The 72,089-nt window shown below is 38.6% G+C and overlaps 2 protein-coding genes across 2 annotated transcripts; one reads left to right on the top strand and one right to left on the bottom strand.

The window, feature by feature from the left end:
• Window positions 1–15,463: 15,463 nt before the first annotated feature.
• Window positions 15,464–48,974, top strand: itga3b (integrin, alpha 3b; the record flags this gene model as incomplete). Its single annotated transcript, XM_079260592.1, has 25 exons — window positions 15,464–15,639; window positions 32,334–32,461; window positions 34,112–34,194; window positions 35,084–35,333; window positions 38,675–38,779; window positions 39,176–39,380; window positions 39,737–39,930; window positions 42,225–42,313; window positions 42,403–42,539; window positions 42,747–42,833; window positions 42,922–42,989; window positions 43,139–43,164; window positions 43,404–43,550; window positions 43,665–43,762; window positions 44,060–44,225; window positions 44,452–44,529; window positions 44,624–44,703; window positions 44,890–44,967; window positions 45,067–45,169; window positions 45,481–45,654; window positions 46,594–46,728; window positions 47,534–47,647; window positions 47,793–47,891; window positions 47,977–48,102; window positions 48,807–48,974. 25 exons carry the CDS (start codon window positions 15,464–15,466, stop codon window positions 48,972–48,974), a joined length of 3,114 nt encoding a protein of 1,037 aa, XP_079116718.1.
• Window positions 48,975–51,253: 2,279 nt separating this feature from the next.
• On the bottom strand, window positions 51,254–71,405 carry ace (angiotensin I converting enzyme (peptidyl-dipeptidase A) 1; the record flags this gene model as incomplete). Its single annotated transcript, XM_079261306.1, has 25 exons — window positions 51,254–51,480; window positions 53,285–53,466; window positions 53,584–53,706; window positions 53,913–54,011; window positions 54,117–54,261; window positions 54,357–54,580; window positions 54,923–55,095; window positions 55,328–55,425; window positions 55,861–56,052; window positions 57,159–57,302; window positions 57,602–57,689; window positions 58,818–58,976; window positions 59,264–59,400; window positions 59,650–59,855; window positions 59,935–60,057; window positions 61,104–61,202; window positions 61,322–61,466; window positions 61,553–61,776; window positions 61,904–62,073; window positions 62,159–62,256; window positions 62,582–62,773; window positions 62,915–63,058; window positions 63,792–63,879; window positions 63,972–64,142; window positions 71,172–71,405. 25 exons carry the CDS (start codon window positions 71,403–71,405, stop codon window positions 51,296–51,298), a joined length of 3,843 nt encoding a protein of 1,280 aa, XP_079117432.1. The 3' UTR covers window positions 51,254–51,295.
• Between the last annotated feature and the right edge of the window lie 684 nt (window positions 71,406–72,089).

Raw genomic sequence — 72,089 nt, 5'->3', positions numbered from 1 at the left:
TATATATATATATATATATATATATATATATATATATATATATATATATATATATAAATATATATATATATATGTATATAAATGCCTTCGCCAACCGCACCAGCATATGGTCCCACAAGGGGTCTGAGGATCTCATCTCGGTACCTAATGGCAGCCAGGCTACCTCTGGTGAGCACATGGAGGTCTATGCGGCCCTCCAAAGAAATGCCATCCCACACTATTACTGACCCAGTGCCAAACCGGTTATGCTGGAGGATGTTGCAGGCAGCAGAATGTTCCCCACGGCGTGTCCAGACTCTGTCACGTCTGTCACATGTGCTCAGTGTGAACCTGCTTTCATCTGTGAAGAGCAAATGCTAAACATCCTGCACGGTGTTGGGCTGTAAGCACAACCCCCACCTGTGGATGTCGGGCCCTCATATCACCCTCATGGAGTCTGTTTCTGACTGTTTGAGCAGACACATGCACATCTGTGGCCTGCTGGAGCTCATTTTGCAGGACTCTGTCAGTGCTCCTCCTGTTCCTCCATGTACAAAGAAGGAGGTAGCGGTCCTGCTGCTGGGTTGTTGCCATATATATATATATATATATATATATATATATATATATATATATATATATATATATATATATATATATATATATATACATATAATATAAATCTTGCGTTATACTCAAAGATTGTTCTGGTTGTTTTGTTGTGAATTGCTCCTATTAACCAAAAAACTTGATTCCCACTGGGTGGCGTTTTTGTTGTCTTGGCCAGCTCTTGTTACATAATCACTCTGGAGCCATATTTGTCCTCCATTATACTTCGAGGAGTCTGGGATAAACTTCCGAATAGAAACACCCCTTCTGATCACAGATTCCTGTTGCACTGACCTTCAGGTCTGAAGACATTGTAGCTCCTGGCTCAAACTAATCAGTCATTGTGCAGAACTTCATTGGCTGTTGGATGCATTGACTGGAAGCCCGGTGTGTTGGAACAGGGATACATGGAAATCCTGCAGGACAGCAGTCCTTGAGGACCGACTTTGGACACCCTGGGTTACATGTATGGAAAGAGAAATTGCAGCTGTCATGTTGTTTGGCAGCCTACATCTTGTAGTCACACACAGCAACCATTAGATGGAGCACATGCCTTTCTCACACTGCGTGAGTTTGAGAACCCCGGAAAGCACAGAGGCAAAACTGTTTGTAGCTTCTGGTGTTTGGAGAAAGCTCAAAAAGTAACAGAATAGTTTTTGAAGAATGTTGTGATTTAAAACAAACATAAAAGTACAATTTCAGATAAATTGAGGGGCTTTTGAATTAAACTGAATTAGTTTTAAGAGAGAACATCTAACTTATCACTCCATCCATCTATTTTCTTAACCAGGGTTGCAAGGAAGTTGGAGCTTTTCCCAGCTATCACTGAGCGAAAGGCAGGGTACATCCTGGACATTAGGGACAATTTAGAGTAACCAATTAACCTAACATGCACATCTTTGGATGGTAGGAGGAAGCTGGAGCACCCAAAGAGGACCTATGCATACTCCCTACAGAAAGGCCACTGCTCAAACCTCCCCCCAGCTGAGGCACAAAGCAGCAACCTTCTTGCTGTGAAGCCACAGTGTTAACCACTACGCCACCATGCAGCCCCATCACTAACTTCTGTATGTGTATATAAACAAGGATGCTCGGACAATTAGGCTCATGATACTGGAATGTTGTTAAGATAATTGGTCAACAAACCTTGAAGAAGAAGAACCACTGATTTTACTGTGTTTTCAACCAGTTGAGACACTGCCTGCACAACTGCAATCTGTTTTCATTCTAATATACTGTCATGTAAATCACTTTATGATTTACAAAACTGCTTCTTGAAATTTGAGCAGAAATCAGATATGAAACAAAAAATGATGAGAATACAGAAAATATTTAGGTAAAAGAGCGAACTGAGACCTATAGTGAGGGGAAGCCCAGAATCAACCCACCAACCTTACGATTGGTAGATGACCGCTCTTCCAGCTGAGCTACAGCCATGCCGTGAATCAGCTATTTCACTCATGTCTGTAGATCTGGTAGGATTCTGGTGGCACAGGTGCAGCAGCAGCTGTCCAATTAGTGATCATATTGGCAATCCCAGTGGGACCAAAATACATCATCCAGATTAATAAAGCTAACTGCCCTAGTTGAGCTGAAATGTTACAGCCACATCAGATCAATCAGGGTAGTTAGCTATAATAATCTAGAACGTGTTTTCTAGCCAGACGTAGTGAATAATTCTTACAGAATAATAAAGACGAAATGGAGAAGAGGTGGATTTTGGCATCAGTTGAAGGCAGGAGTTATCAAACAGTATGCTGTTGTGCTGATGTATAACTTTTCCTACAGCCATATCTTTGCAGAGGGAGATTTTACATGACCTTGTTGAAAAATGCATAAACATTCTAGGAAAAGATGTCACCTTCAAGGCAATATGTTGCTCTTATATATCATTTTTTTAAATCCAAGAAAACTTCGAACCCAGAAAAATCCGTGCCACTCTGGCACAAGGGGAACATAAACCTTAATTTCAGCAAAGCAAACCTTTGAACTGCATGTATGAATTACACATTATTAAGAAGCATACAGAACATTGATTAATTACTTTTTTTTAAAAATAAAAATGATATTTTTATTTATTTTATTTTTTATCTATTCATTATTCTAATTAAAAATTTTATATCCATATTGATTTTAAAGAAAGGTAAGTAGGTCCCCCAAAGAAATGTTGTCCTTGCTTTATGTAATGGTGATGGAGTAAATTCTTTATATGTTGCTGAGCAACATATTACTAGGTGTATGTGTGATGATTGAGATGGGTGTTGGGTGTGTGTGTGTGTGTGTGTGTGTGTGTGTGTGGGAGGGGGGTGTATGTGTGGGAAGACGGGGTGACGGGTTATTATTTGTAGTCGTTTTAAAATGTGCAAAGCTCTTTGTGCTGCATTATATTGTATGAAAAGTGCTTTACAAATAAAGTTTGATTTGATTTGATTTGATTTGATTTGATTTGATTTGATTTGATTTGATTTGATTTGATTTGATTTGATTTGATTTGATTTGATTTATGCAAGTTTTCTCAACATGAAGGTACGTACGGAGTGAGTTGATTAGTGGTAAAAGAAAAAGTTTTAATGTACATCTCTCCACCAGTTCAACCCCTCACAACCCAACCATTCCAACCAACCCGAGGGCAGCATTCTGGGACATTTTTTTGTATTTTGTCAAAGGAAAACTGGGACAGTTGGCTTGGGTCCAACAGAGAACAAAAGCTCAGACCTGGCACAGTGAAAACCCTGCAATTAAGGGCTTGATTCAGACTGATCGCTTTCGAGGATTTTAAAAAGGGAGAAAAAAGACCTTTTGTACAATGCATTGCAAATTATGCAATTTTCCTTCAGAGAAAGTAATTTTCAACCTTCCTGAGAGTCATCACTGTGATTAAGGACTATTTATGCCAAAAAAAAAGCTGTGCTGACCCGCACAAATAATGCAAGAATCTCAGAGTTTACTCTAAATCTTTAACATGACAACATCTTTCAATTATCTGCTTTTTGTTTGTTTGAACTGATTTTCCCTCAGTATCATGTGGCTCAGTATAAAAGCCCTCAAAATACCATATATTTTCTCAGCACTCTGACAGCACAAAGGAGCATTACAAAGTGCATCCAGGAACACAAGTGCATCCCACTGTAAACACATATTTATATAATCCTGCAGTTCCCTTTGCACTATAGGATATTTTATAGCAACAATAACATTTGTACTCAACCTACACACATAAACAATACAAAGGGGGTCCACATCAGTATCGTGAGCATAATCCCTTATACACACAACACCTACACTCCAGAGGATGTTAGGACTGTGATTATGAGGGTACGGTGACACCATGAAAACAGACTTTGTTCATTACTTCCTACACCCACGCCAAGCCATCAATGCAATTTCTTTTGCCTTTGAAATGTTGAAGGCAGCAGCACGGAGCTCCTGTAGATAATGAAGCTTCACCAGCCAGTTTGTGCTGATTTCACTGTAATGGTCAGCCCCCTTAAGGGGAGTTACAGCACTCTCATGAGTGGGAGGCATGGAAGTCAATTAAGTGCAAACTCTCGCTTACTTTCTGCCTCTCCCTCCCTCAGTTCTGATTACAGATAAACAGATTTAAAACAGCACTGAGTCAAGGACTTTTGAGACATCTGTGCAATGATGACCCGTGTGCAGGCAGAAGAAATCACCTGATGCTTGTTTGCTTCATGAGTAAACGCTTGTCAGCCATTTGTCTAAATGTTTCCAGTCACCTATTAAGTGGATCGTCTGTAAAATACATTGCTCAGACAGTAACTTTACATACAGATTGAAATAAAACTACAGTAATTGACTTCCCCTGATAGAGACCAATTGTTTCATCAGTCCCATCCCTTGGACCTAAAAATACATGGCTCAATCTGGGATTTTCCTGGAACGAACGATTGCCTCAGCCTCCCAGTGGCATTGTAAGTTGGCTCTGCTATATTGAATTGAGGCCCAGCTGTTCTCCGGCTGCTTCACATCAGGACACCGTCCTGGACTTATGTGTGTTTTGTACACGGAAATGGAGCAGAGGAAGCAGCCCAGGTAAAACCTAGGTAATGGGTTCCCAGGAGTGCACAGCTGCCGAAGGAGTCACAGAGTTAATGGAAGACATATGTGGCAGTATGGTAAAGGGCATACCCTTTTCCCTAAACCCACACACATGCCTGCAAACAGAGCTACATGCTCCCCTCCAGGATGTTTTCCACCCACACTTGTTTTCCAAGTAGCTTTAATACAATGTGGAGCCACTAGTTTTGACCATCTGCTGCATTTGACAAGCCCCCCAATATTGCTTTCTGCTCAACAATAAGTTAATACAACACTTTTAATATTGGATTTTTTTGATTAGGCCATCTTTGATTAAAGGTTTTGTTTATTAATTTCTTACTCTTCTGTGCTGTGATAATTAGTATGTTCAAGCAAATACAAAAAAAATGGTATACTAATTAATCAGTGTTGTACTTATCAGTGTATACAACCTCAACAGGTCCTCATTCTTGAGCATTTTTGAGAACAAGGACATAAACAAACAACCTCCTGGATGGAGACAGCAGGCCTTTGACCCGGACAGCATTCCACATCAATCACCATTTGAAGCTGTGCACTGGGCTAATTGAGTGATGAGGTCCAACTTAGCTGTGAGCTAAGTTGGCCCCAGTGAGCTGGACAAAAGGAAGCCTGACACCCTGCAGCTTGTTGGCTGTTTTACAAAGAAGTTGGAGTGCGGTGTAAAATGTAAATAACAAACACACAAGCATTTGCATATCCATAAAATGTTAAATACTTTTCACTGGTTCAAGATACTATTTTTTTAATTGTTTCTTGAAAACAGAACCTGATTACTACTGTTTGAGGTTTCCTTTGTTTAATTTTATTTTTATGTCATGATGCATAAGATATTTGTTGTGTATCAGAGCTCTGGACTAGAGTTCAAGGAAGCATTCACATCAGTATAGTCGGCTAGAGTTGGTCCGATTGGGGACTCGGCTCAGTTGTAGGGGGTGTATCCATTCAGACCGAGATTACATTCACGCTGCACTTTTGTCAAACGCACCAAAACTTTACAATAATACATCCCTATTCCCACCAAAGGTGGCGTTGCACTAGTTTTTAGCAAAAGAGAGAACAAGACCTGTGTGAAGAAGAAAACTTTGTTGCGAGTTAAACATAAAGCACAAAACTAACGTTGTTTTCTGGTTTTTTATTTTGTATCATGCAAGTATGCTGCAGAAATATGATGCAACAATGGACGTGGTATGAACAACAGACGAGGCAGAGCACTCTTAACGCAAACGCAATGTTTTTACCCACAATGCACTTCTACATCAAAAGCAGCACTGACTGTTTTTTTTTTTCTTTTTATTGGAGTCCGCTCCCAGTATTTGGTCCGCTTGAAACGGGCCGAGACCTGCGTTTGTTGGCAGCCCGGGTCAGCTTCTTTGGTCCGAATCATTATTCGTTTGGTGCATTCACATTTCCCCAAACGAAGCAGACTTTCAGAGCAAACAGACCCGATTATTGAAAAGGCTGATGTGAATGTGCCTTGACTCTAATACTTTTTAACCAGCCTTGTTGTTTGTACAAGTGTAGAACATACATTGGTGTCATCTTGCTGAAATAAACCGTTGTTTGAAAAGATGATGGTAAATGGTGGTAAATCTATTAATATACTGTATGGTACTTTCCCAATGATAAGTAAGCCCAGCCATGTGCGGCAACGTTCCCAAATACCGTCACCAATACAGACAAGGCTTCTAAGCTGTATACTATATACTATAATGACAGGCAAGATGGGGCCCTTCTGCTTTTGGAGAACGGCGCTTTTATGGGTTTGAAGAAGAGTCTCAGATTGTTAAAAGTGACTCAACTACTCTGAGAGGCTTTTACAAATACCCAAATATGTTACACACCTGGTAATCTGATTAGATGTTAGATGTTCCATCAGTTTTTTTTTTATTATTTCTTAAGTACCACAAAACAGAATTAAAATTATTTTTGAATCATTGATATATTTTTTTATTCACATTTTTATGGATAGCATCCATGAAAAAGCTAGCAGCCTGTTAAGGAAACAAGGAGCTTTCAACATCTTGTTCTGTGTTTTAATTCAACTCTCATTTCTTTGATACACTTTCTTCATTACATTTCAGTTGTATAACATCTTTTGTGGCTGAAATGTTGGCTTTTTTCTCTGCCACCCAGGGCTCTTTCATCACCTCTCTCTACTCCTTTCCATCTCTTCCACTTAGCTGGCACCAACACTGGAGGCTGCACAGAGGCATCCGTATAAGTGTCCCCATCCTGGCAACCTAGGCCTCACTAACAAGAATGCATCTATTATCTGACTCCACTTTGCCAAGAGTGGATGAGTAAGAGCGGCTTGTAGAAACAGCTGTTCAGGGAGTGATCAAAAGAAAAAGAGAGACTTCTTTGATTACTACTTCTTTGTTCACCTTCCACTCAAACTTTTCTTCTCACTGAGCCAGCTTTCTGAGAGGGCTGCATGCCAAAAGACTTCACAAGGTAATACATGTGTCCATCTGCAGCAGCAAAGTTTAAAACATCACGCCCCCACCAAGATTTAATATGATATTTGAAAAAGTCTCAAATGAAACCAAGAACCTAGAGTTCTCTTACCCTAGAGTCAATCGTGACCCCTCACCCCTTTTGTTACAGTTTCTTTTGGTGCTTATCGCTGAAGAGTAAATATGTGGCCTTGAAAACTACTGCTCTCTCCTTGAGACCTTGAGTCTTTGGGTTGACCCTCTCCCAAGATTCAAGCAGGAAGCTCCACCCTAAATAAGCATGTTTGCTTTGGCTCAGACTGAAACACATAAAGGACCAGATGAAACTGCTACTCTCAGTCTGCTGATTATCTCAACAAAATTTGCCATCTGATGACACCAGACTTCACTGCAACCGCAGCATATATTTCATTTCTGAAACAGTGTCACTCACTGTGTGTTCGTTAAAATGTAAGAGGGTAAATTATTGCAGAATAAACGTGTGAAGAGAGACTCAGGAAACTTTTTTAGTTTAAAATACATCTACAAATGTACAATCTACTAAATTCCATTCAAGTTAGTGTAGTTTTTAAATTCAAACATGAAACTGGCCTAAATTTTCTGAAAGTCTATGTTTGAACCAAGAATAATGAGGGTGTTTCATTTCAAAGATTTCCACTGCTACAACAATTAGAAGCTTTAGGGGGTATTTTTTGTTGTTTGTTTGCCTTTGTTGGAAATCTTCAGGAAAATCACAGAAAAGTCTTGTGTAAGACATTTGGTGGGCTTGTTAACACATATTTCAGGCATGTCTGAGCACGTTGGATGTTGGCAGCTCCCATTTTAACTCCATTTACTCTTTGCAAGGTGACACTAAAACCTCACTGTGGTCTCTCATCTCAGTCTAATAAAGCTTTACAACCTGAATCAAATGTTCCACAGAAAGCAGGCAGGTTTTGTCCAGTTCAAGATATTTCAAAAGCATTTATTCCGTTGCATTTAAGAAATTGACCCACCATTTGTTGTATTGTTTTGTATGACAAAAAGGTTACCATTGAAATTCAAAATACAGATAACTCAAATCAGTCCCGTTATTCTAGGTGCCATACTGTTGGAGCTGTTACCACCCACTGTGTTTGGAGGACAGGTCCTTCCGTAAAGGGCCCTCTCTCTATTTGTCATGCTGCTGAGTTCTTCCCAGTGTCCCTCACTTATAAATAGACATTTAATGATCTGAAAAGTCCATTCAATTGGGAGTAAAATGTGCAGATCTACAGTATGCAGCTGCACTTCTCATAGGAAACAAAAGGGTAAGAACTGCATTCACACACACCGCAAAGATGGGTGGAGTGGATTCACACAATGGGACTGCACAAGTACGTTAAGGTTAAGTATAAAGAGTAATATGCATTTCTTTCAAATAAGCTATTAATTTACAGACATATGTTTAATACAGCAGTTGAATTTCCACTCAGCTAGAATCAACATGTTCATAACTAAGAGCAGGGATCTCAGGTCTAGCTAGCAGTTAAAGACCAGCATTTATGAATTAATAAAACAAAAAGCCAAAATAAAAATCCATCTTTTATATTTCAGCATTTATTTGTAGGTCATGGAAGTCATAAATAAAATGGAGCCATGCAGTAACCAAACATCGAAAGCAACAGGTGATCAAAAAATGACAGGAGGGTTTATAGCGCATCTAAAGGACAGCCAGAGAGGTCGGGGTCAGGAAACCAGGCAGCCTCGATGTTGCACCGGCAGGAAGGAGGCCTTATGAGGAGCAATGTAAATCATTGCGGTTCCCTTTACCGCTGCAGAGAGAACAAGTGATGTGGTGCCGAGGTAGCATTGTTTTTTGGTGCTCAGATTTACTGCACTTACCCTCCAGATTGTGTCATTACTCAGTGGTCTGTCCACATAATGACATTATGCTTGGTCCAAGCCCCATATATCAGATTTACTGCTCCATACATTTGGCTATTATCCAGGGTGAAGAATACTGAGACTGGAAACAATCGGGTTATGTATATGTATGTGTGGTTATGTATGTAATTATTTCAACTTTCTTGGCAAATGTTCAACAAAAATCCCAGATATGTTGTTAAATGCAATCTCAGATTTTTCTATTAGCATCAAGTATGGGCATATTAGCATTTTTCTGTAGTGTGCCCATAAAGGTAACAGTATTTTCACAAAGAAGCGATTGTTTATTTTTGTGAGACAAATAGACGTTCCTTTAGTAAACACTGCAGACAAGTGATGGTGTTCACAAGGTTGTTTGAGGTTAAGTTGATGCGTCCCATTGGAGGATGGGGGAAGGCCTGAAAAAGCTGAAATGTTCTCCTGACCTTTTTGAAGCAGCACCACAGATAATCCTGGCATAGCAGAAGGCAAAAATTTAATGAGAGTCCCTAAAAGTCAAGAACACTTACGTTAAAACCAGCCAATTACTCACACACTCCCATAAAGATCAGTAGCAGACATATAGCCATGCTTAACTGGATTAATAATAAATTAGGCATTTGTATGGTAGCTGTTTCCCTATTCTTCATTCTGAGAGCTTATGTCCAGGGTTATCAGCGCCTCTGACAGGCAGTTCGACCAACCCCAGCCTCCCTTTAAACATTTCCTTTTATAACTCCTTCCACACAAAACTGTTCATTCAAACAAAAGTACCTCGACTAGCAGTCAGGACTGCAACCAGGAGTCACTCCCTTGTAATGATTAAACATTTCTAAGGGCAATTCTTCAACGAATGTTTTAATTTCACCTTTTTTCTCTGTGAATCATTTACTTTATCATGCATTCCTGTAACTCCCATACAGAGGAGAGCATTTGAAAAATGCATTTGTTGTTTTAGTTTGTGATATTTATTCTTCACCAATAACTTGGCATTGCTTTAGAGTGCATTTAGAAATGGACCACAAGGAGAAGAAATTAATAGCCTTCATAAGCATCATAAGTTATGAATCCATTAAGATGATCAAACACTTTCAACATTGGAAAAAATTATCTAATACTTTTGATAGGCTAAATATAACTTTCTGGTATCACTGTCATTAACTTAAGTCAAACTCTTATTAGGAAAAATCTTTTTCCACACAACCTTTAAAAAGATCTAAAAAAAAACGGCAAGTCTCAGGGGACTCATAGCATTTATAAATTATATTTGTCTTTGATACCAAGATGTGGAAAATCCAGGCCCCACAGTTACATGTTTATGATCAAGATTTGTTTGTAGTTTAACTCAAAGTTAAACTACTCCTTAATATACGAACTTGACAGAAAGTGAAAAGCATTTTCACAATTAATCTCCAGTAATGATTCTGTTCTTGCCACAGTCTGCCGTTTTTTTTTTTTGTTGTTGTTTTTGCTCTGTTACTGTCATATAGTTTTTTATAACTTATAGTTTTCTTTTTTTTTAAATTCCCTTTTGTTTCCTCTTTTATTTTGTAGTTATGTTCCCCTTGTGCATTTTTTTTTTGCTTCATTTCCTGCTTCCTGTTAATAAATGTCACACCAGTTTCTTTGTCGTGTAATAAACCCCTCTGTAGATACGTCTCCAGGTTTTCCTCTATTCATTGCCAGTTTGATTTGTGTGTTAGTTATGAGTTAGTCTGGTCTGCTCTATAGTCTCTGGACTTCTAGTGTTCCAAGTGTCATCCTTTTGTCTGTTGTAAGTTCAGTTTTCTGTTACATTGAATGCTTTTTAGCCACCCACCTATCCTGTATTTCTGTGAGTGCATTTGGTGTCCATCTCCCTTATCTCCTGTGTCCACAGTCCCTAACAGTTGCTACATAACATAAGGTCTTATTTCTCAAAAGTCTCCTTACCTGTTCTTCCATGATAGCTTTGACTTTCATGTATATGATTCTAAAGTGAAACAGCTAAGCTAGCATTGGCTGGAGGTATAAAAACTTACCTGTATCAACATCTTTAAAGCAAGAGAGGTATTACTCATTTAACCTAATGGAGTCTTTCTTTATTTAAGGTCAGATAGTGTCTATTCATGTAGTTTTAGTTTTGATGCCTGTTGTAATACCATTCTTTGTTTTTTTACACCCGGTTTTATATTTGTTTAGTTTTAAAACATTGGATATTAGTCACTTTTTTATAAAAGGATTCGAAACACTCATTTTCAAATTTCTTAATGCTAAGCTAACAGATAGCCTACAAAGTAATAATGGACAGAAATGTTATTACACACTGTACAGGAAACAAAACACAATTAGCTTATACAAATAAATGTCAAACTGTCTCTTTAAAAGAACAAAGTTATATTAAATGACTGGAATGTACGAATAATATGACTTAATGTAGGCTGTTTTTTCCACAATGGGTCTGGTTGTCATCTAGCACTCTGATGGGGGGCTAAGATGAAAAACAGGTGCCACAAGACAGTGGGAAGGTGTCCAGAGCACACCTTCCTCCTCGGGCTATACATTCCTTCACTTAAGCATGAACTGGAGACCTGATAAAAGCGAGGCCTTGTGTGGGTCTCAATCTCTGTGTTACATTTCTGTCGGGCTCATACACACACCAAACAATGTGAAAATGCACACATGTTGATATGCTCATACAACACATAAGCTCAGAACAAATACAAGCATGTTTAAAACCACTAAAAGAACATTTGAGATAAATATTTGGCCTATTTGCTCTACTTTTACTATTTTTAGTACCAACACACAGTCTCTGGTCTAGTGGTGGCAGATCCATCATCTCTTACCATCAGGCTGAATCTCAAGTAGAATTGAATTAAAGTGTTTTTTCACTGACAAAACTGATTCACTGTGGTGAGTTGATGAACATTAGACCACTGCAACACATTTCTGCTACGAATCATATCTAAGGCAGCTGAGCTAGTTATTTGCTTGCTGTTATAACATTTCTTAGGAGTGATATGGATGACATGACCAAATGCTCATAAAAAAAAGTGACTGCAATCACTCTCCCTGGACACTACGGCTCAAAAAAAGAGCATGTGCTTTATTTTTATATTGCACTTCAAATCCATTTAATTTTTTTGCAATACAGTTTGGTTCAGTTTACAACAAGTATAAAATATGTTTTGTCTCCTCAGGGTGTACACAAGTTCATTCATTATTTTGCTAAAATGCAAAGGCCAGCCAAACAATACCATTTGTTATCTCCAAATAGTAGTGCAAAGTCATAAATCTGCTTTTTGTTTGTGTTTTGTGCATTAATGTAACAAATGTACCGGTAGGTTTCTGTGGCAAATTCCTACTTGAGTTGCCAGGACAGAATAGATCATGTTTCATTTAAAAAAAAAAAAAAAAAATCATTTTATCCCAGCAAGAGTCCTGGCTGGAGTGTAAACAGACCACACTGTCCACTGCAGACACTACCACCTCTCAGAACATACTGGCTTCATAGCAACTCCCAGCGCTATGGCAACGGGCAGTGCGGCCATCGCTGTGTGGCGCAGACTCGATGTGAGAGCGTGCTGTGTTTCATATCCAACCAATGTCCTTGTCTGCATGTCATGTTCACTCGTCTGTTAATATTCATTGAAATGCAGCAGGCTGCCATGTAGTTGCTCTGAAGCAACTGTCCCTTTTTCAATCACTTATTTTCATGCTCACAGGGCTGTACTGTGTTTCTCTCACACTGGCATGTCCAGTCTATTTCAAGTATTTATTGAAGAACCACAACCAAACACAAAGTGAAGAAACAGGACTATTATGGAGAATACTGATGCACTCAGAATGCACATGTGCTCTGTTCTCTCAACGGCATTTATGCTGCCACAGTCCATTTTTATTATCTCACATTCACATCAGTACTTCTACAAAGCATCAACTCACCCACCCCATCTCATCAGCCCTCAGCACTGTTTCAAAGGATGCCCTCAGAAGACTCTGTGGAGCCATTCGGGATGTATGGCAAACCACAAAGAAGCAGAAATGCATGAAAATGTTTTAAGTATGTCGGCTCAATCTGCTCAATTAAACAGATACCATGAGACAGAGAGACTAACTTTGGAGTTATGAGGGGAGGGGAAAATGGTGTGTTTGGGGGCTTTTTTAAGTTTGTGTATTTGGGGTATCAAAGCATGGCAGTGGGGCAGTGGGTGGTGGTCAGAATGGTGAGAAAAAACAGGAAACTGGAAGAAAAATGGCAAATTACATTCCATGAGTGTTGCGTGGGCTAAGAGTTGTAGAGTAGGGGGACTTTGGAAATGCATTCAGATCTTTGTCCCTATGGTCCTGGGTTGGTATTGGCTTACAGCTGGATCTGGGGAATATGCATTTAAAGGCCAGAACTAATTAATCTTTTACTGTAACTCGGGGTTAGTATTGACAGTGAGCTGAGCTCTGCTGCTCTAAAAGTTACAAGACAGTCTTCAGATTGTTATTTTGTATGGATAAAGATAATTGTAAGATATTTATAGTTTGTTTTGAGTGCATATACACACCTGATGCAAGAGAGTATCTGATTTTGGCCAATACAAATGAACATAATTTGTCATTATCATCTTTACAGGTGTTACAAAGGTTTGTGTAAGACCCGCAGGGATTAAGGATCAGGTGCTCTAAAGACCTTGGAGAAAACACAGGCCAAAATAAAGGGAGGAGGCGTTAGCTGGTCAGATTGCTTGCCTGTTGTTCTTTCATTACTTTGAATTCCTCACAGCTCAAATCTCTCTCGGTAGGTTTGTCTTCTGCCAAGTTGAGCAGGCAAGCTCTTTACTTTAATGATTGTGTGGTTCTGGTTAATGTCCATGCTGGACAGAATGCAAGGCCACAACAGGACATTCACACTATAAACACCAACATGTTGTGCTCCCACCTTTGAGATAAGAAGCATTAGCTTACAAGATAATGTGAAAATGCAAAACACAAAGCTTAAACTGGGATTAGCATTTAAAATGTGCCATTTTTCCAAAAGCAAGTTTCAAAGTTATAGGGACGCTGGGAGTTTCTAGTTGATCATACTGGTATGAGGTACCAGACATGTGGTTTGGAACACATTTATAAGGCAGATTTACAATCAAAGTAGTTTAAATTAATTTGTAGATTGCAATGTGTTCTCTCATCTTTGTTTTGTCATATGCAGTGTACAGTAATGTACTGCCTGAAAGCAGCACAGCAGACCATATGAAAACAGTACCACCAGAGCAAAACAAATCCAGGACAATCATACCTGAAGCAGTTTATCTACACACACACACACACACACACACACACACACACACACACACACACACACACACACACACACACACACACACACACACACACACAAAAGTGCACAGCTCTGGAGTTGACCTGTGGAATGAGCACAGTGAGCTACAATCCCCACAAGGTATTATTTCACCTGGTATGAAAGGCGGATTCCCTCTAGTTGAGAAAAACACCTGGGGGAGGAGAAGCAAAGTAGGAGCCCATCTCATCTCATCAGTTACAGAGGGTCAGTAATCCCTGATTTTAGCCAGAACATGGGCCAATAAAGAATAAATGGTGATAGATCACACATCGCTTTGTGAAAACAAACTCAAGTGGAGAAGACATGGAGCTACAGCTGCTCTGTTAATACCACGTGAAAAGGAAAGGAAAATAACAAAAAAAAAAGTTTCTTTCCATGAGCCCAACAGGGGGATTAAGGGGTTTGAACTACCCACTGAAATTGACTGGCAGTGAAGCAGGACCTATGGCTGTCTCAAGACTGCTCTTGTGAGGCAAGACCACACATCTAATAGATACTAGATAGGTTCAAGAGGACTGACTGTCATGGTTCATCCATAGAAAAAAAAAAAGAAGTCATTACACCTTGATAAGACAGTTATCAATATCCGCCACCTCATCCAGCAGTGCCTCGGTGATGTCTTTTGTTGTAATTAACAGTTGTTGGTTTTTTTGTTTGTTTGTTTGTTTGTTTTTTACAACATATAAGCCAAGTAAGCTTTCAGAAATTATTTTGAGTTCTTCAGTTTTCCAGTGTTTGTTCTTCAGAAAAATATGAGTGCAAAAAAAAAGAGACAGAAGGTAAAAAGGAAAAAAAAAAAGGTAAAGGAAAAAAGGGCTAACCTCTCCACTTCATGTCTATGCAGTCAGTGCACTTGTTTTAAAGGGTGTGGGGACAGAGAGGAGAAAAGCAGAGCAGGGGGGAGGGAGGCATTGAGAAGGCGGTGGGAGGCAGCCATCGACACCTATAGGAAGCAGTGACGAACTGAGCGCGAAGGGGAACAGGCAGGGCTGAATGTCTGAGAAGCAGCCTCCTACCTGTTGGAGCTCGCAGTGGGAAAGTGCCGCGTCGCACCCACTCTGATCGTGGAACCTGAAGGAGAAAGCGGATTGCACTTGGCAAGGAAAAAACAAAACACAGCTGAAACATGTCTTCAATGTTTTTACTCTGTGTTGTGTTTGTCGTGTACCACGTAACACAAACCTGCAGAGGATTTAATATAGATGATCGCTTTCCTGTGATCAAGGAGGGCAAAACCAAAGGAAGCTTCTTTGGATTCTCTGTGGCACTGCACAACCAGACAGAGGGCTCCAGAAAACACATGTAAGTTGTCCTAAATGCATGTTTTCCTTTATGTTAATCGTATCTCTCATTTAGAGGTTAAATCACATCTTTACTCTAATTCTTAACTCACATTAACCTGGGAAAAATCTTACTGTGCACGCTTCACCTTCGCAAAAACTCGCGATAGCGCGCACCTGTCTCCGTTCAGAGATTTTCACCTTCGTGCTTTTGGCTTGATGAATAGTTTTGTTTTAAAAAGCAGAAACACATTGGACAGAAAGGGTTGAATTACTGCAAGTCAGGTTTGTGGTTGGAAACAGTGTTAAGTGGCAAAAATGGATAAAACAAAAAAAAAAAAACAAAAAAAAAACAACAAATATCGGCTACTAAAAGTTAATGTAATTTGCAGATTTGTAAAACATGCAATAAGTTGCATTTGTTCAGCCTAAAGCATCGTGTATGTCAACCAGACATTTCTAATACAGCCTAATGACTTCTGAGAAGCATTGCAACAACGACTGTCAAGTATTATTGTTTAAAAAGAGATTCCATAAAATAGATGAATGTTGAACAATGCCTGTCACGCTTTTTGTGTTGGAATAGCTTCAGGTGAAACATCTGGAGCAGGTGGACTGTACTGAGCTGGAGTGCACACAGCACAGGCAACAAAATAATGGAAAAGTTTAGTTAAGATGCTTTATGGATCATTGCAGAACTTATTAGGTTCATTTGAGGTTGATCAGAAACGGACATCCACGAAAAACTTAGATTTTCAGATGTGAAGATGTGTTTAGCTTTCTGTTAGCAAGTTTAACAGTTATAGATATATTAATAGAGATATATTAATATAGAGATTAGTCTGGATCTTAGGGACATCAACATTTAATAGATTGACTCAATACTTTTTTAAATTACATACAAAATTTTAAACTAAATAATTGTAAATAGTAGACAATTTCACTCTAAATCTACTTACATCCAACATGATGTGTTACTGAATTAAAAATTAGGGTTTTATATTGAAGAAAAATCAGTCAAGGTGAAAACATGTATGGTGCAATGACATTTTTACAATGAAAAATATAAATATTTTCTGCATTTTGTAGGAGTGAGTATTATTTCTATTAAACCTTTATGACATTCATTTGATAGTGGGCACATGTGTTATATTGGGGCTGTTCATTGGCCCGTAACAGTTAGAGGTTATCACCACGACATCAGTGCGCATGTCAAGTTAACAATCTGCTAAAGAGTTCACGCAAAAACAAAATTCTTTTTCTTTAGAAGCGGTGCACAACACACATCTTCACTTCCTAAGCAGCATGTTTAATGAAAGCTCCTGAAACGGTGTCATTGTTTGGAATAGGATTTCACTCTGCCAATTACAGGGTGGCCCCTCCATCCTTCCGCATCCATGATCACACAGTGTGCTCATAACTTGGTGTTATCTGTGTCGTCGTTTTGCTTTGAAGGGTGACGCAGGAAGAAAATTGTAAACCATGGCCCACTTCCTCTGGCTGGTCAGAGGAACCATAGTGAGTCTCACTGCAAAGCTTATCAGCTTAATCTCTCAAAGTGGGAGACTGATGTGTGTTACAGAAATTTCCCCAGTTAGTAGAATGGAAAGCTGTGTTCAGCTGTCATCTGATGTGCCATCTTGGTGGGGGGTGAGGGGTGTTCCTTAGTCTGCAACCCAGGAAGGGGACTACACGTTAATGAGAATGGTGGACTGTAAGGACCAAAGATGCGATGGTCAGCAGCTAGCTGGGAGGTTGAAGCAATTTCTGTGTTTGTTGTGAGGAACATATGTGCTTGTTTGATTTGGAAAGGTTGCATATATTTAAAAAAATTCCATAATTATGCTTTAATTAATGTTAACAATATCTGTGTAATCTTATCTACCTATTGTTACATACATACATTTCTAAATGATCTTCTATGTTGTGTTTCTTAGAAGTTGTGTGGGTGTTTTATTCATTCTGTGCAATGAGACATCAAATGTTTCTTTTTTTATATTTACTGGTTTCTTCTTCATTTCCTCTCTATCGCTCTCCCTCTCTCTCTCTGTCTGTCTCACTTTCTCTTGCTTCCTGTCTCCTCTCTTTATATTCTATTTTCAGGTTTGACTGCATTTGCAAACATCAACCACTATCTCTGCGTTATAACTAGAAGTTAACAAATTGTACAAGCTGGAGATTAAACTGCTGATGTCTGAGACGGGAAGGCAGAAATGGGATGGTTAAAATGTTCAGCACTGTTACGGCTTACACTGAAAGTACAGGTGCTCTTAAAAGCCTGTAGGGTCACCAGATATTTGTATCTGGTGCATTGTTGAGCCACTGAGTCTTGAGGTAGTTATGGAGGCAGTCAGGGAAATAATCGGAAGAGCTTCAAAAAGGTTCACTTGGATAAATAAGAATTGATGAGTGTGTTGTGGAAAAGAACTCTTGTGGATGGCTTAGCTTAATGATTGGACATGGGGAGAGCCAGACTAATGTGATTAAAAGTAACTAAAGCTGACAATTGTCTCAACTAGCTTATTAACTTTTATGCTAAGCCAACCAGCTTCTCTTTGTTTATACAAAGAATTGAGGAAGGATTGGCTGAACTGGAAGCTTTGTCACAAAATAGTATAAGTCATTTAAATATGATTTATTTACAGGGATGGTTTTACCTTGGGGTTTGACTCCAGTAAGGAGTTTCTTTCTTCTTGTTTTTACATTGGCAGCTGAAGCAAAATAAGTTGGTGCAGGTGATGCTGTTGGTCAGTGTTTTTCAACCTTTTTTGAGCCAAGGCTCACGTTTTTCCCTAAAAAAAAATCACAAGGCACACCATAAACCAAAAGCTTTTTAAAAAGAAAAAAAGTCCATATTATTTATATAAAGTCTATCTCGTCAAAGTCTCTTGAATAGAAATCAGATAAACACAAGGAGGAGGAATTTTATTATCTTTCACTGGGGCCTGTTTGGATGAACACAGAGCTGCTTTTAGAGCAACTAGGTGAAATTGGGTAATTTCTCACGGCACACCTGATAATCTCTCATGGCATATTAGTGTGCCACGGCGCAGTTGTTGAAAAACACTGCTGTAGGTCACTTTCATGACTTATGTATGTTTTGGTGCCAGCCATCAGCATAGTCTATTGCTAAATCAGAGAATTGACCTAATAACATGTGAAGTGTAATGAATTCTCCACCATGTCTTGTGTCTAAGTTGTTTGAAGATGAGCTGTTTAGTGCATACTGTAAAGACTTACAATATGTCTATTGTGTTTCCAGTGTTGGAACTGCAGCACCACAGACCTGTTTAAAAAAACACAGCAACTTGGTGCATGAACCAGTCAAAGCACGTTCTGTGTTTAAGGTTGTTCTTTTTACATTAGAGTCAAACAGGGTCCAGTATAAAAATCAAGACAGTGTTTCCACTCCCAGTCCAGTAATAAAGTTTGGCCTTTGCTCATCTAAGATGTAGGTTATTATCCAATCAGTTTGAAACTAGTAGTGTATCTCTCAGCTAATCTTCAGCTAAATATTAAATGTGGTTTGATTTTAGGAATTAGGGTGAGTTTCAAGTCTGATTTGGTTGAGTAAAAAGCTACCTGAGGCCAATTTGTTTTGGGTGTCCACTGCCTCACTCCTTATATGTCTTTGAATTACCCTTTTAAGGATCAGAGATCTTTTTATTTTATTTTTTTTTTTCTGTTGTGGCAGAGAGGAGGGGCTGGGCAGTCAGCTGGCCATCTATTGGCTCTTCCAGTCCCCTGACCCCACGGTATGCTTGGAATGTATTACCCTTCTGTGCACAGTCACAACCTGCCAGGTTTCAGGTTGAGACAAAGCAGGAGTGAGAATAATGATCTGAGAAATATTAAACACACATACCTCTACTTTAAATGCTCTTTTTATTAATCATACAACAGAAAGAGATTCCTTCGGTTTTGAAAGGGAAACTTCTCTCAGCTGAAACATGTAGTTTTATTCCCTAAACTAACATTTAATCCAACTTAAAGTATACTTGTATGTGTTTTTTTTCCTTTTAGCTCATATTTGTCTGTTGTAGCAGCCTGAGGCAATAAAAGTCAGTCTTTTAATTTGACAGGGCCTTCCCCTTTCTGCAGCGAGGTGCAAATTAAACTGGTATGTCGCTGTTCATACACTAATCTGATGCTCAGTTAGAACATGCATGGGAACATGTTCTGGTTTTTTTTCCACGTCTCTTGGAGTTTGATGTAATTGCAGAGGAGACATAATACATTATTTCAATCCTGTTTTTGACATGTTAAAGAACATTTCACAAAGATGGTGTGTTACAGAAACTGAAAACTCACATTTTACCCACCCCCTCAGTTAGCAAATAGGCAACTTATTTTCACAGTGTAGTATGAGTTTTCTCTGAGCTTTGTGATTCAACTCCTAATTTATGTGAACACATTCAGGATGTGCAAATCTGGATAACCATCAGACATAAATAGGTCATCATTCCAGCAATGTGTGTGTGTGTGCTAGAAAGCAAGCTCTCACGAGAACTGTGCAATGTTCTTTTGCTCTCTCTGTAGCAAACACAGGCAACAATGTGTGGGTCACCAGAAAGAATCTTCTTAGTTGTTCAGTCTCTAGGTGTTATCTTATAGATGGGTTACAAACTACATCCTTGGGAACAACAGCAAGATTGTAATAAAAATCTCAACTTTCTCATTATTGTCAATATTTTTGTCTCAGTAATCAAACAACGCAATCATAAAATGGTAATTAATACTTCAGAGTTTTAAAATGGACTTTATAATATTTCTGAATGATTTTCTTAATTTTTTTTCCTTTTTTGTGTTGATTGCATTTTTGCTTTCTTTATTTGACAATATCAACAATATAGTGGTAATATTAGTTTCATTTGGCTCAATATGTAATGTCGCTCACATAAAGTTAAGCTTTACAACCGTCAACATTTGACAGAAACTACACACAAGAAACCTCAAACCATGTGTTGTTAGGTATAGTTCTTCCATCTCCGTTTCTCAATCTATGTAATTCAAGATAACTTTATTGTTTCTATAACAAGAAAACCAAAATTCCTAACTAAAGATTGATTCCAAATTTTGCTACCAAGTTTTCCTTGTTGATAGATTTATAGGCTAAATGGCATGGTTCAAGCTAACATAATAAGTTCCAGCCACTGTCCCAGACAGAGCTGTTGTCATTCTTATTGCACGGCTAAGACAAATTGACTGGGTTTTTTTTCAATAAAAGTCCCAGCAAAGCAAGATTGTGATTCTTACCATCATGTTCACTCTGTAAATTTAAAAGATAAGTCTTATGACATGGGAGTTATTGTGTTGTGAGACATGGAGTGACTATTGAAGAGACTTTACTGGCTTTTGAACAAGGAGAACTCAGTCTGCTTTTTCTGACCTGTATCCACAAGCTTTTTCCGCTCCTAGCAACTGTCTGTGATCCCCCTGGAATTTTGAAAAATTTCCATTCTTTTTTTTTTCTTGTAGACGATTTGTAAAGTTTACCAGCTTCTTATCTCTGGTTATGAGCTCGACTCTGCCAACTGGAAAAAGTGCTGCTCTCTGCCCACTAGTTGCGTATGCACCTCTGTCATAACGTTGTATAGAAATCACTGTCTATCTTAGTTTAGAATTCTTGCAATAAAGACAAGTTGTGCAATGATCATGTGACTTGCATGTTGGCAATGTTCATGGTTGACAGAAAGATAAACAAAGCAGGCATGCTGCTACCAGCAAGCTTTTTGCCACCCTTCATGGCAGCATTACTATCAATGTGATGTTACTGATAAGGACTCTTTTACCTTGACCTTTTTGTAAAAGGTCACATGGTTAAGGAAAGGTGGCTGGTAGCTGTACTAAAAGCACTTGTTCAATAAAATACATCACAAACTGATACTTAATATAATACATTCTTATGTCAGTGTTGCTCTGTATATCACACTAGCATGTAAAGATGTAGAATATTATCATCACCTTTTGTGATTAAGATTGTGACATATGTCACACACTGCTCACATTTACTCCTCTGTTCTTTTATTTATCTGTAAGAATCGTAATAAGTACAACGTTATCAGTAAATGTTTTAAAGTTTTGTGTTCAAGAATTTGTGGGACAGTCTTGTATCTTCTATAAAGGAGGTCTGGTGTGTTCTCTGCTTTTTGAGCATTTGAGTTCCTTCCCTTAATATTTAAACTCCTTTTTCCCAAATGAAAGCATGTGAGTAACTTCTGGTTAACAGTAGTCAGTCAATCGACACGTTTAATTATTATACAATGACTAGCATGTAGCTTCTAAGGTCAGCATGGTGGAACATGTCAGTTTACTTTGCCAGCTAATGCTAATGGGCTAAGAGACTGCAGGGGTGGCAGTGCTTTTACATGAGAAAAATCAGTTGTCATTTAGGCTTTACTGTAAAATGGACCATACCATACCATACCATACCATACAATACCATACCATACCATACCATACCATATCAACTTTACAAAGCACTACGAAACAGCGACAATTATAGAAAAAAAAAAAAAAAAAAAATGCTGCACATAACCAAATACTAAAAACTGTAGCATTCTGTATTATAAAAATGTAATATTAGTTTTTTGAACTAAGGCAACCAAATGACCGTAAAATGGATTACTTCCTATCACAAGGACATATGGTGTCTCACAGTGTAAGAATTAATTAGGGTGAAGTTAAAATGTTAATAATGTTACTATTTGCAAATTAAATGGTTAAAAGTAAATATTTCAGTCTTTCATAGTCTGTGATTTCAGCCTCTTATTGATCACCTTATAGGATTGATAATCAGTGAATGTGACAATGAAAACAACCTATGGTTCGTGTTCCTTCATAGCAAATTGAAAACCATTTTTTAAGAGAGATGACGAGTATTAGTTTGTTTATAGCTTGTTCCCCCTAGCTGCACTTCTGCTACCAACACTTCCTAGCCAAAATCCCCTCCCCCACAGCTACCTTGATGACAATCAGAGGGATGGTTCCTGGCAAAGATTGCATAGTCGATTCCAGCTTTTCATGGCCCAGCTGCATTGTTGATTAATTCTAATGCCATGTCAATGTCTGGAAATGGTGGGCATGAGCTTCAGGTGTTGTGACACATATGTTAAATATGCTTGTGGTTAGCTAATGCAAATAAAAATACTAAAAAAAACCCAAAACAAGTACAGCTGATGTTGCTTGCTATTACAGACCAACAGCAACCCATATTAGATATAGATCTACAATATACACCTCCAATGACTCATTTCATAATATAATAGATAAAAAATTTGACAAAGATTAACATTTTTCATTGTAAAAATGCTTTTTGCCTCCAGATTTTTATGAGGGCAAAAGTTAGATGTTCGATTCACTTAGAAATGACGACTGTGTGTTCATTAGACCCACAAAATCTCCTACATTAGTGGAAAATGTAAATGCTGATTTGCATTTGCCTATAGACAAACGGAGGGTAATAACCAAGAAATTTAATATATATTTCAAAGAAAAGATTGGTTTTTACAACATTTAAACTTTTTACAAATGTTGTATCATTAGAGTAAAGATGTGACCAATATTGACACAGAAAGAAAAAAAAAACATTTGGCAAAAGACAAGCAAATAAAAAATAAGAACATTTACATTATATCTGGCTAAAACATTTTAAGATGAACTAGATGTTGATTTATCCATTGTGCTTCGATCTTCTTAATCTTTAATGTATTTATTAACCCCATCTAATAAATTAATACCCACTGAATTGCCTTTGCTTCTCATCCCACTTTGAAATAGATTACAGCAGGATGTCACGCGTCCTGCTAATCTCCACAGAGGAGATTTTTTTTGTGGAAGGGGCTTTCACTGAAAACACCAGCAGTGAAAACTAGTCCTGCGTTGACAAAACTGTAAGAGATCCCCTTTTCTTCCATGACTGCTCAAATGCCCCAAACAGCACGGAAAAAAGAGCTGCTGTGTCTAGCCTCCGGGCTAATGAGAGCTACCTGCAGCTGGAAAAACTATATGCTTCAATACCTTTCCCTCTTTAAGTCATTTTTCATCTTTAAAGAGGGAAATGATACTGATGTATTAGTTTACATCAGTATGTGTGTTGAGAAGTAGGTGCATGTTGTGATTTTCTAAGTACAATTCAAAATGTTGATTATTAAAGAATGAGCAAATGAAATGCATAATTTTACACAGCAAAAGTCTTATGTTAAAAGTTTTCCAAACTGAGCAGGTAAAAAGCAGATTTTTCATGCACACACATGCCCAGCTTTTTACCAGCAAATGAGTAATGGCTCAGAGAAAACTTGGCACTGAGCAGGCACGCTAACAGTGCTGCAGTCAACTCTATTGTCAGCTGTCCACCTGCATCCCCCTCAAACCCCTTACCCCTTTTCACTAGCAGGGTCAAAATGTTAATGGAAATACTGTCACTGATACTCAAACTCTCGTGTGAATTCTGTCCCCATGATGTGCACTGATGTGGCGAGTTGGGTGACTGAGGAAAGTGTCATGACTGAGTCCAGCTGTATAAAGCTGCAAATGTGTGTTTGTGTTTGCTTGAATAGGTTTGTGTGTATTTTCATGTGGGAATTTGGTATATGCTATGTTTGTGTGAATATGTGAAAATTGTGTACCAAGGGACTGGGCAGCATTAGTATTCTGAAATACCTCCCAGCAGAAACATTGTGGCTGAAGCTATCTAGCCACTGAACGACTAAACCAAAATGTGTTTTTCAAACACAGTTTTACTTCCTGCTAATAAAAAATGTGAGTTACTTTATTATCAGGAGATGACCTGTCATGTTTAATTTGTAAAACCAGGTCAAAATGAGTTTGTTCTCAAGTTACTGTTTTACTAGTGGCAGATGGTGGTCTTCAAACAGGATGTTTGTGCAGCTGAAATACTCTAACACTGATGCTGTTTAATATTTTGTGTTATTTACCGGGTTCTGTGCGGTGTTCTGTTTCACAAACTTTTGTATGTGTTGCGTTTAATTTCAAGCAGAGGTTTTATCTTGTTCATTCCTTGCATGCTCACCTGCTTACAGTATTTAAGTCTTGCATAAAGTCATATAAGGGTAAAACCATCCTCAGATGACCAGACACTGGCGAGGCTAGTGAGCAGCTTTGCTTGCTGTTTATCTTAGAGCTGACAATTCAGTTGTAGTCAATGAGCTCAGAGAAGCGTGACAGTGAAAACAAGTCACTACACAATCTCAGCAAAAGTAGAAATATAGGATGGGGCAATGTAGAAGTATTTTCATGCAACACTTTGCAGTAAAAGCTAATCATATAATGAAACTATCCTTAGTCATTAAGGCATAAATTCCTGCATGATATGCTATTATCACCATTCTCATTGGCTGTATGTGATTATTTTATAATAAACTGATCATCTATTTGTGGATTCTCATTCACTGTTAGTTTGGATATGCTGCCAAATCAGCTGGTTTCTACAAAAATATCCATTCAGTTTTACACCTTGATCTTTTGTAAAATGAAAAATGAAAGAACTAATACAGTAAAAGAATGTGTTTATATTTCCTTAGACCTGTTAATCAATAATAAAAACACAAGCCTTACCAGTAACGCAAAAAAATAATGTAGGCTAGGTTAGACACATAATAGGTTTGTTATTTCTGAGCCATTTGACACATTTTCATAGATTTACGCCATTCACAGTAGTTTTCATTTCGATTCCAGTGTTTGTCCTTTTGTGGAAATTAACCTATACGGTGACAGATTAGTTAATGTACAAACTAGCAGTTAGCGTCATTCAATAACTGATCATTCATTAATCGTGTCTAGTTACACAGATCCACAGTAAGTTGAGCTTCAGAGTTTTAGGTGAACAAAAGTAATTCGGATATATTGTGTAAATTCATATACTAAATCATACAACATCAGTCAAGATTACTTAGAAATGTTATTATTTTCTAAAATAAAATATACTTTTCTAAAAAAGAGAAGCATAGTTGGAAGATGTACGTCATAAAGTATTAATTTAGTTGTTATTAAGGGTATGTTATGACATTATAGTAATGGCAAGAATTCTTACTGATATATTTAACATAGACTGCTGCCAAACCCTTACTGGGAAGATGAAATCTTAAGAAATAAAAGGGTGTAATGGTCCATGTGGCCCAAATATTCCACTTTCTGACCAAAAGTGACTCATATGTTTTATCGTGTTAGCACCTACCTGTGCTCGCTGAGTAATTTCAGAACAATGTTAGTTCCTGAAAGTTCAATGAACAGGATGAGTCTTGAGTAGCAAAACGGTGAGTGTGCTGCTGATCAACTCTTTGAAAAAAAAGAAAAATTTAGAAGCAAACACATTCACAACATTACTTAAAACCCTCTCACCATCAGCATAGTTACAATAGACCTCAGTGTAGCACATCATGTCTGTCATGTCAGCCATCTTGTTGCCTTTCACTGAAGTCATTACACCATTACAGCAGCATAAAAAGATCTCAGGCCTGGTCTCCTCCTGTCCACATGCTTAATTCAATCTGCAAATTGAGTCTGCCCATTCAATATTATCTTCATTTATTTGCTTAGTGGGTCTAAGTGGTAGTGTTTCCCTGGAATCAATATAAGTTACCTGCAATCCTTTATGCTGAATATCTGAGTTGGGTGGGTGAGCATGTGTTCTTGTTAGCTTTTTTGTTACCTTTTGTTTGAGATTTTTTATACGCACACACACACACACACACACACACACAATATATATATATATATATATATATATATATATATATATATATATATATATATATATATATATGTGTATATATATATATATATATATATATATATATATATATATATATATATATATATATATATATATATATATATATATATATATATATATATATATAAAATAGTGAAAATAGTGTAGTGAAACAAGTTGCTATACCTATCCTCACCCCTAATTTTCATATAACATAATTATTTATATATATATATATATATATATAATTATGTTATATGAAAATTAGGGGTGAGGATAGGTATAGCAACTTGTTTCACTATTTACACAGCAGCTTTGTGTTTTAGTGGGTGGTATACAAGGAGTACAAGAGGTCCTTAAAGTCAGTGTTCAGTTATAGGGCAACAGGTATATCTACTATTTTGATGAATGGGTGTCATCCTTAGTTTCACTGACTACCCTGCTGAAATTCTTCGGAAGTTGCCCCAGCACTTTGCAAATTACCTTAGAAGCTTAAACTTTATTGCAGATTATTAAAAAATTAGAATATTCTTTTTATCTTCATGTCATTGATTCTTTTAGAGCTGTTATTTTCCATCACATATGACCATCTGTATGTCCTCATCAATCTACACTTTTTTTATTTGAGTTTGACAAAAGTACACTGAAGCATGACATATTTAATTAAAATTAAGGGGGATTTATGGATAATGTACATAATCCAACACAAACATGACGTTCTCAGATCACTATTACATTTGGTAAAGTAACTTAAACACAATTCTTATTTTCAAAAAGTTTTCCACAGTATCTGTCTACAATATGACCTACAGAATTGCAAAAGGGACTAAAGCTGTGGAAAGTGAGTGGTTGAAATAAATACAGTCATTGAATTGATCCTGACTTTTTCATCGTTAGCAGGAAAAAAAATCCCTGAGGTTCTAAAGATTCGGCTTCTTTTTCTTTGCAGCAGCCACACCACACCCTGTGACAAACAGCTCACTCCAAGCCTTATCTTGAAGATGATCAACCATATAATGCATGCACTGTGCATAAATATAGCTCGTCAAACGTCAAGTAGAAAATCTGAGTTTCCTTTTTTGCGCTTGGTGTTACTTTCAGTTCCCGTTTTTGCTGTGTTCTCTGTAGCATTTACTTACTTTCCTATTAACATTTATACTTTTATTGACATTAAAGGTAAATGCTAGGTGAAACACTTTGTGCTTTCATGTCTCAGGATCAAACTGGATCCATGTGGAAATGAATGTAGCCTGAGTAAGACGGCACTCCCTTGTCTCCTCTTAATCCAAAGTTCATAAGTTGGGGCGGAAATATCATCCAAGAGGGGTTAGTCATCTTTAATTATGTTGGATTTCCTGGTTTCTCTGTTGTTGGGTTTATTACCATGAACAGTGAAAATATGGGATAAGATGATGTGAGTTCATCTTATGCATGAGAGCCATTTGTGTTGTTTAACATTTGCTTACCAAATTAACAAAAACCTTGTTAGATTGATAGTGTGAGTTCTGTTTGTTTAGTTTAATGCGATTGATATGAACATACAGTAGTTCATCAAACTCCCTCTTCCTGTGTTTTTCTTATTTCATATCAAGAGTGCAGTCAGGTTAGCTTACCGAGGTATGTTTGCAATTGGAAATGTTTGGTTTAGTCAAACATTTGGATCACTTGTGAGGCAGAAAGGGGCAAATTTCAGCATGTCCTCAGAGCAGGAATGCAGCTGCCTGCTGCCTCCCTTCCCTCACCTGGGTCTTTGACGTGACGTTTATGAGAAGGTGATGAGCAGAAAAGGAGATAGGAGGACAGCACATGTTGCAGTTGGAGTAGGATAGAAAAAGAGATGCTGTTGTAAACATGTCAGCTTTTAGTTTCTGAAGTTTCTGTTGCTTTGTTGTTGGTTGTGGAGGTTTAGGAACTAATTTCATTTCAAACTGAGTTTCTTGAACTGAAAAATGTGGGTTTGTGAAACCAAAACCTACTTTTTTAGGTAATGAAAATCCATTTGTAGAGAGCAATATGAGGGGTGGAAGTATAGTTAGTTTAGTCAAATAATTAGTCATTAGTCAAATAATTTAAAACATTTGGAAAATCTTTTAATTTTTCTTGTTAAAAGTTAGAAGACAGGATATTCTTATGTCTGTACAGTAAATGTGGCATTATGCTAGCCAGTTATTTGGCCTAGCTAAGTCTAGCTTGGTTTAAAACAGATTAAAAAGTGAAAAGGTAAGCTAACAAGCTTCTGTACACAAACCATTATCATTATCACATTCTTTGTTAAGCCGCCATGTTGGGTGGCAAAATCGAGCTGCCATCATGGAGTGACTCCTAATTTGTTGTTAGCTGTTTCTCATCAAGGATGATGCTAGTGGACTTCACACTTCCCAAACCAGTTCAGCACCAATGTGGTCAGGTCAGACAGTGATATCTAAACGCATAAGTGTAGTTGTTGTTACTCAAGACCTACATAATTTTACAAAATCCTGATTTTACAAACCTGCAAAACTGCCAGCTTTCAATTACTACCCAATTTAGCTTACCACAACATTTACATTAACATTTACATTTACACTTACTTCAGATTCACAGGAGCAAAATTAAAAGCTTATAAGTTTTTAGAGGTTCACAAACATTTCATGGTAGGATAGATATCAGACCTCATATTTGCTGTATATGCAAGAGAGTTTTATCTAACTCTCAACAAGAAAGGCATAGTTATTTTGTCCTAAGTGCAAATGAACACGAAAAGGACAGTAGATAGTTGAACCTTCTTCAATTTTTAAAGGTCTTTGTTCTCCAAAAACCTTTGAGTTAAACCTGATCTGTAATCAGTGTTGAATCCCCAAAATGAATACAAGTGACCCATACAAATCTGCAGAAACAGTCGACAAACGCATACAGACAATAAGATTGAGAGCTGACTTCTTTCAAGTAAAACCTACTGCTTGACCTAATACTTATTTGCTGCCATTCTGCTTCAATCTCTCCTCACTGCCACCATTAGTCTTAGGGATAATTGTTACTCAACTTGGAACTCTACTTATTGAGATGTTAAGTATGTTTATGAGGGTGAATTTACAGATCTGGTTTTCCTAGTTTGCTGTAACCAACGTTCTCCCATCCAAGATTAGCCAAAGCCCTGAAGCGTGTGAGATTAGTGCTACACTCTGCCCCATTTCTTCAGCCTTTCTGTTGAGTAGGAGCAAAGTTCACAGCAACTGGTCTCTGTGTTTTTGAAGTCTCTCTATGTTTAAATGCTCTGGATAATCTCACATAAGGCCTTGAAGGGCAGCATTTTAATACACTGTGGAATGCTTCGAGCTGTACCAAACTGTGCATGACTTTTAAGGCAGAGAAACAAAAGCAAAAAAAAAACAAAAAAAAAAAACAACCATTACAGCAGAAAAGAACATATTTGTTTTTCATGCGTTAACATTTTCTGTTGTATGAATGGGAACACACACAAATACACTTAAGAATGGGCCTCAACATGCTCATTGTGGGACACGTTTATGTCAGTCCTGTTCGCTGCTACAAACCTCTGTGGAAATTTTGTTCCTGTCTTTCTTATTGAATTACTACCCGAACCAAAACCTCTTCCTCTTTCTCAGCTGGAAACCACTGACCCTCAGAGGCTGTCATAGGTCGTCCTAGTTTTCATCACTCTTGAAAGAGAATTGATGCATGACTATACCCATGAGATATCTGCAAGAAGGAAAAACTTTTGTTTGGTTTCAAATGACAAGGCTAAACCTATGTGTGTTGTAATCTTTATGAAAAGAAAAACAGATCATGAAGTTAGTACAAAAAGTAAAAATTCTTTAGTAGATTATTTTCCCCTTTTAATAATACCAGTTGGTGTTGTAATGTACATCAGTGCAAAGCCTAGCTAGTTCCTTTTGGAATAAAGTATAACTTGTAAGGATCATGCTTCTGTGGAATGAGTTGCACTTATAGTAAATGCTTCACTTAGTAGTAACTCCAGACACATTTATAGACGGCAGTGCCCTCCTAGAGATCATTTCTGGATAGATATGATAAAGTGTAGTGCAACCGAACAGTTCAGAGATCAGCTTGGGTGTGCTATGTGTGCTGGAGTGTCCAAAACAAACACACTGGTTGACCTTTAACAATTACCAGGTGAGAAACGGCATATTATTCCTCATCAAAATGTGACCAGGCTAGTGGCCTGCATGAGGAGGATGTGCCTGCAAATGAACCTTTCACACATCACTGAGGTACCTGGCAGTAAAGAATGGAAGAAGTATAAAAATGGCCATAATATGTGCTTTTTCTTTTCCTTATTACTGTGGGAGAGTGGTCTCATCCAATCCACCAAGTAACTCAATACAAAAATTAATACCAACATGAGAATATTGAAAGTTTTTTCCACATTTGGGAGGCACTGCACACATGTTTGTTGCTCATTCCACAAACCTGTACATACATGTATTACCTTACATGTAATATCTTGGTATATAGTTGATTATATACCAATTATGTATATATAATACAGCACTAATTATTATTACATGGGAGAAATAATTGACTATATGTTAATTTCTTCAATTTTTGTGCTAAGTTCATGTTTGTATATTACCACCTTACTTATACATCTAGCTGATTGATGTAGACATGACTAACATTAGTGCAGAATCTTCTGATTTGAAGAAAGACTCATCTCCTGAATGGAGAGTCTCAAATAAGATAATAAGGTAATTTAATATGAAACTGGTTAGGGAAGTCAACACACATGACTAATTTGTATGCAAACACAATTTATTTTTTTAGTTCAAGTGTGTATCAAAGAGAAAATGTTTAGATGTGTTCATGGTTAGATTGCAAGTAGCATTGTGGTATATATGGTTGCATATGAATAAAGAAGGTTGAATAGCCTGGTTTATGGTCTCACTGTGCTGTGAAGACATGAAACCCACCATTGCTTCTGTGACTTTTATAGACATCATGTGGTTGTGGACACATCACATTCATCTGTCACATTTAGCTTTTTCAGAAGAAAATGAGTTGTTCTCAGGTTGAATTGTCACTCACAAACCAGCTTCAGTTTGAAGACATATTGACCTTGTAAGCAAAGTTGAGGATATTTTGAAACAAGCTTTCATTATCTTTATTTATTCTAGCTTATCAGTGTGTGAAAGAGATGTAGCTTAATACTTTCCACTGATCACCACCATGGTAGCTATTCTCCGTCAGCATTGAACCAGCAGTGATCTGATCGTTTCTGAAAGCTCAAATGAGAAGAGTCACATGTTGAAGTAAAGCTGTGCAGTTCTGCTTTTGTCTCTGGACACAGTACAGCAGGTTATATGTCACACACACACACACACACACATTGTAAACAAGACTGTCCGCACCCTCCACCTACAAAGTGGAGTTAATAAATCTTGTGCTTACAGTAAATAGTGTGTTACCTCAAAGAGCCTTGGAGAGGAGTAATCACTCTCTGGTTTACTGGTGTGTTCAAAGGGTGTGTGTGTGTGTGTGTGTGTGTGTGTGTGTGTGTGTGTGTGTGTGTGTGTGTGCGCGCGCATGCGTGAACATGTGTGTATGTGTGGGCATGAGTGGACAAAAAGATCAGGTCCATCACCAAGCAGCCAGTTTGTCCATGTGTTTGTGTGTTTGTGTGTGTGTGTGGTGCAAAGACTGAACTGACTGTTCCACTGTCTCTTTTTAAAGGTCACTTAACCTGGCTGGGCCCACATCGTATTTTGAAGTGAATACACACTCAGCTGTCAATCCTTTGTTTTATTTGCAAACTTTTTTCAAATGAAATTATGATTGGTTAAAGTAGTGCATATTAAAGTGCACAACAACATGAAGGTGCAAGATGTGTTTTCTGTGATTACACTGAAAAGATTATCTCTTTTTTATGTTGTGGCTACTCGGTCTGTCCTGTGTGTTCTGACAACATAAAACAGTTCTCACTTCTAAAATGGTTCCTTTCTCTGTGTCCTGCTTTGTGTGTGCAGGCTTCTTGTTGGGGCCCCCAAAGAGAAAGCCAATTCTCTCAAAAATGTCAATGTAACAGGAGCTGTTTACTCTTGTCCCATTACTATGGACGTCGCAGACTGCATTAGGATGGATCTGGTCACCTCAAGTAAGCATGATGCAAAGCTTTTTGGTGTGATTACTTCTTTTGGTATATATGAAATAAAGTTAAATAAATAAAAATCCTTATAAAGCCCAAGAGGAACTTATTAAGAAAGGAGGAATGCAGAGTGAAAATATCAGCCAACCAAATGTGATATGTTTGTAAAAGTAAAAAAAACAAAACAAAAAGAAAAAGATATATAAATGTGAAAACATCAAAAGTTGTCAGGAAAGTTTATTATTTGTATTTGTCATTCCAGTATGATTAACAAAAAGAATTGTAATGCATTATATTACTAGAGTACACCCTAGTGGTCAAGTCTGATGTGAGAAGCATTTGTTACATTAAGCTGCTTTACCAAAGATTTTAAGTGATGGAGAATACGATGGAATAATTGTTATCCATTGTATTGATATGATATTGCATCACAATTAAATTGTGATTTACATTCATAATATAGATATATCTCCAACTTAAGCTTCGTGGTGAGAGCAGAGTGCTTGAAATAAGGGACAACAGAAGCAGCAAAGCAGGTCTCTGTGGGTTCTAAAACATGTCTTCTGATGATCAGGATTAATCTGTGGATATTTGGTATATTTGAGAAACATTTTCATGGTAAACCATCTGATCGTTAATTAAATCTTTTGGTCCTGAACAAGGTGCATGGTGGGCTTTACAGTCAGCAGTCAGGTTCAGCTCTTTTGGCTTAACAACATGCTAAAAATATTTATCGGACTCAAATTCAGTATTTTACTTCTTTAAACTTGAGTCAACGAAATTGTAGTCATAATAAAAATGGAAGCTTCAGAAGACACACTAGAGGCTAGACTACTATACCTTTTTTCCCCCTGATAGTCAACAGAGACAAGATAAGTCAGATCGTATCAGTTTATTTTTCCTAAACCTTTAAAGCTGATCTCAGAGAAGACATAACAGCATTTTATCCACAGGCTGAGTTGTTCTCTGCATCAAGAGTGAATCAGCCTTTAACAACAAATCAGGAAATGAGTCAGAAATCATTTCTGCACAATTTACTTCTGAATAAGTAAAAACTGGGAAATGATAATGATCTAGTGTCCATGTTCACTTTCAGTTTGTTCATCAAGGATAAACTGATTATGTCAAACTATTATTGTCCATTCACCTGTGTTTCTTAGAGCATTCAGGTTTGTATCCTGAACCTATGTATTGAGCTCCTGCATATAAAACTTTCCCTCAAAAGGTACAAGTAAACATGCAAATGAACTGATCCTGGATCACTTTTATTGTTGAGGTTAGCATTACTGGTTTTCAAGTCACAGCACATTTTTGTGGTTAGCATGTGCATGAGAAATGCTGAATAATACCGCTGTTTGGGTTGGTTTTCCACTGGCTGCACTTTCCATCATTGAGTTATTTATTTAAATAAAATGATTGACCTCTTTGTACTGGTTTGAACTGATAGTAGTCCAATTGTGAAAATGTGACCTTGAAATTTTGTAATCTCTAAATCCATGTCAAACAGCTAAACCAGGACTTATATGGTTCCTCCAGAAACACAGGAAAATAGAAACAGTCAGAACAAATGAGAGCATATTAATCATTTAAAATCAGCAGCAGCATATTGACTGTGTTAAACTCTGGCTTTGTCCTCTCACCCTTTTCACACATTCACAGCAACTAAGTCTGAGATGGTGGAGGACATGTGGTTGGGTGTGACAGTGGCCAGTCAGCGGGGCCAGATAGCTGGACGAGTACTGGTGAGATGAAAAATATCCGTCAATTAACCCTTTCATGCATGAATTAATAAAAAAAAATGCAATTTTTTTTTAATACAGTATTTTACCTCTACAGACATATGCAATACTTTTTTTGTTTATTCGTGATATTTAGAATGTATCGTCATTTATGATTTTTTTAAATGTATTCTATAAAATATTTATAAAATATTATACAACCATGATTATATTATGTAAATCTTCTATAAAATATAGCTGTATCATTTTCCTGTTTATTGCAAAGGCAAACTTGTGTAATTGCATTCTGTTCAATTATATCTTTTTTTTTTTTTTTTATTCTCCAGTGAGTGGAAATGTATTGGATGACTCACTTACATCCACTGAAGTAGTTTATTTATAAAAAATATCTTTGTCATTAATGAATATGCAAGAAAAAAAGCTTCTAAATAGGTGTCCACTATAGGGCCACTATGCATGAAAGATTTAATCGTTGCAGGCCAGGTGATGTAACAACTTAACTACACAATAACAGCCAGGATAAAGGAGATACTGCTGAAGTGATACCCTGTTTATGTATGTTTTTAAAACTTTGTATTTTATGTATTAAATTGCATCCAGTATTTTGTACATTTTCGTTGTTAGTACTGGATTGCAAAGTGAACAAGAACCAATGTCTTGCTAAAGAAAAATTACACTGTTTTATGGCACAACAGCCTCCATAGCTTCCCATGTAATAATATTTAAATAATTGTTTTTATACTTCAACTTTTGTTTATGCAAACAGCACAGCATAATGAAGATGCTATTTTAACTAGTACTTATTCATGCATTCAGTACAAGTTCATGATATTACATTGGTTATTAAAGTCAAAACCCAGTCCCTCCACCTTCACATTTCTCTGGTTTTCAGGCATGTGGGCATCGCTATGTTACAATTTACCAAGGTGGGATAGAGGACCAGCAGCGGATGATTGGAAAGTGCTACGTAAGGAGTAATGATCTCACCTATGACCCCATGGATGAATGGCAGTTTTACAACTATGGGGTCTGTAACCCCACATATGACTTGGAAAAGGAAGGCATGTGCGGCATGGGCATCTCAGGTGGCTTCACAGAAACGGACGTTTATACTGGTGCTACTGGGAGCTACACGTGGCAAGGTGGGGACTGATGAGGTGACAACATACATTTGTCATGTTAAAGTGAAATAAGGGGCGGGTTTGATTGTCCGTTAAAACTTCATTAAAGTTTTTGTTTAGCCAGATTTATTTAGGTCAGATTTACAAAGTGTCGGCTATATAACATACTAGGGCTGGGCGATATGACCTTTTAGTAATATCCCGATATTTTTATGGCATGTCACGATATACGATATATATCTCGATATTTACCTTAGCCTTGAATTAATGCTTTGGTGCATACAATCACATCAGTAAGATGATTTTGTGTCTTCATTAAAACATAATTGTTCATACTGCATCAAGATATGCTGATTTTAAACATTTATGCCAAAAGGATGAAATTGTAACGAAGCAAATTTATCAAAACCGTATTTATTGAACAGTTAAAGCAGTGGCACAAACATGTCATTTTGAAACAAAATAAAGTGCCTTTGTATGATGTAATAAATACAACGTATGAAAATAAGTGCTCTAGGGGGGGACTTTTCAAATGATGAACTATTATAAGGCTTTGCTTTATGGATACGTTTTCAAGTTGTCGTGTATTTTTTTTAATCGCGGAGTTTAGCGTAGAAATCAGTCTTTTATAATACAGGCAGAATGTCCTCGTATCGTCTCCAATAAACGGCTTCAGCCAGCTTTTAATTCAGGATTTGATTCCCACTCCTTTCTGTACTTTCTAGAGACATGACGAGCTAGATAAATATGCTTGTGTCACACACAGTGGAAGAGGTGAGTAAGTGACAGAGGCTGTGAATGTAATCAAATAGAATTAATTATTTTTGCGTGACGTGAAAAACTTTGTAATTTACGTCCCACTCTGTAATCCAGAGCGGGATCAGTTGTGGATTTGGCTGTTCATTGTGACTGTAGGGGGAGTCATGCAGGTGTCCTCTGCTCCTCTGACTGGCTGCAGCTGCAGCCGGAGTGACTGAGTGCTTTAGGACGGGGAGAGACTCTCGTTCTGACAATAACTTTACAATATGCGCTTTAAAGTCAGTCGCCAAAACACCAGGAAAGTCTCTAATAACTCCAGTAAAAGCTGCTAGATTTGTCGCTGGTCGCTTTTCACAAAAAAAGTCGCCAGATTTAGCAAGAAAGTCGCCAAGTTGGCAACAGTGGCTACACGCTGCCTCTCATGACGTAGCACGTAGCTCACGTTATGTACGTAACGAGGTGCGCTTGCTTTATGTCACCGTGCAAAGCGGTGCAGAGTCGAGGAGTGAGGAAACCCCGCCCACAGCTAAAAACAACTGCGTGACAACAGGATACTCGAATATGACGAATATAGGCATTTTCTATATTCGTACAGGGGACTAGCCACGATATCTCGAGTATATTCTATATATCGCCCAGCCCTATAACATACCCTACACTGAAGCCTAAACCACAGCTTTTCTTTAGCCTAACTTCTCCTGACCTACACATTGATAAGTATGCTTGGTATGTGTTTATATCACATATTGATTTGTTCCAATACAATGCCTCTGTAGAAGTAAAACGTAACAAGCTATGACTAAATAAGGGTTGCTCATTATGCTAAAACTATTACCTCTGTTCCACCTGCAACTATTTTCCCATTTTAAAAGCTCCTAAAAACCCAGACATAAAGAGTTCAAAGAAAAATATCGAGCTTGCTAAACACCTTACTTTGTTATACAGATGTTATACTTAATCTTCTTAAATCTATTCTATACTATAAGACTTTATAATTTCCACAAGATAGCACAAAAAATAATATTCAAACTCTGTAAAGATTTTGTGTTCTCTTAGGGAATACAATCTATTAGCAACAAGAAACCAAGCAGAGCTGCTTAAATTCCAATTTTTTTGTTACTCTAATAAATATCGCAATAAGAAAAAATACAGGAATTTTCAATAGATTACTTGAGTGGCACTTAGTGCTGCACTCCTTCCATCTTGTTGACAATTAGGCTGCACAAATCTAACCTCTTTGTTGTACATGTGATGAGTATACATTTGTCTGAATTTGAGAGTTTTTCTTGTTATCTTTTATTGCTTGCTTTTATTGTGCTAGATCCTGAGTAAATGTTTGGTATTTAATTAATGACTTCCCACATTGGAGAGGTTATAAACAAAAATGACGGGCTCCTCATCTGCATCTGCAGGTCATAGATGGAAGGCAAATGAACATGTTGAATTCATTTGTCTCCTAAATTGCAGGACCTGCAAAGTGACTATTGCACATTGTGCAGCCCTAAAACCAAGCTTTTGAGGAAGTTAAGCTAGTGCTGATTATTGGCTTTGGCTAGCTTAAAGTGGAACTATTATGTGCATTTCAGGCTAATTTATTTTTATTTCTGAGACCAGAAGGGCTGGGATTGATTGAGTTATTGTCACAAATCGCTTTATTTACTTCAGACCGACCCTCTCCGTAGGCTGTCAGATCAGCCTGTGGGAAAAACGAGTGGATTGAGACTCTTCCGCATTAAGCCCCGCCTCCCACCACTGCACTACATCGGGAGCGCGCACCGCAACTGGTTTTGCCGCCATTGTAACATCTCATAAACAGAAGGATTAGGCTCATATGAGCTCAATAAAAAAAACAAAATACAATGTCAACACATAGCATACAGCCCTACATGTTGGAACCTGAATCAGACCCTGAAAACGAAGTGGAAAATAGCAACCCACAGCAACGAATGCAGCAGGATGTCTCTCTTTGGTAAACTCACCAGCCATCGTTCAAAATAACTTTATCCAACGTTTTCCACCCACCTGATGTATTTGTACATGCCCTTGTTAACCAATAGAAGGTAACCAATCACCGAACCTTATCCCCCAGGACGTCACAAGGATTTCGAAGTAGAAAAAACCCTCTAAAACAAAGCGTTTTTTGTTGCCATGGAAACTAAACAGAGAGAGTGCTGGAACTCAAACTCAAACTCAAACATGCATTTAGGTGATAAAAAACAGTGTTGTTCACATGTCTGATGAGGATTCAACACTGTAACACTGTAGAAAGCTCAAAAAACTTAAAATACCATAATAGGACCCCTTTAAATACGATGTAAATCATCTCATAATAAGTTAAAGAGAACATCTGCCAGACTTGGTGACATAGCAGGGTGTTTTGAATGAAGGAATTTTGTGGGACTTACAGACTGATGCAGAAACAAGATGCAAAAGCATTAATGCTTACAAGAGTGGTCTTCTGAATATGGATGTCCCTGCAGCCTCTGCAGTAATGTAATATCACTAAATCATTGTGTGTGTGTGTGTGTGTCTGTTTTGTTTTTGTTTTTTTAATATCCATTGCATATAAAGCTGATTTTAATATTGCACCTTTTTTGTTAAAGGAAATGTTTATGTAACGTGGAGAAGTCCAGATCCATCAAAAAACTGGGACTCATCTGGCTCGAGTTTTGAAGAGCTGCCAAATCATTATCGAAACAGTTACATTGGTAAATATGTGGTGATCTTTAAATCATGCTATGCAATTTATACAGTCCCAAAATTAGACAAAAAACATATTATCACAAGTGGTTTTACTGGTGAAGTGTAACAAAAGGTTCATTAACTCACTTAAAGTTCCAGTACATAAAACCTAGGGGTGTTGTAATGTTAAAGTCTGTGTGGTTTCATTGATAAAAACCAAAACCAACCTTGCTCCTTTGCCATTTTACACTGTTATGTGGCTACCCTAGAAGGCAGTGTAAGATGATAATTGATTGCAATTTGTTATTTATGTAGTTAAATGTAATAATGAACTTCACTTTTGATTTCCTTTACTCAGCATTCTTTATAATGTCTCAATTAAAAGTAAGATACCAAATACTCTCCAATACTTCCATCCACAGGTTATTCAGTTCTTGAGGAGAAGAAGCTGCTGAGCGTTAATGAATACACAGTGGTGACAGGGGCTCCTAGGCACCAGTCCAAGGGTTCTGTGATGCTTGGGAAAAAGAGGAGTAATAAAATTGATCTTGTACAAACCATCTATGGAGAACAAGTGGGCTCATACTTTGGGAGCAGCCTAGCAGCCACAGACCTCAACAATGATAAGTGAGTTACTACATAGATAGTTTGAGTAATGGAAATGGAACATCAAGAATTTATTCTGTTTTATGTGCTTATACACCATGTGGAGCATACTTTAAATACTAGCCTCTCTTTCCAAGACCTCATACAACACATGCAGGGCATCAGGTTAGCATTGCACAGCTATAAAAATGAAAATTGGTAATGCTTGTTTTTAAATATGGGATACTTCTAATTAATAATCCACAAAACTACAGTAATGTTTGCACATGTAAGAGGATTGAATGAAGTAGTTTTACTTGCCTCATGCTTGAATGCTGTGTGACATTAATCTGCCTTGTTTAATATTTGTTTTTGGGTGTGTCTTTTGACTACTGCAGTTGGAATGACCTGATTGTGGGTGCTCCTTTTTACTTCGACCGCTCAGATGCTAAAGGAGGGGCAGTTTACATTTTTATGAATGAAAATGGATCTTTTAAGAATACACCCACTTTAGTCTTGAAAGGTTCTTCTGAATCCGGATTTGGATTTGCAGTTGCCGCCATCGGTGATGTTAACCAAGATGGATTCCAAGGTATGACTTCGAACCAAGCATTTTTTTCACACCTAGATGCGATGAACTGTGTCCAAGATTTTGCTGATGATGTGAATTTGATGATTAGTCCTAAATGTACGATTCCATAGTTTGCACTTCACATCAATCAATTTTCTTATACTTGACAGAAACTACAAAGCATACCAAATGCTGAAAGTGAATGATTTTACAATTTAATTAGGTTTTTATGGAAATGATCAACTCCTGGATGTGATGACAATGACACCTCTTTTAAAGTTCAAAATTGTTCTAGTACAGCAAAGCAGCTGGTAATTATCCAATAAAATGAGTTGCTATAAAAACAAGCCCATAATTAAATGATCTTGTATCAGTGGAACTAGCAGTTTCCACATCTGGAAAATCACTACCATCGCAGGGTTTAGAGCAGCATGGAGTGCCCTGGAAACAGACATGCCTTTTTAGGCAAAACTTTGCATATTTCAGCAACACAATGCTAAACTGCTTTTTTAAATCATGGATTTGTAGTGGAAGACAATCTGAAAACCTTCTGTGCATCATGAAAAGCACAACATAACAAATACCCCAGGATTGTTAAGGAGCTATAATCTTACATTGGACAAGAATGACACAACAATTCATCTCCCACATGTTTAGTAACTAGCCTCCTAAGTTCTCAGATATTTGCAGGCTAAAGTTAAAGAAAAGGGAGTGTTACAGTGGTAAACATGACCCTGTACTAACTTTGTGAGATGCATAGTTGCCATCAACTTCAAGATGAGAAGATTTTTTTCATGAAATTGTTCATTTTCTCACTTTCAACCACTGATATGTAAATAAAGTGTTTGTTTTTTGTGCAAATTATTCAAATAAGGCCCGATCTACTAAGATCCCAATTTGCAAGTAGTAATTTACATGTGCAATCTAAAATTTTGCTGGATCATGGTTTGCGTTCTTTTACTAAGAATGTGTGTGTGAATAGGCGGCAGGTGCAGGTTTTGCAGACTACCTCTTTAAACCAGGGTTTTGTGTGCGACATGGTTTGCAGAATGGCAAGTCGGGAGCAAAAGCATTGCCTACAGCAAAGAAATCCGAATGCCACACAATGAAAAAGTTAATACTTTAGGTTAAACAATGTGAGGAGTAGATAAAGTAAAGAGACAGTGAACCAAAGAACAATAGGCTTATAATAAAATTTCTGCAAATAAGGGTCGATGTACTGTCACCTCTAAAAACAAAAAAGAAAGAAAGAAAACATAAATGGATCTAACATAGTCTCATGTTTCTAAAATTGGTCTAATTTATTTTTACTAAGATTTCATGAATTGGCCCACCTACAAGCCAGCCATTTAAAAAAAACCTGCCAGCTCGAAACTCGGAGAACAGAACTTTTTTTTTTTGGTTTTTTTTTTTAAATTAAGAACAATGCAATGACCTGAGATATTTTGCACAAAGGGCACAATCGTTTGCTCTAAGAAATCCAGCTACTGAAAAAGAACAAAAAAACTAGTTTGGCCTCAGTTAATGACTGTGGAGAGTGTGTGTAAACCCCATAAATGCTATCATCCAGTAACACAGTGGACTGCACATATAGAGGATCCCAGCTGTGACACTCAATATTTGTTGAGGTATTGTGTGATTGCTCTCCAAACCCACTATGAGTTCCTCCAACAGTTCCCAAATGAATTGATATGTCTTGATGATTGTTTCCTCGTTCATCCCAAAGATCTTCACACGAGGCTGAAAGACGCATGCTCCACTGCTCCTTGCTTTGTTGTGTGTCTCTCTCTTGTGGCCATAACTGCAGCCATGTGCACAATTACACAGACTGTGCGTCCTTTTGAAACATGTTAAAAATAGGTGCTGTTTCTATGAGAAAAATTGCTTTCAGGTTTGATAAATCACATTGCAGGTGTTAAATGAATATATGTACATTTTCTCCTTCCAACACACATAAAATAGCATGTGATATTTATCTCAGCAGACATACTAACTTAATAGATACAATCTTCAGTGTTACTGACTATTATTATTATCACTGTTAGTGTTACTCTGTATCATTTACTTTTGTACTTTTTTGGCGTGTGCAGTGAGTTTGCACATATTTTAGGACACACAAACCTTTATTCAGATCCAGGCCTCAGTTTTTATTTACACTTTCCACAGCAACATTAGACTGTTGCAGTAATCTACAGGAGGGAAGCATGAAGCATTTACTATTACAGCTATATTTATTACAAAAACTATCTTATTTTCATTTTCAGTAGCTTGACTGTTCAAGTTTCCTCAGATACTTTTTTGTTGTCCATCTGCAGATTTTGCAGTGGGGGCACCATTTCACGAAACAGGAAAGGTCTACATATGGATGGGAAGTAAAGAAGGAATAACACAAAATTACAGTCAGGTAGCATTTTTATGGAATTCTTGTGGTAATTAGTTTGAACTTTAAATGAAGCAAGTTGGAAACCCAGGTATAATGAACATCCTCTACAGGTGATTGAAGGCAACTCGGTGAGTACGGGCACATTCAAGACCTTTGGCTACTCCATCAGTGGAGGAATGGACATGGATGACAACAGCTACCCTGACATCTTAGTTGGCTCTCTGGATGATCACATAGCCCTCCTCAGGTAGAACAAAGTCTTTAAAAATATGTCTTTCTAGTTTTCAAATGCAGGGAAAGTTTCCATTTTTTGCACTCAATGACTTTATATTGTGGTTTTTAAATTTTAGTTTCCTTCACCTGAACAGGACATAGTAAAAATTCAAAAGAAAAGTAATGTTGATATATTTGTTAGTTTACAACGTTGAATCTGAATTAATTTGATTGTTTTCAGAGCGCGGCCAGTAATCCATTTAACTAAAAATTTTACGGCTGAACCCAAGATTGTGGATCCTAATCAGTGTGCTGAAAATAAACCATGGTAATATATCGAACAAAATGTCTAATTAGGATAAGTCTGTCTGTGTTTTCCTTTAATTGATAAATGTTTTTGTTTTTGTATTTTACAGCATTACAGTTACCCTGTGTATGTCTTTCACTCTAAGTAATGGAAACAAGTACTTCAAAAAGAATATCAGTAAGTAATGTTAATGTGGATATACTTTTAATTTAATCTAACCATGTCATTGTGAAATCTTGCTATTCGTAAAGAATATCTTCATCTGCATTTACTGAACACATTAAATCTGTGCCGTGATGTTTTCTATTTGTTGCTGCTTCGTGAAGCGGTGGATTACGAGGTGGGAGCCGACGTAAAGCGAAGCAGAAGCTCTCGTATTCAATTTCAGAATTTTGGTGATACATATACTAACTCCATGAGCCTGCCAGCCTCCAAATTGATCTGTCATACTATTAAACTCTCTGTAAAGGTAAGATTGATTGTGTGTGTATTTAAATAGTTTTTTTTTTGTGTAGATATACTTAAAAAGCTCATTACCTTTTAGTAATGCAGGCACTTAGACTAACATAACAGTTATGGCTGAATTGACAGAAAGGTTTAAGGGACAAACTGGATCCAGTGGTCTTTTCTCTCAACTTGACATTACAACAACAACAAACAACAGTCAGACGCTCCCTGCAGAACTTGGACTCCTTTCCCATTCTGAGCCAAGAGCAGAATCTCACCGAAAAAACTGAGGTACAAAGTAATGCATATATCACAGTCACCCAGCTGAAGCGGCGATGCGCATGTATCCAGAACAGGCCTGAGAGGTATGATACAATATGATGGTATTTGTTCTATTTCCTGTAGATTACCTTTCAGAAGGATTGCGGCTTGGACAACAAGTGCACGAGCAACCTTCAGCTGAAAGCCCAGTTTGTTGACGAGCAAGCCAGGCCTTACCCCGGGTAAACAATAAGACTCTCCTGTTTTAAAATCTCAGATGTAAAGCACTTTTAATACACACAGCTGACATTCAAAAGAACACTTTGACATTTTTGGAAAAAAAACACTTCCACTTTCTTGATCAAAGTTATATAAGATTGTCATAACAGTCACAACAAGATGGTTTGAGTGTGTTTTCAGTGAGACTAACAATCATAATCTTTTCAAGATTGGCCTTCAATGGTATGTTTGTATGTTTATCTAGACATAAATCAGCATTAACATCAGCATGAGTAAGCAAACTTTATTACCCTGTTCAGACAGGACAAGTTTCAGTTGCTAAAATTCAGCAGCAACATGAAGCTGAGGCTACAGGTGGATGTGACCAACGATCCTTCCGCTGGGAAACTGGCTGAGGACGCCCATCAGGCAACACTCAACGTTACTGTCCCCAGTGTTCTGGCGTATGCTGCCTTCAGGCCTGCGGTATGTCCACTGGAGGGCAGCAGATGACTGAAAAATATTTGTTTATAAAGTTACCTTGCTAAAATAGATTTATTTTTTTTATTTTGTACTTAATAGCTAAGAATCACACATTGTAAGTTTATTTGTGCTTTAAATGTGAAACAGTTGAAAAAAGTGCCACGAAAGACTCAGATGCTGCATAAATACCTCATCCTTTCTTGTCACTTAACTATAAATGTGTGTTTAGGATGGCCGTTTCGAATGCCAGCGTGTGGGCGATGTCGTTATCTGTGACTTGGGGAATCCTCTGAAAAGTAAAGAAAAGGTGGGTTTGAACAGTTTAGCAGATGTTACAATGTTAATGCTAAAACATTAAGGATCAGATGTTAAAGCTCTTCACATGTGTTTATCTCTCTTAGGTGTCTCTGCAGCTGTGGTTTGAGACAACTGGAATTGACCTGTACACAAAAAAGATCAAGTCTCAGCTGCTTCTATCAACGTAAGGGATTAATACAGACTAATGCATATTGCACATTGTTATATTGTATTAAAACGAGGACAAACGTGGACTGTGTGTAATACTTACCTGTACTGCAGGATCTAGTTTGAATTCAGTTTCTGTGGCCTTAACTCAGCTCTGCAACCTTATGGTTTATAATTGTAGACAATTTGTTGATTTCTTCAGTCTTAGTGAGCAGAGTGACCTGAGACCTGTGACGGTGGGCCTGGTTATTGAAAACACCATCTCCCCCACCTTCACCATGTGAGTGCCTTTACCAAACAGATTCTAACACATTGCACACTGAAGTGTCACAGATCATAACCCTCCACAGCACTCACACCTTGTGAAATCTTGTCTCAGTGCAAATCCATTAGTACGTACAAAATTTGGTGGGACAGTAAAGGGCGAGTCAGCTATGGGCAACACCAGTGACGTGGGCAGTCTGGTGGAGTTCACCTTCAAAGTGAGTCACCTACGTCACTCTGACACTATATTTCCCCTCCAGGTCTGTATTCTTCATCTACAGTGTGTGTGCTACTCACTCGCATTTTCCTTTCCACACCCTGCTTTCAAAGCCGAAAGCTTCAGAAGTTTAATAACGTGTGAAGAAGAGATTGTTACTGTGAGCTATGGTTTGTGGTGTGAGAATGACCAGGGGTGGATACTGTTTAGGGATCACAGTCAGTCTCTGATTCTTAATTTAAACCTTATTGCATTTTCCTGGATTTCTGCTGTAACTCTGTTTTTTGTGCTGTTGACAACTTTTGCCACCAGGTTGACATGAAGGAACCGCTGGGAGACATGGGGAGTCTGGCTGTGGAGTTTGAGTGGCCTTTTGAGGTAGACAACGGCAAGTGGCTGCTGTACCTGACAAAGATCGTTGTGAGGGGGCAATCAGAAATGGAATGTGACCCCCCTGGGAAAGTTGTCAACATGCTTAGCCTGACTGTAAGGTTCTTTCTGGCTTTGGTTTAAAGCTGATCTACTGAGTTTTCCACAGGAATGTTTTGACTTGGTTTAGTTTATGCTCAGATATAATTGATACCTGGGAAGATTGTTTAGATGTGGAGGATTACTGTTGTTTTAAAAGGGCTTTTATGAACAAGTTACATTAGCTATTATTTGTTTTTAACAAAAACTGTTAATCTCATTTTGAGAAATTTAGAAGATATTTTAGTTTTTAAAAAGTTATTAGTTTGAAGAATTGCAAGGTAATTAAAAAAAAACAACTAGCAAACACATATTTAGAACTTTTATTTACTATGCTAACATCAAGATTGCTAAAATGCACAGACAACATGCATGTTGCTGATATGTTTTGGGTTTTTTTTTTTTACTACATTTATTATAATTGTTTAGTCATTTCTCAGCTAATGTCAGCTCAGTAGCATCTCACTCAGACAGGGTACACGCTTGGTTTAGGGTATATGAAAACATAGCAACATACTGTGTAATAATATTAGCTATTCTTAAAATATAAAGGTAGCGCTTGAAATTGGACTGAATTGGACTGATATCACTCTATATCAAGATTTACTTGAAGTTGAGAAACACAAAGCTTGTGACGTGGTGTGATTCCTGAAGCAGTTGGAGCTATACTGTATAAAGGTCATTGGTAAATGGTTTAAAAATGGGCACAGTGGCAAACCACTGTTCAGAAATAAATTTTGTGGAAAAACAACTGTGTCACCACATAAAAACCTCAAAGAGCCCTAAATAGAAACTCCCAATGTGTGCCGCCCACATAAAGACAGTAGAAATGACACTGCTATTCTGAGAAGAATTTAGTAATGTCTTTATCAAAACCAGTAATTAGCTCTTGTCATCTGATGTAATGTCTGTCTTCCTCCTCTTTTCATTTTCTTTTGTCCTTCTCTTGCTTTCTAGTTGTCAGAGACCAGATCCAAGCGTAAGAAACGTCAGCTCACAGAAGTTGACTCTGAAGATACAGCCCGATCACAAATCACTGAGCCACAAGCAGCAATTACAGTGCAAACACGTCTGAAAGAGTCGCCCCTGTTGGTAAGAAACTGGGTATCTGGATGAGGATTTCCCATTCATACTTCAGTATTCAGCAGACAAAGATTTGCAAATTAAGCTGATACAAATAAAATAAGTGATAAATGCTTACAAAGAATGAGTTTTGCCAGCAATTTAGATGAAACTTTCTCATGAAATGTCAGTGTCAACCAGCTGTTGGTATTAGAGGAAAAATCAATGATAGCTAAGGATTAATCCTCAACACAGCTCAGTAGTTTTTTAGAGTCTATATAACCTTTTAAAGTTTCTTCAACTTGGTGTGTTCATAGCTTTTTGTACTTAAATGATCTGTAGTGTTACACAATCTAAAATACACATGAAAATACATATAGACAAACAGTCCTGATCATAAGAACTACCTAAAAAATCTCATTTCAAATCCATTGTTTTCTTCCTAAACTGAATGACACCACTTCAGCATGATTCAAACAACAAGTAGGTATCAATTTTGCATGTTATTATTTAATAATCAGCTAGCCAATCAGAGGGAGCTTGGCTTTCCAAGATAGACAGTTTCTTTACATCCATTCAGTATGGATCAGCATGAGCTGTTAGGGAAACAAAATAGTAAGTGTATTTTCTACACTTTTGAGTTGTCAGATTTTCTCCGCATATATATATATATATATATATATATATATATATATATATATATATATATATATATATATATATATATATATATATATATATATATATATAATGTGTGTGTGTGTGTATACATATATTTGCTCTATTGTGTAATAATGTTTGTGTGTGTGTGTGTGTGTGTGTGTGTGTCTGAAAGGACTGCCTCAAGGGGACAGCAAGGTGTGTGACATTTACCTGTCCTCTACTCAACATGACAACCTCATCCCAGATCTATGTCCGGTCCCGGTTGTGGAACAGCACAATGCTAGAGGTCATTTACGTGTTCTGTACAATCCAGTCACACACACAAGTTTCTAAATGATTCCTTCAATACCTTTAACAGTAGCATCAGTTAATGTATATGCAGCTCAGAGCACGGTTTGAAACTGTTTTTACATTTGTGTGTTCCACTGCAGGACTATTCCAATGCTATGAGAGTGACAGTCAAGGGCCGAGCCACACTGAAACTCATTACAGATAAGCCAACCATCAAAATGGAGAATCAAACCAATGTGGTATTTTATGTTGATTGTTATGAGGATTATTGTTGGTTGCAGTAATGATCATTATTTAACTCGACTTTCTCCACTTTTCTTGTAGTTCACAGTAGAAATAGACCCAGAGGAGGAGTTAGAGAAAGTGTATGAGCTTCCCCTGTGGATCATCATCTCTGCTATTATAGCAGGAATTTTACTACTTGGAATCATCATTCTTATACTATGGAAGGTGAGACTACACTACACTGATTACACTCTTGTAAAATGACATACTGTGTGTCTGCAGACACAGACTTTGAACATCCCTGAATCGCTCCACATGTTCTCACACCAAATGTCTTCTCTGGATCATGTGAAAACAACAGACACACTCATTTGATTATATATGACCTCCATCCTAAATCTAACCCTTCCCCCTTCGTGCACCTTCCCACTCCTCCTCCGCCCCCCCAGTGTGACTTCTTTCAGAGGGCCAACAGGAGGGAGATGTATGAGGCCAAGGCCCAGAAGGCTGAGATGAAGATCCAGCCCTCTGAGACAGAGAGGCTGACTGATGACTACTAAAACTCCAATGTGTCTCCAGACCACACATATCTTTGGGGCTTTTGGGTAAAAGAAAAGAAAAAGTGAAAAATGAATACTGATGATGACAAACCTTTAGAATGACTACCACTTTACCTTCACTTACCTTCTTCTAACTTTTCTTCTGGTTTCCTTTCCAGGCAAATACTTTAAAGTGTGCTCCTCACCACTTTGTCTTAAATCTGCATTTTTTCTTTTCCATCTTTCTCCATGGATTTCGTGGGTTTCTCTGTTTTCTAACTTGATTTTCCACAGCCCCGAAATCCCAAATCTGCTCTGTCATTAATGTCACACCTCCTGCTGTCTCTTTATATTTGTAAAACAAACTTCTCCTGTCTCTTTTCTTGCTAGCTTGGATTCTTCAAGCGAGCTATCTACTACAGAATAATGCCAAAGCACCAGGGGGTGAAAATTCGCAGGGCTGAGCGCTATCAGTTTAATCTGGGCTTTCAGCCCGAGGAGCCACAGAAGAAGTACTGGATCACCAACTGGACAGAGATGCAGCAGTACCACTACTGAGGCCTTTACCTTGAATCTTGAACCACAAACTTCCATGGGGGACAAACAAAGAGCACTGGGCCCGATTGAGCCACCAGGACTTTGCAATTCATGGACCTATCATGGATAGTTTCTTAAATGTTTTATTTGGGTAGATTTCTTTATGGTTTTCTGTGCAATATACTTAAAATTTTGTTTAAGAGATTGTATTTCCACTTAATGCAGTGTTGTATGTTGGAGCCTGGATTGCATTCAGGATTAAACTAAAGGTAATTTTATCATTTTGCAAACCAGTGGACTCGGCCTAGTGTCGCATGCATTTTTTCATCTTACTCCTTAACCCTTTTAGCACAGTTTTTAGTCACTTGATGTGTTTTCCCCATGATGTCTACTGTAATTGGTAGGGATTTTTTTCTTCTTCTTTGATTTCATATCTATCCAGGCCCGTCCCCAAACATAACTGTTTGTACACTTGCTTAGGATTTTAAACTTTAATTGGGTTTCAAGATCATTTTCAAACTGCACTTATGCATGTGTTGAGAAAGCAATGCATTAATCCTCAAATCCTTTTTCTGGCAATGGTACAAACATTCTTCTCTGGGTTTCATGGTCATGTTTTGTTTTGTTTTTTGTTTTTTTTAACTCGGTTTTGAACAGCACATTTGATATCCCCATGTTAAATTCCACAACAAGGTTATTTCCAAGCATCAACAGGTTCTTGTTTGTTTGTAGAGTGAGTCACAAGAGTAGATTGGATTATTTATTACACCATCTTGAGCTAATACATTTGAGAAACTCATACAGAAAGTCATGACACTGGATTAAATGAGATGACAGACTGGATACTATACAGTCCAGAATAGAAACATTGTGGACTTTTAGAACAATCTTTCACTGTATTTTTATAAGACAGTAAGCTGACACATGGATTGTGTCCCAGACATTTTGGCCCCCATCGTGGTCAACCTGCAGCACTGAAGAAAGACGGGACTGAGAGATCATTAAGTGGCCTCTAATGGGATTAAGTGTTTTGTTACCACTCCAGTCAGTTACCTGATAAGCCCACGGGTACTCTGCTGAGTGACGCTCCACTAACTTCAAGTAAAGAGGGAATAGACTACTATCGATGCACACACTGTTGTGGTGTTATTTTTGTACTGTGTTGTTTTTGTGTTATTAAATTGGTTGACAACCATACAGTCCATTTAAATGTATTTATTGTAGAAATGCAGAGGATTTAACAACAAAAATCATACTGTGTTTACACAATGAACGACTTTACAAACATTCATTTTAAAACATTTTCTTTGACATTCAAATATTACAAATAAAATCAGTCATGCTCTTCTGCTTAGGCAAAAATAATGTGAGCAACTGAATACAGTAAATGTACAGGACAGAACAAACTGGTGAACCGAGCACAGAGGATTAATCCATGTTACCTCAGCTATGAACTCCAGCGCCAGACTTTTATTTTTGTCAACAGGGCTCTGACCAGACTGGTGTAATTTATCAGGGTTTCTCAGATACAGTTCCTACAAAATGTGTAAAAATATTGAATACCACAACAAACTTTTGTGTCTGTTTGTGGAGACTTAAGACTGAAGGTGGCATCTGATTAGCTTGTGTGAATAGTGCTCTAGATGAAAAACACCATATTTTGCATGTCCTAAAAAACACATTTGAGATGTGATTTGTTTAACAGATGGCGTGAAGATGGTCAAATCATTTAGCATCTGCTAAATGACTGTAGAAATTCAATATAATGTATGTAATACTTTTTTTATTACATTAAATAATGAAAAATATTAAGAACTATTTTCACTCTTAAATAACCTGTGCCAAAGCAGATTTACTTTAACAGTAGATTCTATTGAATGTTTACATTTACATGCTCTTAATGCAGAAAAGATGTTTTGGAAATAGGAATGGAAAACTAGTAATAGAAACTAAAAGTGTATAATTTTGAGTTCATCTACATGATCATGCAAACTAGGTTGTTTACATTAAAAACAACAGCTCAAAAACAGCTTCGAAACATATGGCCATGTTTGTATAAAAATGTGTGATTATGCAAATTAAATCCACTTTAACATTAAATTAGGAAATGCATTTCTGAGGACCATTTATGATTTCTATGTCTAACAAATTCAACTTTCAGCTGTATAAAAAAAAAAAAAAAAAAATTCAGTTGTGTAAAATTAAAGGGAAATTGGTTGAACAACAGGAAACAGCCCCGATCTGTCCTGAAATCATAAATTACATAAAAACATATGTTCACATTGAGGTTGGTTAAGTGCTATCTACAGTACATCAGGCTTTACTTCAGCTATCACTCACATCTAGTCTTTTTGCTTGAGCTCCATTGTTGATAAGGATTTTTCAGGCTTTTTTGACTTTCTGTACTTGTAGGCAAGAAAGATGATGGCCAGTAAAAATACCAGGCTAAGAACCAGCAGGATCCACTGGCCCGCTATGGCAGCTGCACTGTCCACTGTCATTCCCAGGAATTCCACTTCATTTTCATCTGCAGGACCACAAAGAACAAGTCCTGAATAAGACACAATTTTATGTGTACAGTAGGAAAATATATTTTAATCCAGACTGACAAGATACCCCACAGGGGGGAGCCATTTTTTTTTTCCTGCAGCCTTTTAGCATTATCCATTTGACAGTGAAAACACCATAAAGCTTCATTTAAAGAAACTTAGAAAGATAGAAAATGATTCGAAAGTAAAGGAAAAAAATGAGCCTGCAGATTTAAATGACTTTCTTGATCACTCTGAAAAATATCAATGACCTTGGCAGAGGATGCAGCGAGAACAAACCAGACGCTTTGCATAAAGATCTTTTTGCAAGAGCCATTACTTTTACTATTTTGATGTATCTCTTCAGAAAAAATGTTGTCTTTTCTTCTTGCGGAATGTAATAATAACTTGATAAATCTGAGTTGGAATAAAAAAAAATGTCTTTTTGTTTTACGAACAGAAAAATCTCCCAATTACTGACAATTAACCAGGTACTGCAATGAGTACAGTTTATGTAAATTATTTTAGATTTTAGTCTAGAATTTTATTACCAAAAAACTCTTCTCTGGGAACTATGCAAGTTTCTTGCACCCATATTGTGGATTTATTTTAAATCGGTCCTACAACAGTAGTGCTCCTTTTTACCCAGTACTCCTTTCAAAGTCAATCTGTACAGATCTAATCTGCATACAACCTTTCAGCTAGATCTCATCAGTTAAATGAGAAGAGTGGACGATTGATTTCACAGTGAGCGGCAGCAGAGGAGGACAAACAAGATGCCTCAGTGTGAATCATTGTGCCTTCTCTTGCAGGGAAGCAGTCCTGCAGCATTTGGCTCTGACAATGGAAAACTGGTTTTGGGAAAATTTCCCAAGCCATTATTGGTAAACACCTGGAGACTCGGGCTCTTAAAACTGGCCCGCTAAAACCAACGAGGCTCAATCAAGTCTGAAACCTTGGAGTTGATCTTACTTTCAGCAGCCATTTAAAAGCTGTTACGAAGACAGCTTTCTACCAACTCAGAACCATCAACAGAATTAAATATTATTCTCCCAGACAGACCAGGAGAAACTCATCCATGCATTCATCTCCAGTAGACTGGATTACTGTAATGGTCTGTTAACAGGACTTCCTAAAAAGAGCATTAAACATCTGCAACTCATCCACAATGCTGCTGTTAGAGCTTTAACTAGAACTAAGAGGTCTGAACACATCACACCAGTTTTAAAATCTTTACACTGGCTTCCAGTCAGTGACAAGATAGTTTTTAAAACCCTGCTGATTGTTTACAAATCCCAGAATGTTTTAGGACCGGAATACATCTGTGATATGTTCAGAGAATATAAACCAAGCAGAGCCCTTCGACCCAAAGACTCAGGTCAACTGGTCCAGACAAGAGTCCAGACTAAACATGGAGAAGCAGAATTTAGCTGTTATGCTGCCAACAAGTGGACCAAACTGTCAGTGGAGATTAAACTCTCACCAAATGTAGACACTTTTAAATCCAGGTTAAAAACATTTCTTTTCTCATGCGCCTGTGCATGAAATCTGCACAGCAACTTTTAATTAATTCTGTTTTTAATTGTTTTAATATAATTTATGATTTTGTAATTTTGCCATTTGTGTTACCCTTCATGTTTTGTTTTGTTTTTTTTTTCCACCATCCGTAATGCTTTTAATGTTTCATGTAAAGCGCTTTGAATTGTCTTGTATATGAAAGATGCAATATAAATAATCTTGCCTTGCCAAGAGATATGAATGTTTCCGTGGCTGTATATATATGCATTAAGGTGTAAGACATACTTGGTTTCCAATCATACTCAGGCCATCCACGGACATCATTGTTCTTGTTGTTCTCTGCTTCCAGCCATTGGATGAGAGGCTCAAAATACTCCATTAGTGGCTGAGCACTCATTTTACGCTGGCCTGTAATCATGGCCATGGCTTCAGGCCAAGGCTTACTGAAACCAAGCTTCATCACATCACTGCAAACAACAGGTCAAAGCTCAAGTCAGTGGAGATAAGGATGAGTAGTGAGAGCATTTTTTGGTGTGAATCAGACAAATTAACACAGAGATGAACGACATTTTGTGCACACTAACCCCAGCAGCTTCCCAGCTTTCTGAGATTTGTAGATATCACACGTGTGGAGAGGTCCAACATGATTTGCAGCTGTACACAGAGCTTTATGGAACTGAAACTGGATGATGAAGCTCACAAAGTATCTAAAAATAATAAAAATATGTCTTATTACAACTGAACTTCACTGCCAAGACCTCTAAAGAAAAACATCCCGTAATAACGGTCACAGCTTTCAGCCACGTGATTACAGATGAAAGAACAATCCTATATACGGTTCAAAAGCAATTATGAACCTATCTAGGCTCAATAAACTGTGCTTGATTTGTTTTGCAGAGTACTGAAAATTTACCTGACATATGGCACATTCGCAGGGATATGGAACTTTGCACCTGGATCAAAGTCATCTTCTGTGCGGGTTACAGGTGGACAGAGTCCCTGGTACTTCATTCTGCAATACAAATGATCTAACAGTTAAGTAAATCATTTATCACATAATCCCTTGCTCATTATGATCACCACTATTGCACTTTGTCACATTTCTGGTCTACTTTACCTGAGGTTCCACCATTCTTTGTTATACTCTGATGATGGAATACGTCCATCAAATACCTTCCACCTCCACTGGTCCATCAGGTAGCCGAAAGGTAGAAAAGCGATTTTATCGAGTGCCATGCTCATCAGAAAGTTGATGTCACTCTCTGTATGAGTGACAAATGTACCAAAATCCCAGGTGAACCTTTTGTTGCACCACCAAATTTTTTAACAGAGCTAAATAATGGTAATTATCCCTCACCATGGTTGCTCTCAACTTTGTCCAGGAGGCCAATGCTTTGCAAATGTTTGGGTGTGGACACTGACAAGGCGAGTACATCACCGATGGCCTCGTGGAAGCCAGGGTTAGCTCCATCTCTGAAGGACACAGGCTGGTCTTTGTACTGCAGGAAGTATTGTACATGGCCCATCTCGTGGTGCACTGTGATCAGGTCATCCATTGTCACAACAGTGCACTGTTTTATCCTGAAGACACAAATCAACAACTACTTTTGCTTCTTTACATGATGTGTCAAGGAGAATGCAATAACACAAACAGCAAAACCAAAAATGTATTTGATATGGTGTCAAATATCTAAAACTGAAGCTGCCTTGTAAAGATTAGAGTCTGAGGGCTCTAGACCAGGGCTGTTTCATAAGAAATACCCCACAAACACCTTAGTATTTCAAACCAAGCAAGGACTGGCTATCTTATACAGCTGGATTAATCAGCATAATTTTAGAAACAGATATGATTATCTTATGACATTGTTGAGCTAAGATATTATATAGAATCTGCAGCAGATTATAAAACCAACAAGGCTCAACCTGAAGTCTTTTCGGTTGTAGAAGTCCCACGCAGAAGCGTGGCACACAACCTGGCGTCCATCAGACGGCTTCTCCAGCATGGATTTATCCCAGAATTCTTTAGGCATTGGCAGAAGACCCAGAGAGGTGAAGAATCTGTCTGATTCCTGAAACATCATGGTGGCATTCCACCCCTAAACAATAAAAACAAAACAAAAGGGAAATAAATAAATATGGATCTGGGAGTTTTGCCAGGAATTACACATTTAATATTTTGAAGAGTCAACTGCTTGAAAAAGAAAAGCAAAACTTGACACAAAGTGTAAATAAATGATGGTTGAAAAAAATAAATGTTATCTTGTGCGCATCTCCTTGCGTTCTCATGTGTGCAAGAGTCATTTTGAACCACTCTGAATATTCATTTACCTTAGCTACCATTGCTGGTGTGGCATCAACTTGTGTGGCATGTGGGTAAGGTATGACCAAATCCATGATGCCGGACCATGTCTGTGCCCACATGTTGCCTGAAAGGACAGAGGACAATAATATACTTCTGACTCTAAGAAGTTCGGGAACATGTCATCCTCTGCTGTGTCAGTGTTTAACCAAGTGTGATTTGTGATTGTGATTCAGGCCAATCCCTGACAGTATGGAACTGTCACATGCAATTTCACGCTTGATGCCTCTGAAAGAAAATTAAATCTTGCCTTAATCCAAATGCATCTGCAGCCAACAATATAATACCACTGGGGTATGTTCTCATATAAAAGGAGTGTGTTGGCTATAGTGTTAAAATAGTTGGGATTCCATAGTGAAATTCTGGCTGACTATGATTTTTCTTTTCCTTGAGACCTAAATCTAAACTCAGACAAGTCCAAAGGAATTTAAAGATAAAGCCAGGACGGTCAAAAAAGTGAAATACTGTGTATGTACAACTTAATCAAAATGTTCATACTTACCTAGCAAATGAGCAGGAATTGGTCCTTTTAGGTTGATATACTTGGGACCATATTTTCTGTACAGAGCCCTTCGAACATAAGCATGTACGTTCACATAGAGCGGCTCCAGCTCCTTCCAGAGTGTCTCCAGGTCTTCTTCAAAGGTTGGGGTCTCATAGAGGGACCTCCAGAAAGCTCCATTATCAGAGTGACCTACAGACAGTAACAAGGACAAATAGCTTTTTAAAAAGATGCACTTTTGGCTCATGTGCTTCAAGTGCATACTCTGTGCTATGGGAACATGACTTTAAAAAAAAAAATTAAGTAGAATTGTGTTACTTTGTTGTGTTTTAAGTGAATATAGACTGAAGAGCCAGAACAACAAAGTCTAGTGTGAAAACTGGCATAAGCTTCGTATAAAGCAAACATATTTGCCTGAGATATTTGTGTTACAATATAAGCGGAGGATATGGAACTTCATCCCTGGTAATATGTTGCTTTTTTTTTCTTTTTTTTTTTTTTAAAGGTTTAATCTTTTTACTATTTAAAAAAAAAAACAAAAAAAAAAAAAACATGTTGCTAATACATTCTCAGTATTCAGCAGTGTCCTGTTCTTTGCACTAAGCTAAGCTAACCATTTGCAATCCATAGAATAAAAGTGGTCCAGATGCCTTAATCATTAATCAATCCCAGTACTGTTTTGCTGGATGATTAATCAATCCAGAAAAACAGTTCATGAACATTAAAATAATGAGAAATTCATCACATCAGTTAAATGTTTTTTCTGAAGAAAATGTTGTGAAAGAATTAGCATGTTATTTTTAACAACTGATTTTGACCCCCTGTCTGTAGTGTGGTGTTTTAAGTCAAACGTTTTGACTGATTAACCTGTGCTTTAAAAAAAATGGTGAGTTTCAATTTTCCACAGCTGAAATACTGATGAAAGTAGGTACGGTACATGGCAATAAAATTGCCAGTAATTTACTGCCAAGTGCGTAGTAGTCTAAGCTTACTTTGCTGAGTTTGACAAGGTGAGCTCCCAGGGAAGGTTTACAGTCACAAGCGCATAACATGCTTCATGATTTATTAAGGTGTAACTTGTGTCCAAGCACACCTGATGGAAGAGAGGGATGCAGTGCAGTGACTAACTTCATCACCACTCTTACCATAATACTGAAAGGCAGAGGAGTAGGTATAGTTGATAAAGGAGCTGTGGCACTGTTTTTTTCTGTGGCATTTTGACAACTTTTTACATTTTCCAATCAAGAAACAGGTAGATATTCTGAATATGGTTATATCATAAAATTTTGATGTCATACCACTGAGAACAGCAGCTCTGTTAGCCAATTCAACATATCTTTTAAAATCTTGACGAAGTACTTTGCCGGCAGCATCTCTCCATCCTTTCCAGGCAAACAACAGTTCATCATAATCCCTGGACTCGGCCATGATTTTCTGGAGATCTGCAACACACCACACATTTCTATGTTAGAATCTACAGGTAATGATATGCCCATAATTACTATACTTGTTAGTTGCACATATCACTTGCCAAGAATTACAATTTTCTATTATCTTCTACTTAAGTGGCTCATACATCTTCTGATCATATGCTGAATTTGCTTGTCCATTTAATTGTCTATTTATTTACACTTTACAATGCTGTTGATAAATATTGTTCATATACTGCATTTACTTTTCCATTTAATTACATATCTATTTACATTTTATATTGCAGTTGACAATTATTTATTAGCTTTACCTGGATCCAGTGGATGGCATTTTTTATTATCCCGGCAAACTTCAGCTACGCTGTACTTTGTCTCCATGTTGGATAAAAGAGTGTTATACTGCGAAGACAATAACAAAACTTTAAATTTAATGAACAGTAATCATCCTGTGATATTTGAGTAATTCAATGTGCTTTCTTCTACAGTTGCACCTCATAACTTGTTTTGAGGACCACCAGCATTAGATTTGGTTTGTTATAGTTTACGTTGTCCCTTGTATATGATCTGCAAAGCTCCTAGTTAATAAACTGAGTACTTTTTTCCCCAAACACTGCTGTTTGGAAAAAATTCTACTGTAAAATTACCCAGGAGGACAAATTGTTTTTAAATGTACAGAAATCTGCTAATTAATCCCATGCAAGACATTTCCAACAAGCTTAGAATAAGATTGTGTTGTTCTGCTACTGGACTACAAAGCTTTCCAAGAGAAAACCTTTTTGTTCCTGTGGTAACCTGGAAACTATGGTAAAGCTTGAAAGTGCACATTTAGTCCACAGTGACTGAAAATACCTGACTGTCTTCACTGGTGCTCCGGTGATTGACACATTGACTCTTGGTGGTTCCAAAACATCCAATTCTATTTCTTCCCAGCTTTGTGTTTTGGTCATCTTCTGGACCTTGGCAAGGTGGCTCCACACTCCCATTAACTTAAGCTTACATAGCAGTGTTTGAACTTATAATCTTGGAATTTACACTTGACTCCAAGAGACATTCCTGACTTGTGTAAACTTAAAGTTTTCTATCAAAGCTGCAATGAGCTCATTAAAGAGTTTCCAACTGTGCCATGTTCTGATAAGTTCAGTGATTGAGATTAAACATTGAAGTTGTGTGTGAGGCAACCAGCTGTATACAATCATAAACACCAGCCTGGTGTTAAAAGGTCTTTTTGGTCTGGTCACTGTGAAAGTTTAATTAATAAATTAACCCTGACTGAGAATTCTGTGTCCATTTAACAAAACATAAAAAGAACACATTGCACAGCACATCTCTAAGAAACTGAAAGCTTAAAGCTGTTAACATTCATTTAATAGAACAGTCTATGTAAACCTTTGTCTAGAAACAACCAACACAGTAGAAGCATATTTTCTGCTTCTTCTGGCATGTGCATTTTATTTAAATGGAAACACTTGCATGTTTTTGTGCATTAACATAAAGAAAATCTTTTATAAAGAAAGTCTTTTATGATACCTCTTCCAGTTCTGCTTCGGGGAGTGCCGCCCTCTCAATGTCACTGAGTTCTTCAATGATGCGTTTTACTGAGCTATCCTGGAAATCAGTGGTGTCATACTGGCGGGCTCGTAGTCCATACTTCAAAGTGTGCGCCGACATCTCCAGGCTTTTCTCAAGCTAGAGGAAAATATTGGGTGGTTTTGTTAAATCACAGGCAGTATTACAATAATAAAAGAAAAAGTGTATTAGTATATGTGCGGTATGAGTGTATGTATAAATGACTAGTTACAAGTTGCACTGAAACATGAAGAGTACACTATCATTTTATACAGTTAGGCATGCGTGGTTTGGTTACAGACTCTGATTTATTAACACCATCAGCAAAAATTAGCAAAATGACACTGTACAGCCAAGTTGTGAACAATTAAAATGGTCTTCAGGGAATCTCAGAGACGTGGTCTGACCATGGCCTGTTTATTAGCTTCATTGATGTCTGTGTTGTACTTCCAGGATGCCTCGGTGTATGCATTCCACACCACTTCGGCTGTGCTGTTGTATTCCTCTAGAAATTTCTGGGCATCAAGTTCATCTGTATTCTTGTCTGAAAAGAAAAAGATTCAAAATCAGTTGAAACAAAGCTTGTGAACTGGAAAGAGAATATAGTTCTGTCTGAAAAATGCCAGTACTTTAGATTTTGATAAGTAAATCACCATGTTTAAATGTAAGCTTTTGCTTCATGCATTTTTGTAGGCATTTACTTCAAATGGAAGCTCCAACATCATTATACAATACATTCTTTGTTTCTATCCTGACATTCATTTTCAGAGAAAGATTTACAGTCCTGTATTACCAATATCCTCAGGGTAGCCCTCAGGGATGGGTGGGACCCAGTTAAAGTCAGGCCATCCTAAAGTTTCATTCTCATTTTGCTTTTCCAGCCACTTAATTACAGGTTCAAAGTATTTCATTAGTGCACTGGCATCCATCTTATTTGTGCCTATAGCCTCATGAAGGACCTCGGGCCAAGGTTTGGAAGAGCCAGACTGAAGGACTTTTCTGTAGAGAAAGGAAAAATCATTATTAACAGTACATTAATAATGCTGTGTAGAAAATTACCACAAATCAGTTCACATACTCTAGAATAGCTCCTGCTTCTACAGAGCGGTAGATGTCACATGTATGCAAAGGGCCGACGTGTTTGGCTGCCTGGCACAGTTTCTCGTGAAACTGGAACTGAAGAATGAAGCTGACGAAATACCTGCAGGACAAAACAGATGTATTAAACCACCACATTTGAAGGAATGATAGAAACCAGTTTTATCAGCCAGTACCATAGACTATATATAAAAAGATGGACGTAGCCTCTGTGACGTCACCCATAGGTTTCTGAAGAGCTGAATTGAAGCTCGGTGGGCGGTTCCTTCCATCGCCATCTTGGCAGAGGCATGCGCATCGTCTCACTCGGAAAATACAAATATGGGCAAAAAGGTGGAGCTGAGAGGGAGGCTGTGAGCGTCATGGTGGATGATTGACATCCAGCGAACTCCAAGCTGCCTGTAGCTAAGAGCTAACCCGGATTGGTACATGTCAATCAAAATGACATGCCCCTAAATATGCCAAACTCTGAGATTAAATTACTTTTAAACGGGCGAGTTAGAAAAAAAAAAAATCATTCCCCCCACAGTTGTCATGAAGGTAAACCTCACCTATTAACCAAAAATGGATTTTTGCACCAGGCTGTAAACATGTTTATTTCTGCCTTGAAGTTGGCCTTTTTAACATGGGAGTCTATGGGGATTTGCTCTGTTTTGGTGCCAGCCCCTAGCGGATGAAGGGAGAACTGCAGTTTTAAACAATTCGCATAAGCTTCACTTTTTACCGACGAAGGCTCCGGCCATCTCTCATATATGGTCTATGGCCAGTACACAGGCTGTGTTTGTCACAGTGTCTTCTGTTCCACCTCAGAGAAAAAAAAAAAACTGCCTGGGAGTCACTCTTTAAAAACGTCCTTGGCCTCTACAACAGGCTTCCTACAATTGTTGAGGAACTGCATTGTTTTAAAGATAATACAGAAACACAATCCCATCATTCCTAGTCATCCTCGTACATGCAAGCTCTTGACTTGATTCATATAACCATTACATGCATATATAATACACACAAATAACCTCTTCCTTTTAAACTCTAAATGATCCAGCCATCATGTTTTTGGTTTTAATGGTATCCCAACACACAAACAGAAAGTCTGGGAAGACTTTGCAAGCCATCTTGAAAATATGATGGCAGGTTGCAACATCAGGCTACCTTATGTATGGTGTGTTTCCAGGGATGTGATATTTTGCCCCAGGATCAAAGTGCTCCTCTGTACGCTTGGTGGGTGGGCAAATTCCTTGATATTTTGTTCTATAAAGAGAGATTAAGTTAAAGATCTTCCAGGAAAAAAATGATTCAGAAGTCCTAAAATGTGTTTTTAAATGTTGTAAAATATAGTAAGTATTTAGGACCAACTGAGCATTTCCCACCTCAGGGCCCACCACTCAGCATTATACCGCTCTGGAGTAGTGCGACCACTGAACACACTCCATCTCCAGAGGTCAATGAGGTAGCCAAAGGGAAGAAAGGCTATTTTCTCCAGAGCCATCTTTAGCAGGAAGTTAAGGTCAGTTTCTAGAGAAATAAAACCCAGAATTCATCTCAGTTATTTCACATCAGTTCATCCACATATTCACAGGAAAGCACTGAGTCATCATTACCAGCATCAGAAGTCAGAGATTCCAGCAGATTAATGGTGTGCAGATGCTTTGGTGTTGAAACAGAAAGAGACATCACATCTCCAACAGCTTCATGAAAACCAGGGTTGGCTCCACGACGGAAGCCCACAGGCTGGTCCTTGTATTGCAGGTAATACTGGATGTGGCCCATCTCGTGGTGCACAGTGAAGAGCTGTTCCATTGTCACTGTGGTGCACTGCTTTATCCTAACGAAGATTAAATGCATATCATTAGGTTTCCAGAATTAAACTTCCATGAATGATAACTATATGCAATATATACATATTGTTCCAACTTGACATGTAGGTAGGCTGTGCTCAGCCAAAGTTTAACCTGAAGTCTTTGCGGTTGTAAAAGTCCCAGGCAGACGCATGGCAGACAACCTCTCGATCCTCAGGCTTAACAAGCATGGATTCTTCCCAGAACTCTGTGGGCATTTCCTTTAACCCCAGAGAAGTGAAGAACTCCTCAGCCACACGAAACATATGCGTAGCATTGTAGCCCTGCAGGGGGAGAACAATACCGTTTATCAAAAGTAGTAACTGAACAGAAAAAAAAATGTCACTGCAATCAGCCTTTCATACACACTTGTTTGACCATTTCGCCTGTCACATCCAGGTTGGGTTTGTCAGGATACGGGATCATCATATCATATATGTTGTTCCACGTCTGGGCCCACATATTTCCTAAAGGGGAGGTATTAAAAAATAAATGAATAAACGTTTTATAAAAAAAAAAAAACAAACCTAAGCAGCCATTCTTGTTTGAAATGTGATATTCTAATAGGTACAACAGCAAACACCTTCATGCAGCACCTTTATTCATTGTAATGACTGATCATGTGACCATTAAGTTTATAGTAAACCTTTAAGTAAATGGATCAAGGAAAACTCAAATCTACATTGAAATGTCTGATGAATTTATGTCTTTCTAATAAGATAAAAAGGAAAATGTTATTTTCACATATTCAAGTTTGACCCTCATTTGTAGAAGTTGCATCCTGCATCTTACCCAACAGGTGGGCTGGGATCGGTCCTTTCAGGTTGATGTACTTGGGACCGTACCGGTTGTAAAGCTGGCGACGCACAAAGGCATGTAGGTTCAGGTAGAGAGGCTGAATGGTTTGAAAGAGTTTGTCTATATCCTCCTCAAAGGTTTCAGTCTCATACCAAGAGCGCCAGTCAGCTCCAGTGTCTGCAAATCCTGAAAAACAAAAAGTCAACATTTCCTCTTCAATCATTCTTCTTTTGTTTATCTTTTGTTGTTTTTCACAGGATGGTCTCAAATGTATTATTTTATGGTGTTCTGAATTTAGTACTCTCAGTGTGAAAGCGAATTACTCACCATCAGCTTGAGAAGCTTTGTTACTGAGCTCCACAAATCTAGGATAGTGCTTTCGGAGTGGAACACCTGATGCGTTGTGCCAGCCTTCCCAGGCAAACAGCAGCTTCTTATAGCTCCTAGAGTTGGCCATGATATCTGTGAGCTCTACAAACAAAAAAAAATAAAATAAAATCCACATTCAGTCATAATACAGTAATAAATAGTCCATTAAGTCAAATTTATATTATCATATTTATATGCACTTAACTGGAATAATGATCCTTCATCTGACACATTGGTTTATAAAAGCTCTGATATTTTTACATCTCTCCAAAATGCCAGCAATTGGAAATGAAGGTGAATAAAAGGTGAAAGCTGTGATCACGATTAATGATTCCAAACACTGTGCATTTAAGATGGGAGGTACCACATGGTTTGTGTAACCCCATTTCCTCCATCGGATTGTTTTTATGATGGACAAAAAGTAAATATTATGGTTGCTGTACAAACATTAATGAGCCCATTCCACTTCATGAGCTGTACTTCCTACCAAAAGGGAATTGTTTTGGTTCCTTCACATTGTGTGTGCTGGTAAATGTTTCTCACAATTGCATTAAGGTGGTTGTAGCTGACAAAAAAACAAAAGGTTATTGTTCACCACAAATGCTCATTACATTCAAAGCCACAAACCTTCCATTATTCTACAGCGTTTCATTCAACATGCTCAGTCACATCCATAAAACTTCCTGTGGAAGCCACTCTGAAGTAATACTGCCCATCCTGTTACTTCCAGGCACAGATAAAATCTAAGCCATTTACTGATGTTATTCTACTCCTGCACAAAACTTTCCCTATTCTTTAACACTGCTATGCTACTGTGCCATGGCTGTTTACTCACCAGGCTCGAGGCTCCAGCTTACATTTGGCTGTGGGTACACCTTCGCCGTTGAATAAATACTGTCCATGGTGCTCAGAATGGTGTTATACTAAAAACATTGGAAAAATTACAGGGTTTTTTTTGGGTTTTTTTCCCCCCAAAGATTATATGGCAACTTCAAATTCACAAAACATGACAAACTTCTTCTCTCTCATCTGGTGGAAGGTTGGCAGCACCGAGTGTCATGATCTTTCCCATCAGCTTCTTGTCTTTGGGGTCAGCAAGAGAGTTGAGGAGCTCTTTAGAGAAGGTACTCTTGGCCTTCATGCCCCATGCCTCAGAGAAGGCTTGTTCTTCAAGAGTAGCATTTACCTAACAGTGAAAAAGATAAAGGCGATGTTGGAAACACAGTAGCACTGAAGCAAAAAGCCATTGAGTTGCTGGAAAATATTCCGTGTGAAAAATAAAGACAACATTCACCATCATATTATTCCCATGTCAGAATTGTCCTCCGTCTGTCCTTTATACTGTGTCTAACACCCTTCTCATCTGCCTAAGCAGAAGAATGCTTAGGCTTTCACGTATTTATATGGCTTATGGCCATTTGGCCAATTCTCACCACAGAGTAACACAGTGCAGTTAGCTATAGATACATAGATTATTAATTCCATGAGAGAAATCCTTTAATCATAACAGTCAAATTACAGCAACACAAAAAACTGTATAAAATATATGCAAGAAGACAAACACAATACCTATATACACTACAAGAATGTGTACAAATAAAAGACATGCAGTACTGAGATGTGATCTTCTGCCACAAATTTATTACTTTTTTAAACCTCTTTGTGACAGCAGAGCTGCAGCAGTCTGTTTGAAAAAGAGCTCTGCTGTAGTGCTTCAATGTCTGCTTTAGGGGGTGTGAAGAATTGTCCAGGATTTAGACCAGTGTTTTTGACAATCAGGTCAGCTTCTGGTTGATGCCTGGCTTTAACACCACTATGTCATACCTGTTCGAGATTGAAAATGCCCATTTTTCAGCACATTCAGTAATACTGAGATACTGAAACATGGTCAGAATGTTCAATAACAGCAATGCATTTGCAATTTGGTTCAATTCACACAAACATCAATAAACTACCCCTCCCTGAGCCGTCACCTTATCGTGATGGAGGGGTTTGTGCGTCCCGAAGATACTAGCAGCTATGTTGTCAGGGGCTTTATGCCACTGGTAGGGTCACCCATGGCAAACCGGTGTCTAGGGGAGGGACCACACTAAGTACAGCTCAAAGACCTCTATGATGACTACAACCATGGGCATAAATGTTCCCTTGCCCGGAGGCAGGTCACCGCCCACCCGCCCCCCCTGGGAGCGAGCGTCTGGTGGCCAGGCCTTTGTCCGTGGGGCCTGGCTGGGCTCAGCCGATAGGGGTAACATGGGCCCCACCGTGGGCTCACCATTTGCGGAAGGAGCCGTAGGGGTCAGGTGCAATGTAAGCTGGATGGCAGCAAGAGGCAGGGACCCTGGCGGTCCGATCATCGGTTGCAGAAGCTGGCTCTAGGGATGTGGAATGTCACCTTTCTAGTGGGGAAGGAGCCTGAGCTTGTGCGCGAGGTTAAGCTGTTCCGGCTAGATATAGTTGGACTCATCTTGGTGCATGGCTTAGGCTCTGGAACCAGTTCCCTCGAGAGAGGCTGGACCTTCTTCCACTCTGGAGTTGCTCATGGTGAGAGAGGCACCGAGGAGGTATGGGTATTCTCATTAGCCCCCAGCTTGGTGCCCGCACATTGGGGTTCACCCCGGTGGATGAAAGGGTAGTTTCCCTTCGCCTTCAGGTGGGGGGACAGGTTCTGACTGTTGTCTCTGCTTATGCACCGAACAGCAATTCAGAGTACCCACCCTTTCTGGAGTCCTTGGAGGGAGCGTTGGAGGGTGCTCCTTCTGGGGACTATATTTTTCTGCTGGGGGACTTCAATGTTCACATGGGCAATGACGGTAAGATCTGGAGAGGAGTGACTGGTGAATGGTCCCCCCCGCCTTCTGAACTCAAACGGTGTTTTGTTATTGGACTTCTGTGCTCGTCATTGATCGTCCATAACAAACGCCATGTATGAATATAAGCGTGTCCATATGTACACCTGACATCAGGACTCCCTGGGCCATAGTTCGATGATCGATTTTGCAGTCGTATCACTGGACCTGTGGCCACATGCCTTGGACACTCGAGTGAAGAGGGGGGCGGAGCTGTCAACTGATCACCATCTGGTGGTAAGTTGGCTCAGATGGTGAGGGAGGAGGGTAGTCAAATCTGGCAGGCCCAAACGTGTTGTGAGGGTCTGCTGGGAACGTCTGGCAGATTCCCCCTTCAGAGCGAGCTTCAACTCCTACCTTCAACCATGTACCGAGTGAGGCAGAGGACAATGAGTCCGAATGGGCTGTGTTCCGTGCCTCTATTGTTGTGATGGCCTGCCGGAGCTGTGGCTGTAAGGTCGTTGGTGCCTGTCATGGCGGTAATCCCAGAACTCGTTGGTGGACACCAGTAGTGAGGGATGCCGTCAAGCTGAACGAGGAGTCCTATTGGGCCTTCTTGGCCTGTGGGACCCTGGAAGCAGCTGATAGGTACCAACAGGCTAAGCGGCATGCGGCTGCGGCCATCGCCAAAGCAAAAACTCGGGTGTGGGAGGAGTTCGGCGAGACCATGGAGAAAGACTTCCGGAAGGCTTCGAGGCAATTCTGGTCCACCATCCGGCGGCTCAGGAGGGGAAGCAGCGCTCCATCAATACTGTGTACAGAGGAGATGAAGAGCTGCTGACCTCAACTCGGGACGTTGTGGATTGGTGGAAGGAGTACTTCGAAGACCTCCTCAATCATACCAACACGTCTTCCAATGAGGAAGCAGAGCTGGTGGACTCAGGGGTGGACTCGTATCTCTAGGGCTGAAGTCGCTGAGGTGGTCAAAAAGCTCCTTGGCGGTAAGGCCCCAGAGGTGGACAAGATCAGCCCGGAGTTCCTTAAGGCTCTGGATGATGTGGAGCTTTCCTGAATGACACATCTCTGCAGCATCGTCTGGACATTGGAGACCGTGCCTCTGGACTGGCAGACAGGGGTGGTTGTCCCCCTTTTTAAGAAGGGGGACTGGAGAGGGTGTTCCAATTACAGAGGAATCACACTTCTTAGTCTCCCTGGTAAGGTCTATTTAGGGGTCCTGGAGAGGAGGGTTCGTCGGATAGAGGAGGAACAGTGTGGTTTTTGTCCTGGTCGCGGAACAGTGGAATAGCTCTATACCAGGGGTCACCAACTCCAGTCCTCGAGGGCTACCATCCTGCAGGTTTTAGTGTTTCCCTTGTACAACACATTTGATACAAGTGAAAAGGTTCTCCAAGAACTTGTTGTCATCTTCTGCACCTGCCTGTTAATGAGCCATTGGTTTGGGTCAGGTGTGTTGTACCTGACAAACACTAAAACCTGCAAGATGGTAGCCCTTCAGGACCGGAGTTGGTGACCCCTGCTCTATACACTCTTTGGGGTCCTGGAGGGGGCATGGGAGTAGAGCTGCACAATTAATTGTTAAAAAAAAAAAAAAAAAAAAAAAAATCGCAATCTTGATTCACTGATTTACGATCTCATTTTAAATGACGACGATTTAAAATAAAAAATAGACCGCAAATGTAACGCATTTCGAACTGGGACTGCACAAGTCCGCGTGCACTGTTAAAATGAATAGTGCATGTGCAAATCTACCACTGATCACATCCTGGCTTACAGAGTGGGATGTAAATGAACATTTCCATTATCTCTGTTTGATCCATTTAGATTGCAAATTTCCAGTTTAAACTGTGTCCAGTAAATGGTTAAAAAAGTTATGTTTTTGCCAACATATGTTCATGTTTTACTTGACTATAAACAAACCAAAAGAAAGAAACAACAAAAAACAAACAACAACAAGACAAAGCAACTCTGCCAAAGTGTCTCTTTTGGGTCACTTTGCTGGTCCAAAGTAAAGAAAGTATTGGCTATTGGCTGTTCTAAAAGTCGCTAGAAGTTGCTGAATGACGTCATTGCCTAATTTGCATAATTGGCCATATGCGTGTAATGTAATGGATGTTGTAGTAGAGAGGAATAATATTGTGTGAAACAAAATGTGAGTCAAAACCACTCTAAATATGTGCAGTATTATGAATAATTTTTTTTTTTTTTTTTTAGTTTTTATTTTGCCATTAAAATAGTAATAACGTTAAAAAAAAAAAAAAAAAAAAAAAAAGATTTTGAATACCTTTAGACCTGCATTGCATAAATCACTTTTGCCCTCCATTGTTGAATGGCAGAATATCAAATTTAACCAAAGGACTGTTGTGTGCAATTTTAGCTTTATGTCCAACCCTCCTGTTTATATTTTAAGAAACATACCCGCCTCTCAACCTTATGCACAGAAAGAATATTGTTCAAAAATGTTACTATTAAAATTTTTCAAAGTTTGTGTGTGTAAGAGAAGACAAGAGGCACTTATTGTTTTTATGCTCAGTGTCAGCTGTTGCAAAGTTGATGTGCCGTAATAAGTACAATAAATATTTAAAATGGAAAAAAATCATGAGAGAATCGTGATCTCACTTCTAAGCAAAAGAAATCATGATTCTCATCTTATCCAGAATTGTGCAGCCCTACATGGGAGTTTGCCAACCAGTTTACATGTGCTTTGTGGACCTGGAGAAGGTGTTCAACAGTGTCCGCCGGGCGCTCCTGTGGGGGTTACTCCGGGAGTATGGGGTACCAGACCCCCTTGTACGAGCCGTCTGGTCCGCATTGCCGGCAATAAGTCCGGTTAGTTTCCAGTGAGGGCAGGACTCCGCCAAGGCTGCCCTTTATCACCTATTCTGTTCATAAATTATATGTGGATGACGTGGTCCTGTTGGCTTCATCTGGTCATGATCTCCAGCTCTCGCTTGAGTGATTTGCAGCAGATTATGAAGCGGCTGGAATGAGAATTAGCACCTCCAAATCTGAGACCATGGTCCTCAGCCGGAATAGGGTGGATTGCCCCCTCCGGATCAGGAGTCAGGTCCTGCCTCCAGTGGAGGAGTTTAAATATCTCGGGGTCTTGTTCATAAGTGAGGGAAGGATGGAGCGTGAGATCGACAGATGGATCTGTGCAGCGTCTGCAGTAATGCAGACTCTGCGCTGGTCGTGGTGAAGAAGGAGCTGAGCTAGAAGGTGAAGCTCTCAAGTTACCAGTCGATCTACGTTCCTACCGTCACCTATGGTTCCTATCCTCATCTTTGGTCATGAACTGTGGGTCAAGGCCGAAAGAACAAGATCTCGTATACAGGCGGCTGAATTGAGTTTCCTCTGCAGGGTGGCTGGGCTAGATCAAACTCCTCCACCTTTGCCAAAAGTATTATTTCCAGTTGAAATCTACAGGTTACAGGCCACATTAAAAAAGGATTGATTTGTTTGTTTGTTTGGTTTTTTTTTTTTTGTTTTTTTTTTTTAAACGATTAAGGTGTTTGTTTTTTTTAACATCACAAAATTTATTTTAATGTGTTTTTTAAGCAACTCTATGTATTGAATATAACGACCTTCAATACAAGTAGCAATGGCCTTTAAGCTTAATCCCCTCACTTGTCATCTAAAAAAAAAAAAAATACACATAATAGACTCCCTTTTAAACAGTTTCTTTCTCCATCCTTCCATTTCAGTATTTTTATTCAGTCTTTATAGCCTGAAGTTGTGTCCTTTCCCTGATATTGTATGTAGCTTCACAACTCCTTCAACACATCTGTTTTCTGAGATCAATAAAAAGTATCCAATTGAGGAATGAAGGACAGGGACAATATTTTTAGAAAATCCCTTTATCACCACATTGCACATGCTCACCTATGGTCCTACTGAATTTCTAGAGCTCTTCTTTATTGGCGCACTTAAAGGTCACAGACATGGGTGCTCTCAATATATACTAGTGCTGAAAGAATCAGCAGAGTAAAGGCTGCAGTAGAACACTAGCTGGTACATTTGTTGCACATTATTGCACAGTGTACTCCAATAATGCATCACTGTTTGCAGCTCTTTGAGTCACGCATATAAGATCCAGCATATCGCTGTGCCATAAGCAGACAGTGAAGGAAAATTCCTAAATCTGCTTACATACAATGGCGTTACCAAAGATCAATGTGGTGTTGGTCACAGGTCAGTATCTTTTAAACCCACATCCTGACAAAGCTGTCAGAACAGTGGCTTCTTTCCACTGTTTTTTGTGGAATCCTCTTATCTGCTTCTCCCACAGCCATCACTAAAATAACAAGGTGCAGGAGAAAGAGGAAAAAGACACCAAGTTAAAGTATTAACACTGACCTTTGCACTCTTCCTTTCAGTCGCTTTTCCCAGCCTGCCAACACCCATCCATCTAGAAGGATAATCACATTCTCCCAGAAACGCAGAAGAGCAACAAGCTTTTCCTTAGTCCCCTTAGAAGTTTTTATTTGATTGGTTGTTTTCCCTAACTAGCAAATTTCTTCAAAGCTCATTTACTATCCACACTGAGAAACCCTGCTAAAAAGAGTGCACAAAATATTCTGCAGCTTGACCCCCTTGAGGACAAGCCACAAGTACACCTGCACATGGAGTGACAAGAGGATTCAGAATGTTCGAAGCCTGGCTGGTGTACTGACATTTTGTTGTAACAGCTGTGCAAGCACAAACTAAAAAGAAAAAAGAGGGAGGAAAAAAAAACTTGTATTTTCTTCCAAGTGTTTCAGTTTTGCTATGATGCACATACCCAGTACACTCAACACATCTGCAACTACTTTTCCTGCTTTGTTACTGGCATGCTCTCGCAATTGTCTTCAGTTAATGCAAATCTCACTTGTGGGGTGATTCAACAGTAAATGCCTGTGTTATGACTGCACTGTCTCATAGTTAGCCTCTGCAAAGCCAGTTTTGAAATTATTTAAAAGAGGCGTTTTACTACTAGCAAATAAAAGTGAACAATTAGGGGCCATTTGGAAACAGAACTGCTTCCATGAGGAAAATTTTCCCTTCAAGCAGATTATTCAAGCATTCAGCTAAACAAATAAAGCCAACATAAGAGTATGCAAGACACCCCATAGCAAAGCATTTATTTAAAAGATAAATAAATATATAGAAGCCATCCACACCACAGGCTCTCATAACTGACTTAATATCTAATAACACACAAGCAGAGTTGGCTGCATTACGAGGAAATTGAGCATACAATTCTGAAGAGAGATGAATAATGGTAATCTCCAAGTCAAGCAGAGCAAAGCTCCACAGAAACCTTTGACCATGTATGCATGTGGTGACAAAATGCCAGCACTGGCAGGACTCCTCAAAGCTGGATTCAACAAGTTTGGCACGCGAGTAATATGAGACCAAGAACCTTTTCCTACCTGCAGCTTGGAGTTGTGCTCTGTCAAGTTGGTGTTGTAGTTCCAACTGGCAGACACACTAAAGAAAAGCACCTCCTCGGCAGTGCTGTTGTAGTCCATCAGGAACCTCTCTGCATCAGCGGTGGTGTTTGCGTACTCCCCTGGCAGCCAGCTGTCTCGCAGAGCTTCAGAGAGCCCAAAGACTGGCAGAAGCAGCAGCACGGTCCATGGCAACCTGTTCATGCCAGGACCCATTGCTAGCTACTATTCTTTTTCTTTTCTTTTTTTAAAAAAAAATTGTTGATAGTATAACTCAAGTGCAAGGCTCAAAGGTACAAAGGCTAAAAATATCCTTGTGTAAATAAAGTTAATATACACCGTCTCCCCCAGAGGTTGCTGTCTCATCTGCTTCAACAGCCCGTCCGCTAGTGAGGGGAGAAAAAAACCACACAGGAGCCAAGACGAGATTCTTTTTAAGTGCCAGTTTAACCCAGCCCACACTTCTCTGCAGCCCTCCCTCTTACCTCTTCACAACTGACCGCCACATTTCCCCAGAAGTTCGCAGAGGCGGAGAGAGGTGCAGCCCATGTTGGCGCAGCTGCAACGCCAGGTGAGGCTGATTAGCGCAGCTGCATGTTACATTTTGCTAATTAACCCCGCCCTTCACGTGCTGCAGTGCAAGCAGAGCAGATCGCAGGTCGCGTGGACACAGCATCGTTCTGCGCAGCGTCCAAAGCCGGGTGCGCATCCGCTACACGTGCACACCACAGAAAGCAGCGCGCGGCCCCCTGTCATTGTGCAATGCGGTGGGTGAAAACTAAGCACACCTCCCACTAACATATGCCAAGTTGCATGTGTATAGGCTCCTCAATAGGCAACAGTGTTGCGTCTGGGAGGGACTCCACATATTTTACGCAGTTCTTTCCTTCAGCTTGGAGA

Source organism: Telmatherina bonti, assembly GCF_933228915.1.
Source record: "Telmatherina bonti genome assembly, chromosome: 21".
NCBI classification, from domain to species: Eukaryota; Metazoa; Chordata; class Actinopteri; order Atheriniformes; family Telmatherinidae; genus Telmatherina; species Telmatherina bonti.
This window is presented reverse-complemented; position numbering and strand designations above follow the sequence as displayed.